The sequence below is a fragment of the Cylas formicarius genome, unplaced genomic scaffold (assembly GCF_029955315.1).
Source record: "Cylas formicarius isolate icCylForm1 unplaced genomic scaffold, icCylForm1.1 PGA_scaffold_9__14_contigs__length_23061073, whole genome shotgun sequence".
Lineage (NCBI taxonomy): Eukaryota > Metazoa > Arthropoda > Insecta > Coleoptera > Brentidae > Cylas > Cylas formicarius.
The window spans coordinates 20,076,247-20,148,335 of NW_026844365.1; the positions used below are offsets into that span (position 1 = coordinate 20,076,247).

Below are 72,089 nucleotides of genomic sequence, written 5' to 3' on the forward strand. Positions count from 1 at the left end.
TACAGACCAGGGACCATTTCTTATCATAATGGAGGGAATAACTTCTCAAGTTGGAAACATTCACCCGATGAATATTGGACAAATTTTGCACAGAGCTGGAGTACAAGGTATAACAAAAATCAATAGAAAAGGGGCTAATAAAATTGGAATTGAATTCAGAACATCAGAGTATGCTAATCAGTTTTTGTCAAATGAAAGTTTCAGTTCTGCTAGAGGCTGTAATAGGTACATTCCACAACGTCTTGTCACTTGTAGAGGACTAATCAAGGATGTAGGGGACCAAATTACTGAAGAAGATTTTTACTCAGAAGCGGTAGCTTATACAGGAGAAGGATCCCGGGCCAGGTCGATTAAGATATTAAATGTAAAAAGAGTCTTAAGAGGGAAGAAAATACTTGCTATTTCTGGCGAAACAGTAATGAAAACCATCCCCACAAACGATTATATTGTAACATTTGAAGGCAAATCATTACCCCAAACTGTAAATATTTTTAATAATGAAAGAGAAGTGGAAAAATACGTTAATTCGGTTATAATGTGCGTCAATTGTTGCAGATTTGGACATGTCAAAAATAATTGTAGAGGCAAGCCTCGTTGCGGTTTTTGTACAGGAGATCATCTTATGTTTATTTGTGAAAAAAGACAGTAAGCAATGAAAAAAATGAAATGCCCTGCAGATCATCTTAACAATCTGACTAAAACGTGTAAAATTCCAAATTGTGAAGTAAATCCAAAACCAAGCTGCGTAAATTGCACGGGACACCACACTGCTACTGTCTGGGGATGTCCCGAATACAAACGGCAAAAACAAATTAACGAAACCATGAGCTTCTACAACCTTTCTTTTTATGAAGCAGCTAAACTGCATCCACGGCTAATTAATGCAAACCAAGGCTTTACCCGAAAACCAGAAGATTTTCCTAGTTTAAATAAAAAAACTCAGAATAAAACTCCTCATGCAACAAGTCCTCAGGGCTGTTCCTCATATACATCAGTACTTAAAAGAAAACGGCCTGACATCCAATTTATCAAAGGGTATGATAAAGTAGCCTATGAACTAACTTTGTTACCCTCAAGTGCAAGAACAAAAGTCTCATCTATACAAATAGGTGAAAACTCGACATCAGAATCGGAAATGGAAGTAACTCCTGTAGGAAATGGCTGGGAAGAAGTATGCAACAAGTTTGAAGCTTTCAAAAAAGACGTTATGTCAATAAAGGGTATGGATGAAAATTGTGTCAAAAATATCAAACAATATTTTGGTTCATTTGACCTACGGAGGGGGGGGCGGCTGCGATGGCAGCGGTTGACCTACAGGGGTTAGAAAAAGAAAAGGTAATCTTATCACTAGTTTTAATCTAACAGTAGTTTTTACGTAACAAAACTAAGTTTAAGTTTTAGTCACAAGCGTTTTATAGTTGAGCTATAATGAATATCGTTCATTGGAACATTTGCGGGGCTGAAAAAAATAAAGATGCTATCATTAGTTATAAGGGATTTTAAGCTACAGATCTTATTGCTCAATGAAACCTTGCTCAAACCCGACACTAACTTTAAAATATCAGGGTTCTCTTCTGTAAGAGCTGATAAACCTAATGGTGCAGATGAAATAGCAATTTTCTTGAAAAACAAAATAAAATATAATATCATCGACTTAAGCAGAATTAATATACCAGAGAGGTGTCAGGTTATTCTTGCAGAGCTTGTCGATTTTTTTATTTGTTGTGTTTACAACCCTCCAGATATTTGTTTGGTCAGGGCAAGCCTCGATTCAATTTTCGATCTAACCCGTAATAAACCAGTCCTCTTTATGGGAGACTTTAATGCCCATAATCCAATATGGGGTTCCCAGGTCAGTTACTCACGGGGAATTAGAAGTGGGAACATTCTTTATGATTTCATTAAGGATCACGATTTGTGGGTACTAAATGATGGATCAGCTACTCGGCTCACACGCCCAGGCGTACACAGCGCTCCAGATGTAGCTTTTTGCTCCCAGAGACTGTCTGGACTTGCTGACTGCAGGGTTCTCCAGGATAGAGTGAATAGCGATCATTTTCCTATTTTGTGTATCATCGGAAATAACCGTTGCAACTCAGGTTCGACAAGAAACTACACTAGCAAATATAATTTGAACAAGGCAGACTGGGAGAAATTTTCCGATTTAATCTCCACCAAATTTAGAACTTCACCTCCTATAAATTATGAGGATTTTATGAATATAATTTTCCTATCTATTGCAGAATCTGTTCCAATGCATAAACACTCATTAAACTACGGGTTACCTTGGTGGGATAATGAGTGCACCAACGCTATTAAAAGGAAAAGACAAGCATTCAGAGATTATAAAAACAACCCCTCTGAGACCAACTTCCTGGAATCATTAAGAACCCGGACACAAACAAGACAGCTGCTACGTAAGAAGAAAAAGGAAGGCTTTGTCAACTTTTGTGAGAATCTATCTCCAAATACTAGTGCAAAAGAAGTTTGGAGCAGTATTAGACGGTTTGCTAAAGGTATCAGGTACCAAAATTATCATTTTCCCTTGAATTTCTCAATCCCACAACATATGTTTGATCTTTTGACGCAACCTCCCTCTATGTTGCGTAACATCCCCGAATGTCGCTTCTGATCAGAATATACAGAAGACTTCCATATCTCAGAATTTGTCGCGGCTGTTAAAGGTCGGAAGAGCAAGAGTCCCGGTGTGGATAAAGTACCTTTCAGTGTGCTCAGCCATCTCCCTGTTGAAGGAGCAGTCTTTCTTATCAATTTTTTCAACAAAATACTTCGGAGGGAAACCACCATTCCAGAGACGTGGAAAACCCAAATGGTGATCGCAATTCCTAAACCGGGGAGAGACCCCTCAGCGTTATCGTCCTACAGGCCCATCAACCTAGCTTCTTGCATAAGCAAAACTTTTGAAATTATGATCAAAAACCGACTGGAATGGTTCGTAGAGAACCAAGGTTTAACACGTTGACTGCCGACTACGAGATAACTCGTAGGTAGCGATCTTTTCAAGGACGCCAACTACGAGTTATCTCGTACTGTATTCACTTGCCATTCTTCTGTTGCTACGATTAAACTCGTAATATATCAGTGCTAATATCGATAGATGGCTTCTTGGGAAAGAACAAAAAATCAATGTTGGCTTGCATGAAAAGACAATTTATTTGAAAACGAACATAAAAAATGTAAGTGTAAGAATTAAGTCAAATTACAGAAGTATAATAATATTTACTGTTTGTGGAACTTTTTAAAACAATCTTCCACACACAGAGCTGGCTTTTCACTACATACTGGACAGTAATAACGCGTTTCTCGGCGTGTTTTTCCTTGGTTGCATATGCGACATAGTTTCGTTGGACTCTGTTTTTTTTTCGGTAGGCGGTTGCGCCATCTAATCGTCTTTCTTAGAGATGAATAATACGAAAGCATTTGATCTGATCGATCAATGCCAGACATTCCATTGTTGTAATCTCGAATTATATTCGGTTTCATAGAAATTTTTCCATTGCGATTGGGCACTTCTATCATTTCAACAATATGCATGTTTGAAATGCAAAGGACATCTCGCTTGTCTTTCCATTTGCAAACAGTAACATTTACGATTTACCAAATCTCTAGGGTTCCCTTCTCTGTTATTTCGTAGGGTTCCACACACATACGTTTTTCGTGTATTTAGCAGTTTTGTAAGTGTAACAGAATTATAAAAATTATCCATGAAAACCGTGTATCCTTTATCGAGATAGCTGTCAAGTAAATGTAAAACAATATCAGTAGTGTGGCCTACGTTATTGTCAGTTTTCTCAGATTTTCCACAAAACGAGACCATCGGACTCACAAAATTCATACAGTTTGATCCCATTTGTGTTTCTTATTTTTTATGTATTGGCGGAAAATCAATCTTCCCCGCCATAGCATCATAGACTCATCAATACAAATATTTTTATCTGGTACATAGTTTTCCCGCATAATATTGTTGAAATGATTTAGAATTGGTCTTACCTTGTATAATCTGTCGGTAGACGGTATTGAGTAATCAACCAAATGAAAATAACGAAGTAACAACTGGAATCGATTTCGACTCATATGTGAGCGCCAAAAGAGTACATTATATACCTCGTTTGTGCTCCAGTAATGTTCAATTGATGGAAAAGAGTAAGGTCCCATTTGCAGCAGAAGTCCAATAAAAACTTTCATCTCAGCAACACTAACGTTTTGCCAATTTGATAACCTGTTGGTTTTCTTTATTGTTGTGCGTTTTTCAATTTCTTGAGCAACATATAAATTAGTTTGTTCCACCAGTAATGCAAGAAAACTGGTTTCAGAAAGGGTAAGGGAACTTTCGACAATCTTGCAGTTATCTCCTCAGAGGTCCTCTGCCGTTTGGCTCGCAATCAACTAGCAGCAATGGTGACTTTGGACATATCCAATGCCTACGATAATATAAATGTTGACTTATTGACCTCGGTGTTGGCCAAAATTGGAATCGCCAGAGATTTGACTTTGCTCATTAAAGATTTTCTCACGAACAGGAAGATACAAGTTAAAGATCCATTTACTAATACATTCGTGTCAGGCAGAACCACCAGCAAGGGAGTTCCCCAAGGTTCCCCTCTTTCTCCATTACTATAATATCTACATCAATTCAATTAAAGAAACAATTCCTGAGAACATAAGACTTTTACAGTTTGCGGACGATACCGCCTTGCTGAGTACTGGGACTGATGCCCAAACAATAGTGAACAATTTGAATAGAACTTTGCAAAATATACATATTTGGTCTTTGAAAGTAGGGCTTGAGATTAACCCCAATAAATCTGCAGCTATATTTTTTTCCAGGAAGAATTACAAGGTTAATTATCTCCCCAGACTTCACCTCAACACTCGAACCATTGCATGGAGAAATTCCATCACATATCTAGGAGTGATTTTTGATCCAAAACTGTTATGGGAGCCACAAATTAGAAATATGATACAGAAAGCTTCAGGTGGATTGAATATGATGCGATTTATAAGAAGAATCTGGTAGGGGGCACATCCCTCTACCCTTCTAACTTTTTACAAAGCTTATGTTAGACCCCATTTGGATTATGGAGCCTCTTTTTTGGGTGGTAGCTCAAGAAAGTCTATTGCTCAACTTAACAAAATTCAATTTGAGGCACTGAGAATAGCTCTGGGATATATGAAGTCCACACCTACTAACATACTTCTAGGGGAAGCAAGTGAAATGGATTTAGAACACAGAAGATACATGCTAGCGACTAAATCATTATTGAAAGCTGCCAGTTTAGTGGACAGTGAAACCTTAGCTGCGGTTAGATGGTTATATATCACCTATAATGAAAACTATTACTTTTTTCGGAAAAAGAGCATTCCTGCACTTGTGGTTGCTTTTTGAAAGAGTTGATTCACTGTTAGATACACTTTACAGGAGCCCAGTTTATCCCTGTTTCTCTTGTCCACTGCCGAACCTTTTAAACTCTGTTCAAATCCAAGACTTAAAACTAAAGAAAGATAATAATAACTCCAAATTATTTGAAATTAAGAAGAGCGAGACTTGGACCCGAGATTTTCATTTGATTTTTACAGACGCCTCAAAAGATAAAGAAGGCCGAGTAGGTTTTGGCGTTTACAACTACAATACGAACCTTAAAATGGGACAAGGCCTACCAAGTGAACTATCCATTTGCTCTGCCGAGATTTATGCTATTGGTCAAGCTCTTGATTGGATTGAATTCAAGGACATCAACAAAGCAGTCATCCTTTCAGACTCCAAAAGTGCCCTCGAAGATATCAATAAAACTGGGTCTAACTACCTAACCTTGCAGGTTAAGAATAAACTATTTACCTTAATAAAAACGCAAAATAAGGACATCCAATTATGCTGGATACCAAGCCATACCAGTATAAAAGAAAACGATATTGCGGACCAGATCGCCAATGCTGCACGCCTCGAACCACAGGAAAATATAAAATTGAGCTTTAGGGAATTCTTCCCTAAATTAAAGCATAACATCTGGAATGCTTGGAGCGACAGATGGAAACATATAGGATTAGGGAAAGGAGTTAATTTCACCTCACATTATTCTACTCCGCCAACTAAACCCTGGTTTCATAAGCTCGACCTGAATAGAAGAGAAATCACAACTATGTGTAGACTGAGAAGCAACCATTGCTGTTCTCCGGCTCACCTAAATAGAATCAAAGTCAAACTTTCCGGAGACTGTGAATGTGGAGAACTGGGCGATTTAAGTCATTTGCTGTTTGATTGTGCTCTTCATTGGGAAAAATCACAACAGTTGTATGAGTCACTCATTAGTGCTAATTTTCCTTCGCCTCTGCATATTAATTCCATTTTATTTCACCGCACTCAGTTGGATTTTGCTGCTAGAATTGTTTGCCGCTTTTTAGATGCATGTGGATTAAAACTTTGAATATTGTTTTCACATTTTCTAATTCTTTCGTCCATTTTTTTTTCCTGTATAGCCGTCCAGTAGGATGATGGTATCACCCAGACCCTCTTTAGGGAGGCATCCTTCATGGAAATAGTTTATTGCACACCACTACCGAGAAGCTGACCGAATTGCATTAGCAGCAGTGGCCAAATAAAGCGTGATTAAAAAAAAAAAACCTCTCCAAAGGTGAAGCATTGCGCGCGGAGGTTTAACCTCTGTTCGCTCTCAACCGAATCTTTTGTAATCGTAAAACTTTGAAATCGGTATCCACAGTGTTGTTTTAGTGTTTTTAGTGTTCAGTGAATGTTTTAAAGTTATAATCCTGGTTGGCTCCGTCGTTTTTTCCTGTTCACGCCGGTATGGAGGCCGGATGGAACCGGATGGTCCGCGGGGGGAGCGGAGAAGGTCGTTTTTTGTAATCGGTCAAAGAACTATTTTTTTGTTGAAATTCCATTTTGTATATGTAACAAATCCGGAGGATGATGGATTGGTCCAGACCCTTCTCTTAAGAAGGCATTCTTTAAGATATTTGAATAATGTTCACAATTGTGTAAGCTGGCCGAATGACCTTATGTAGTCGTGGCCATTAAAAGTAAAGAAGAAAGAAGAACCTCTCCAAAAAGCAACAAGTGTAAATAAATGAAAGCAATACAAATTGCCGTTAGTTCGGAAATAAGAAAGAATACAGGACGATCGTCTCGTGCAATCCAACCGCATTCCGCCGTAACATCTCAAATTGCAGCAAAAATACAAGGACTTACACTTATTTACATTTATTTTAGGACAGGCAAACCACACCAAGCAATTAAACAGTTACAGTGTGTTCAAACAGAATGAAGTAGTGAAGAATAATAGCAATACCAGTCGCTTTGAGGATTAAGACCGTGTGTAATTGTGAGAATAAAACATTTAATAGGTAGTCTCCGAGCATTATTAACCTACATGTGAGAAACAAAAGTCGAAGTAGCCAATGACAAATTGAACCCGTTACAATGGGCATGTTGATTTGTTGGCAGGACACCGTTCCCTTGGATGGATGGATAATCTGCAAAATGTGCATTTTTTCTTCGCGATATCTTCTTTATTTCCCCCATTTCGGAACGAGACGGTTGATTTGGCAAAGCCGCCTAATGGGCCGCGGCCACTTCGCGAGAGGTTGATTTTTTGTTGCTGCTGACGAGCTCGTTGTTCTTGGAACCCTGCGACGCCTATCACCGCGTTTCCGCTGTTGCCCGTACGATGCGGCATGGAACTTTGAAGTTCTCTGGTTTGACTGGCTTGCATTTCCGCTTGTTTGGCTTCCAAGACGCACTCGGTTAGGATTAATTGCGGTTTTAATTGTAATCTTTCACTGGTTTTTCGATCTAGCATAACTACAACGATCCTGTCCCTTATCAATTCTTCTTTTAAAGCACCAAATTGGCAATGTTGGGCCAGAGAATGCAAATTTGTAATGAAGTTTTCAACTGGCTTGCCAGGTTGTTGTGATCTGTCATTGAATATAGTGATATTAAAATTTTTCAAATTAAATAATTGAATATTTATTTCTAAATTATCTTTTAGTTTCCTCACAAGAGTATCAATCGATGGGAAAAAAATATACTTAATTTTTTGTTTAAATTTAAATTGAAAGTAATTCTGCCATCACACTGCCATTTTGATGTTAAGTAGGAATATTATATCTACCAAATTATTTGACTTTTTCAAAACTATAAATATTTAGTACAAAACAAAATCAGTTTCAGTAGAAGCCGGTAAAATCTAATTTCAAATTTTATGAATATGTGCGTATTATGATCAACTTTATAAACAAAAACCATCCAAAAAATAGCGCCATTTCGCCCGGTATATCAGGTAATAATATAAAGGCATAATTACATTTGTTGAGCTATTTTATAACAAATTAAATAAAATACAAGTGTAAGCACGGCTCAGATAGCAAATTAATTTATAAAATGCGGTAAAATTATATTACTTTGATTAATTATCTATATAGGTGGTTTCCACTATATAGTGTACATACAAACAAAATAAAATTAACAGTTTACAAAAAAAAGTAGATGTTATTGGACATGACATAAAGAACAACAATTTACGCTATTGCATAGGTAGGTATTTCATTGGCATCTAAGGGATTTTTATTTAACAATTGGCATTTTCTTACTTTTCTCAAATTTTAATGCAATTTCAATTTTTTCATACTTTTCATATTCATAACTACTTAGATAACTTTTGCTTTTTGACTCTTGGGTATTCTAGGTAGCTGGTTCATTTTTTGCACAATCCAAAATGTTTTCATTGACAACCATATTCTGAAAATAGTCGCAGCTAGAGTATTGGATAGAGATATTGATAAATCAAATTGCTTATTGAATGAAGTTAAAAATCATCAATAATTTTAGCTGTGAGAACAACGTTTTTATTAACCTTTGATGATTCGTGATAATCGCTGTAAGCAATTTTCCTAGTAAAAGGTACCTAAATACAATTTTACTTAGACCGCAATGATTTATTTAAAATAATTGAGAACCTTTAAACAAACACATTTATGATTGGTTTAGCTCTTTGATTAATTAAAATGCAACTGAATCTTTTAAGCTGAGTCACTGGAAATATTATCAAATAGATGTATTTTAAAAAAATTGTAATGTAAACAAATAATAGTTATTTTCTATTCAGGAAAATTCTTTCTCCACGTAAACGCTTTGCCGGCCTGCCTCCCGCGCTACCCCGAAGGAGCGCGGAACGTCCCGATACGATTTTGGACAAATGAACATTTGGACAAATACGGCCATCTCAACGAAACTGACGTGGTAAAGTGACGCTTCCCGCACGCTAGATTAGTGTGTAAATAGGTATTTTACATACGGAAGTAGAAAAAGATTATTTTGCATTATGTACCAACGGAAAAACCAACAGACAGATATTTTAAAGAAAAGCTTTGTCAAATCCAAAATTCAAGAATTATAAAAATTGTTTGAACTTTGTTGAAAAATTAGCATAATCCTGTTGTTTTTCTGCACGTAGCTATGTTTACTTTTGTTTTTAGTTATTTCCATTTTAAAGGCAATGTTTATGTTGTATTACAGAATTTTGGGGGAGTATCGTGGGAATTTGTTTTCTTAGATACAATTCTGTAATAATATTTAGTTTTGTTTATATGTTTTATATGTTTGAATATATGTCGGAAATGTGATGACAGGCGTTAACGTGTCCTGTGGAATATATTTAACAGTTTTCTTGATAATAGATCGCCCAAGTACAGTAAAGTGGTGTATTATTCAAGATCCACGAACCTTCTATAGTATCGAGGTAAGAAAAGGTCTATTGACATTTGCAATAACAAAGTTCTGGACACAACCAAAATGCTACGTCAATGACTGCTACTTTTGCATTGTAAATCCATGTAAAAGACGTAGAGGTAAAACTGCAAAACCAATCTAATATGCCTATCTTGAATCTCTTCTGCGCCAATTGCGCACGACCTGACACGAACAGCACCTGACATGAACAGTACCTGAGCCACCAAAAAAATTATCGCAGAAAAGCTGCTCATCTCTCTAATAAAAGTAATTTTGATAAGGAGTTTTTACCTGCACTGGAACAAAAAAAAATCTTATTACTACAGAAGAATTTAACAACTTGATAAGGGATTTTGTCAAAAAAAAAAGCAGAACTTTTAAAATCTCGCTTAAAACAATGGAATTTGTTTGATGTCAAAATAGCATAAATGGTATGTTCGAAGAAATTGGCATACCCTGTGTTTGAACGTGTACGAATTATTTATTGACAGTTCTACAAAGAGCTTCAAAGCTGCTTTATTACACAACGGAAATAAATTCCCACTCAGTACATCTAAAAGAAATTTATGAAATTACTAAAATCTTGCTTGAATTCGTAAAGCATCGCGAGTATAACTGGCAGCTGATTGGAGACTTTAAGATGATAGGGTTGATGAAACAACTTGTTAATAATAATAATAATAATAATAATCATGTATTGTCTAACAGATTCGACATCCATTTACAAGACAATCTAACAAGCATGTGATACATCATTTAAATACAATATAGCAAAATGTATAAACAAATTAAAGAGCTCACACTTGTACTCCTACCTTAGAGCCTATGCGTGATACAATATCAATTGCCTAAACAAAAAAAATTGTTTTGAGAATGTTTGATAACTAATTATAGGAGAGGTTGAAAATGTCAATATCACTATAACGGCCATTTAAAAGATACATAGCATTGTATAAGGGAGTTTTTATAAGGAAATTTGGAGATTGGGTAGGCAGGTGGAAAATTGGCGAACTGCGGACAGGTTTTTGAGGAACATGGAGGGATAATTGCATTAAGAGCTCCGAGCAGTCAATCCTGGACAGAACAATTTTGCAGAGGAAGATAACCGCTAGATAGTTTCTTCGCCATTTTAAAAACGGGAGTTCAAATCTTTCCAAAAGTAATGACTGTTCAGTACCCCGCGCCGGAAATACTCCGTCAGTTTTAAATGCCAGGAATTTAACGAACTTTCTCTGTATACCCTCCAATTGGTCTATATATTTAGCGTGAATGGGGAACCAAATTGTCGCACAGTGCTTGAGAGCCTGAATGTTCCGAAACTGTTTAGCGTTATGAAATATAAAGCCCATCGATCTTGTTGCATCTCTGCAAATGGTTTCAATATGAGAGGCAAAGGACAATTTAGTGTGGTAGAAAATGCCAAGGTCTTTGAAAGAGGTGCGGATTCAGACGAAGATTGTTTGCCACACACCAGTTAAGAAATTAGATGAAACTTCAGAAGCTTTTGAATACTTGAATGTTTTTTCCGAAGTTATCTGAAGCAAAGGCTAATGCTGAAGTTTTTGTTGGTCCGCAAATTAGACAAGACTTTCGTCGATTAAAAATTTCCAATGCTGCTAAATCGTATTCAAAACGCAAGTTGAAACAGTTTTGAAACAATAGTTTTTGGATGTAGATAAATTTAAACAGCATGGGAGAGAGTTTTCATCAGTACACTATGAGCTTCGAACAACGTTATCATTACATTTGATTCATACAATTACAATGAAAACATGACGGGATATTATATTTGGAGTTTATTGAGAGAAAATACTTATGAACATAAAAGAAAAGCGTACACTTTTTAATTTTATTGCCAATTTTTTGGAAGTTATTATGATAATAAAACTTATAAACATATTTATTTGGATGGTTTTATTTTCAATTAAAAATTAGAACCACAGATTTTTTAAAATATCCTTCAATCGGTTTCCTAAATATAAAACTTTTTTATGTCATTTTTTTCCAACTAATAACGAGCAATATCGAAATTTAATGCTTTAAAATCAAAGTCAAATTTTGTGTTGACCCCTATAGTTTTTAAATATATTTTCGTTTTTTATTAAATCTAGATTCTAAGAAAATGAACAAATCCTGGCCTTTGGCATATTCTGAGAATATTATTAGGAGCAACTAATATTTACAGAACACTCAAATATCTCTTTTTCAATATTCTATGTGTATTTTAGGAAGAAGTGTGGATAGTAAGTATTGATGGAATATAGAATATTCGTTGAGAATATTCTATGCAAACCCATAAAGTGTACCATATTTAAATATTTTAATATGAGTCACCTGTGTGACACACTACTTTCTACCGAGTATACTTTGTCACACTATTTGGGGCCACCCTGTATTTACTTTTTTTATAACGGTTTTAATCTCTAAATTTAAAATTTGCATTGCACGCATTCACATTCTGCATTTAGACAAGTGAACTCCAAATTCCCACAGTCCTTTTTCAAGTTCTAGGGAACTCAAAAACTGTATAACTGAAACTATTTACAAATCTTCCGCTTCAATCTTTCTCACGTTGGCGCGTTCAGACATTAACTACTCTGTACTTACTTATATCTAGTTTGAAGGGGGCGGTCCTAAAGAATCTTAACCGCGACTCAGGTGTTAACCTTTCACCAATGTGGGGAATAAGTCATCTGAAACTCATCCAAGACAATATGAGTGTCCTTCCGTTAGCTCCGCCCCCCTCAAACGATTTTTTAAACATAGATCTTCCAATTTCATACATTTTAAAGGCCAGGGTAGCTCTTTTTTACCCACCTCGTATTAAAAAAAATATCCCTCTTCAAAACTAGAAAAAAACGTGCAAAAAGTACCCTGGCGTCCTACGATTTCCTCATGGTCAGCATAGTATTGATCTCCCACACGATGCGCCTCAAGTGATCTATCACCTCTTTCAACTGCTTGTTCTTCAGTATCACTTGCTCCATTACTTCTTTGCTCTCTTCGCAGGCCAGCCTGTACGTTTCCGAGTTTTTCTTCTCTTCGTGTTTCGGATCCAGTTCGTCGCGGAACGGAATCAAACTCTCGATGTGGGTGTACTCCATACCCTGAATCTGGCAGTTTTCATTACATTTCTCGTATATTAATCGCAGCCTCTTGAACAGGACGCGTATGGTGCGCAATAACTCCTGAACCTTCGCTTTCTTTTCGTTACTGGCAGTTGATGATTGCGTCGTACCGCTGGGAGGCTTAAACATGATACGTCATACACCTAATGACAAAGGAATGTAGTGTGGGGAGAGGGATATGGTGGTGACGCAAGAGAGATAGTGTCTATCAGCTGATTATTGGCAAAATGGTGATTTTGTATTATGTTCTAGCAGAAAACAATGAAGGGCAGTAAAACCTCTCTAAGGGAGGCCTAAGGGACGGTATGGGCAACATAGAAAAATATGTATGGTGGATTTTTGTTGCTTCCTCATACTTGTACATATTAGTAAATGCATGTTGCAATAAAAAAATGAAATATATAATAAATATAACACTATTTACAAATCTTCTGGATTCCTCCAACGTCGGTTGTTGCGTTTCGTCAATCATCCTGTTAGCATCTTTAGGGGTTAACTTAACACTATTTGTTCAGAGTTTAATTGAAATTTAAGTTAAGAAGCCAACAGGATGATTGGCGAAGCGTCAGCAAGTTCGATTTATCAACAACCGACGCAGTAGGAATCCAAAAAATTAACAAAAAGTATTATGAGGAAGCTTCTTTGTAAAATCATGTTCCATTTTTGTTTGTGCATATTGATTTGAGCGCAGTGTTTTACTGAAGAGAATTAGACTAGTTCATGTAAGTGTTGTCCTCTCACTAGCCTGCAGAAGTTTCTTTAAAAAATTAATAAATATAACTTACGACTGCTCAGATATTGTAGAGATTAAGCAATTTTCGGTCGAACAGGTGTTTGAATGTTGCGCAGCTAGTTATAGGGACAAATTATGTATTATATGTGTGTATAGGCCACCCTCAGGAGACTATGATTTATTTATAAATCAGCTCGAGGAGGTCTTGCAGTTCTCTGCCACAAAATTTAAAACAACTCTGCTTTGCGGGGATCTGAATCTCAATAGTAATAAAAAGGATCTTAAAATAATGAAATTATTCGACTTGTTCGATTCATTTGGTCTGTGTTCTCTTGTAAATTCACCCACAAGGAAACAGACCACGAATACTGGACGGATAAGTTCAACAACAATTGATTATATCGTTACAAACCTTCAAGACTCTAGTTTAACGCAAATTAATTTGGGGATATCAGATCACCTATCTCAAAAATTAACTTTTAAATACTACCTAAATAACACAATTTGTAACACAGCACAGAATCTTGAACAAAGAATTGTCTCCGACAGTAGCATTGCTGAATTCCGTAGCTATTTTTCAAAGGAAACCTTATTTCTTACAGGGTGTACGAATATTGATGAGCTATTTGATGTTTTTTGGGAATATCTGATATGGTGATTTGAAGTATCACATCCCAAGAGAAAATTTCCGAATAAAAACACGAAACATAAAACTTCTATACCATTTTCAGAAAAACTTAAAAGCGACTTTAGTAAATTGAAAGACTTAAACTGGAGTCGAAAAAATTCTAATAATGTAACGGTACACAAAAACTATAAAATGCTAAAAAATCTAGTAAATAAACAGATTGCCGAAGAAAAGAAGGCCTTTTTTTCTGGTTTAATAAATCTTTCTGACAAAAATAAAAAATTGTGGGAACTAGTTAACGATAAGTTGGGTAAAAAAAATATTAAAAATCGTATAAAAATCCGTGTCAATAATGCCATTGCCACTGACGATAAAATAATAGCGAACGAGTTCGGACATTTTTTTGCCACTCATGTACAATCGAAAGTTAATTCTATATTCAGTAAAAACGATACCGGTACTTTTCCACCCATCAGGGAGAAGAGTATGTTTTTCATGCCGTATACCGTGGGAGAAGTAGTGTCCTTAATTCACTCATTAAAAAACAAACAATCTTTGGGAATTGACGAAATACCTATACGACTTATTACAGCATGTAGCGATGTCCTGGCCCCATACTTAACTATGATTATTAATTCCTCTGTTTTATTAGGGCAATTCCCCTCGGCGCTAAAAAATTCTAAAATGGTTCCTGTGTTTAAGAAAGGGGATTCAACAGACATAAAGAATTACAGACCAATAACAATCGCAAGTTGTTTTTCCAAAGTCCTAGAGAAAGCCATGTACAATCGAATGACACATTTCTTAGAGCAAGAAGATATAATAACAAATGTGCAACATGGTTTCCGCGCTGGTCACTCTACGGAAACGGGGTCAAATGAACTTGTTCAGCATATCTATGATAAACTAGATATCGGAGAGACAGTAATCGGAGTTTTTTTCGATTTATCGCGCGCCTTTGACTCCTTAACCTTCAGTATAATGGCAAAGAAGCTGGAATGCTTGGGAATCAGGGGGCCTATCAATGATTGGATCATATCGTATATGAATCATAGGAAAATAAGTGTCAAAATAAATGGAATGTACTCAGACCTTTATAGCGTCAGCCTGGGCACGCCTCAGGGGGGAACTTTGGGTCCATTATTGTTTCTTTTATATGTGAACGATTTGCCGGAATTTCTCAACAGTGACTGTCGTGTCTTTATGTACGCGGACGATACGTCCGTCTTTGTCTCTGGAAGAGATGCAGAAGTGCTGATGGATGATGTATCTCTTGTTGTCTCACAGTTTAATAACTTCTGTAGGCAAAATCATTTGATCGTGAATGTAGAAAAGACAGTCGTTGTTGAGTTTACTGGTCAGTACATTAAACCTTTAGCTGGCTTATCGATCAGTTTTGCTGGTTCGCCATTGGAAATAAATCAGACCACGAAGTTTCTTGGTTCTTATATTGATAGCTCCTTGAGATGGGACCGGGACATTGACAATGTCTGCAATAAACTAAATAAAACCTTTTTCGCAATATTAACAATTAAAGATTCATTTCTTGAGAAGGCACTAATAGCTTTTTACTACGCGTCAGCTTACTCTTCCATTTCACACAATATTGTCAACTGGGGACAAGCGAATGATGCTGAGAGAGTGTTTATACAGCAAAAAAGAATACTTAGGCTGATTTTTAAACTTCCTCCGAGGCAATCATGCAAAGAGACATTTCAACGGCTCAAAATATTAACAATGCCTTGTATATACCTATTTAAAATACTTTTGATCACACATAAAAATAAATATTCACATAGGAAGCATACTGATGTCCACAGTTACAACACTCGCAATAGAGAACATCTGCTGAAGCCAAAACTCACTAAGTTACGCGGGACCATATTATTATAATTTGCTGTCTCCAAGCTTAAAAAATTTATCTATAAATCAATTTAAAAACACATCAAGAGGCTCCTAACGGCCAATGCTTTCTACAGCCTGAAAGAATTTGAAGCGTACCTGAGAGCATCGTAAATAACGTCAAAAGTTTACCGAGATTTTTCTAATGTATACTCTCTTTTATTTTAAATTATATTAACTTGTTTGTCATGTTTGTTATATAAATATATACTCGTATTCGTTCTACTCATTACTTAAGATTATGATATACATTGTTTTTACAATGAAACTTGTAATTTATTATTTGTATTTATTGACGAAACATCCATTGTATCACCTGGTTTTGTGAATAAATAATCTATCTATCTATCTATCTTAACTAGGCTTGAAAAAATCAATTATAGCAGTTTTTAGTGTGTTCTGTTGTAATTGCAAGTCAGCATCTGCGTTGCTTTAAATTTTTGCAAATTCTTGGATGGTTTCACCATACTGGTTTATTGCTTATAATATTGGATGGCTCAGTTATTTCATCATTGGATTGGATAGATTCAACGAAAGTGACGTTCTTGTCTTGCAATTTTGTTAATAGAATTGGTATCTTAGATTGGCTCAATTTATATCATCTTCTATTAATAAGTTAATATCGATAGCAATAAATTCTCTAAATTTATTGCTATCGATTTCAACGAAAAAATGATTTCGTTGAAATCATTTTTTTCAAGGCCAATTGCATTTCGCTATATTACGGATAAAACTGACAAAGATAAGTTATCTTTTTCTGAAAAATCATCATTTTCCAGATTATGGATATGACTTTAGAAACAGGTTTTAATTACTGCATCCGTGACTTTTCCCATGCAGCATTTATAATGATAAATAGCAATTAGAACATAAACTTCTTTAGTAAGAGTGTAATGAATGTTATCGACAAAGTCCATTTTTGATTACAAAGTCTTCTTGTTTATTTTGGATAACAGTAATTGGTCGATAGAAAAAAAAGGTTGAATGTTTTTTAAGTTTTTATCAAAATATACCTACCCCTAGATGTTTGCCAAACATTTTTCTTTATCTCCTGCGAGATGTACGCAATAGATAATTAAAAATGATGATGATGATGATGACGATGAGGATATTATTTGTCTAAAGTTCGCCCCATCTTGCATATTGACACTTCCAGCTTCCTTAGATACGGCTTTAAAAGCGATGTTTATCAAAATTTCTGCAGTCACCCAGCTGACGCACTGAAATTGCTGCTATTCAGACTCTCCAATATATTTTGCTATACGGAGTGTTTCACAGTTGATGGTACCTTAGACGTTTACGGCGGTGATTCTCTATTTTTAACGCGGCGACTTTGTCGCTTTTCCGGTCAAACTAATGATTTGCCTACCAGATGCAAAAATGGTGAAAAGTAAGGGAAAACCGGCTAAGATGACGAAGCGACTAAGATGACCAACTTTCGTTACAAATTCTAAAATGTAATAATTCTTCATGAAACTTATACGGACATCTAGAAATAAGTTTCAGAACTAAATTTTATACTTGCCTTGGTGCTGCAGTCTGCAGATCGATAGTTATTTGACATTTGCCGTTTGAACAGCTCACGTTATAACTTTTGTGCTCTTAAAAATAGTGTTTTATGGTATCACAACGCAAGTACTTGAATATTAATTAATCTGTATAGCAAAAATAAGGTTTAAGGCAATATATTGTAGTGTTGTTTGCCAAAAATAATAGATTTTGAATTAGTTTTGGCCGTTTTAATTTTGCGTGATGGTGGCGGGTAAGATGGCACGGCTAAGATGACGAATTCGTCATCTTACCCACAACGTATTTTTATGAACGAATTTTGTACAGTAATTGGTTCTGTGTTTTTCAGAATGCCTAAGAATAAGAAAATAGCATCGCCGATCTTGGAGTGGCAGGGTTCACATAGAGGCAGCCATCAATGAGGTCTTAGAAGGCATATCTATCAACACTGTAGCGGAACGGTTTTCAATTCCTGAAGCCACGTTAGGAAGATCTGGATGAAAATCCAACACCAAATCGTGGTAATTGTATGAACCGATCGAAAACAGATGCAGTAAAAAGAACCTTATTTGTTGATGTTGGGCAAACAACAAAATGGATCTGATGGATCAAACCCTGTCCAAGCGGAATGCAAATATTGAAAGAAAAAGTGAAAAATGTTAACCATCAAAAATCTACAATAAGTGATCAGTGCAACGAAAAAAAAAAGAGAGTTTCAGTGGAAGAAATAAAACCACTTCCAAGAGCTTTTAGAAACGGGACCATTACTAAAAAGCAAAAGATTACAGCAAGAATTATAACGTCTACATCGGTAAAAAAAGAGTTTCAAGAAAAACAAAATCTTGCCATTGAAAAAGAAAAAAGAATAAACGAGAAAAAGAAACAGAGCTGAAAAACCAACGGAAACTTAACGAACAGAAAAATTAAACTCGGAAAAAACATGACGAAAGAAAGAGTAAATGTGAAGTTATACTGTGCCCGGAATGTGAAGAGACCTACCAAGATCCACCAGCGGAGGAGTGAATTCAATGCTCGTCCTGCCAGCTGTGGTGGCATGAGGCGTGTAGTAATTTTGATGGAATAAATTACTTTGTCTGTGACTTCTGTCATACCCTGGGCACTCTCCGAAATATTTCATACCATGTTTACTTGCTTACATCCCGCCAGAGGCGCTGCAAACAGATGAATTTTAACAGAAATTGGTATAAATTTAAAATTCGCATCCGTCCGCATCTATGGTCCGTAAACCAACCAATATAATACAACTAAAAGCATAAAGGCAGCACTTTCTTATTCTCATCTCAAGCTTAATTTTATTGATACTTTAAATTCGCCAAAGGGGTCATAGGAATATTAACCCACCAGTTTTCGATTTCCAAAGTTATTATAAGAGCCTTTTGGTGACTGGTATGTCTTTCAAGCAGTCTGTTGGAAACAACTGTGAAGATGATCAATCAGAATTAATCTTCACATTACAAAGACTTATATCGCAGGTACTTAATTATATAATAATAATAGGTATGTGATAATAATAATAATAATGTCTTTTTCGTGTGTACGTCTTTATTATTTTGTTGTCATTTTAGGGACTTCTAGAAGATGAGGTCGTTACACTTCCGCAGTTCACACAAATACCTGCAAATTTACCTACTCCTTTAAAACTTACAGAGGAAAGAGCAGGTATGTTGCTGGGTACCTGGGGAAGAAAATTGGAAAACAATCATGTGACTGCAAAAAGCGATTTTTCAAAATTGGTGAAAAAGAGGAAGAGGCGGAGGACTTTTTAAAATACAAGGAGTATTCTCAAAATTCTCAAAAAAGAGTGAAATGATTTATGATTTTCATAAATCTGGTGTTTGCATTACAAACACTTGCTAAAAATGTCATATTAACGCCATGTATTCATGACAACAACATGAAAAGGCATATTTTTTCATATTTATCAAAAATACAGGCATATAATTATTGCACGCAAATAAACAGAATAGGGTTTAGATATGAGACATATCCCTGCACATGTGTCAAAAATGTTTATTTCTGTTAGAAAAATTTACCCTCTGTATATAGGTATTTTAAGAACCATTCAGAATACCCATTTCTAACTTTATTAATATTTAGTTTACTTTTAATAGTTTTTTTTTTGGAAAAATCTCAATAATTAATACGAAAAAATATCTACTTAACATAGTTAAATGGTACCTGCTCGCATATACATATTGTCCAAAAAAGAACTTCGGTTAGCACTTAATCAAGAATAGCAAAAAATCTTTAATAGCTGCTCAAAAATAAGAAAAACCAAGTTAGACCCCTTTGTGTTTTGGTTGAGATACTTAAAGAGGACAGTGATTTATTGGCATGCAGTATACATTTGAAAATGGTTAAAAATGATCCCGCCTCGTTTACTCTTCTCACAAGTTACCGTATGGTCTGTCAATTAAGAGCAAAAAGTAATAAAATTGTATAAGGATGTTGTACCCAAATTACTTCTGCTCGTATGTAACAGAATAATATTTCTTGAGTATAATACGTAGGTACATTGGAAACATATATTTAGTGAAATTTCCATAAAAATGTTATGGTGACATACAGATTTGACTTGAGTATTACTTTCTCTTTCGGAGAGACATATTATAATAGGTTGATTCTACAATAATAGTTACTATATTTAATTATTAATTATTTGCATAGTGTATTGGATCATGTTAATACTGATTTAAATAAACCAATAAATCTAAAGTTGTTATTTTATAAATTTCAACCAATATTTTGTTAATCATATGATTTCCTTTTTTCCTAGATTTATCCTCAAAAATTGAGATGCTGAAAAAAAAATCCCGTCAGTCCATTTTTTCCCTAGATTTATTTACCCTTAATATTATAATTTACAATTATTGCAATTGCAATTATAATCGCGCACATTTTTAAATTTCGAATTTAGAAAAAGAAGAAGAATTTAGAAGAAAAAGAAGGAATTTGGTTCTGAACTTCTCTATTAGTTTCTTACATCGCGCTAGATGGCGTCAGTGAGGCTGTTTCAATTCTCCAAGAGTAAAGAAAGTTTCCCATCTACAACCAATATAATATAGTTGTCTATGCTTCTGTTAATTCGTCATCTTATCCTCATCCATTCGCCAACTTATCCGACATTACCCAATATGATGACGAATTTGCATTTTTTTTAAACTATTCATTTTAAATATTTTGAGCTTACTGGATGTAACGATACTGTTTATTTTTGATAAGGAAGTTCCTAAGATTTTGTTATGAGAAAGTTTTGTGAGAATTTATAATAAATAACCAATAATATATACGTTTTTTCTTAACCTCGTCGTCTTACCCGGTTTTCCCCTACATTTTTTTAATGGAAAACCTTATACATTATCACATATTCTAAGAGCAAATTAAATTCCCTTTTGAATAATGTATCATGTCTCTATACCTAAATCATTTGATTTCTGAAATAAAAGCAAGTTTTTTTGAAAACTGGACTACTATGGGATAATTCATCTTTTAGGTGGGCATTGAATATCTTTATTTTCAATTTGTTTATTATGCATGGACAATGCAACCACATTACAGCCAGAAGATGCACAAGAGAATATTTTAAAGAATTAAGAAAAACTTAACAAACTATGTTTTGAAACTAAGGGTGGTCTCTGCATCATTACCAAAACGTGTTACTTCAAACGAAGAAAATATTATAAATACTATAAAATTATTAAATATATTTTCATTCCTGTCCAAATGATTCGATTCTTTCAATTATAGAAATTTCCTAGATCACCATTTGTTGTTAAGTTCTTGATAAATAACATATCATCAAGTGTAGGAAAACCACACTTTACTTGATGGACAATGTGACCATTTATTTACAAAAATTATTAGCACGCTACAGTAAAAAAAATAGCTTTGAGGAGTTGAACATCCTTTACCAAACCCACTTTTAATTATCTCAAGATTTAGTTAAAAACTAAACTATTGCTATTCATCTTTGCATGGTCACTAAATTGACACGGTTTGATACCCGCGCATTTTCCTACTTACCTGATATAGCACTTTTCATAGACGAAAAAGTTGGGCGTCTTAATAAAATGAAACCAGGACTCCCAGACTAAAAAGGGTATTTTCAATCGAAACAATGAACACTTTGGTCTGTCGACAATCCCCATGCCGCAAACAAAATGGGATTTCAAAGTAAATTTAGTTTAATCAATAATGAGGAATTCTTTATTGAATTGTCAAACGGAAAATGAATTATTTAACATAAGACGGATATTTAATGGCCATTTAAAAGATGAATTATGCCAAACTGATCAAGTGAAACTTGCTTTTATTTCAGAAACCAAACAATCATTCGAAAGAAAATTTAATTTGCTCTTAGAATATGTGATAACATGAAATGTGTTCCATTTAAAAATATAAAAATATGCGTTTTTCGCCATTTTTGTGACTCGTAGGTAAATCATTAGTTTTGACCAACCCTGTACGATATAGAATTTCGAAATTAAAACTAGGCCTAAAATTTTAACTTTCTACTGGCTCCAGAATCATAGTAAAAATTTAATTGAAGCAATGTTTTAACTGAAAAATAAAGATGTTAATTAATTTCTCGAAAACCACTAAAGATAAGTACAGGGACATAAAATATTAACGCATCGGAAAATGCAATAATATATATGGTGTCCACTTTAAAATTTCAACGATGATGCTACTTTTTAAAGAAGCAGCAACATGGCAGCGTTAAAAATATTAGTAGTAGTAACTACCAAAACTAACCACATATTGTTGGTGTTCTAAGAACAAAGTGCATATAAATTCCTAAACATCTACCGTTTAAAGCTTCTCTAAAAGGTTTCAACTTAGATCTGGAGTAAATAATTAATGATCTACATCACAAGGTTGGAGAGAATATCTGGATCTCTATTTTTATGTAGCTATAATATAGCTTATAATGGAATAGTTACACTGGTCAATAAGGTAGATTGTTTCAGTAATACTCTAATTTCTTTTAAGCCTGCACTGATTTTAACTAGTTAGTCATATTTGTGTGCTTACTGTTTTGAATTTCATTGTATACTTTAATTGTGGACACCATGCATTATTGTTGGCTGCTTACATATTATTTTATACTTACAAATGTATTATATTAAATATGAAATTAGTATCAGTTATATTTTAGGAGAGGAACTATACAACATTGTAAATCAAAGTTATTGAGTTTTGGTTAGTTTTGAAATTTGAAATAAGATCACACAAAATAAAAGATGGATTCAAGCGATAAAAAAGAAATATTCGTTTGTTCAAAACAAAAATACAAAAACAAGTCTTACTAAAATATTTTTCGATAAGTGTAATATTATTTAATTTAATTTATGTGAGCTTTATTATGAAAACATCATGAAATCGAAAAAGTTACAACCGGCAATGTTGAATCGATAGAACTACTGCCACCCAAATTGAAAACACTTTGATCAATTAAAAGTATGTTCATTTAATGTTCAATGATTGATTTAAAAATGGGTATACAAATTTTTTAAAATATCTATGCACCACCTTTGTCTGAATTTCTAAACTAAAGTTACTTATTGTACATATTTTTCCTATATTTTTAACATTAAAATAATATAAAGCAATTGAAACGTTTTTTTAATCCTCTTTCACCTATATATGATATTATGAACGTCATTCAACCTGATATATCGCTTCCTTCATGCGATTACTCATAATGTGTGATACAGAATCGCTCCATGTATTATATGGTCAATGAGATAAATAAATAACACAACCTCACACATATTCCCAAAATATAACATACCTGAATAGCTTTTAATGTTTGAAACACTTCCTGCGTCCTACTAACAATATCCTGTACCGTCTCTTGTCCCAACCTGCATAAGGATGCCGTATTGAACTCCTTGGATTGCTGTTGTTGAGGTGTATGAGAAGGCGGAGTAGGTGTCACACCTGGGGTCTGGGATTGAGTCATCTCATGGTGGTTGAGTCCTGGAGTAAATTCTGAAAGTGTGATGCTAGGATTGCGAATATAAAGAGAATTATGATATTTATTAGATGCATAAGAAAATAAGGTTAGGTTTTTCCTAATGATGGTCTATAAACATTTCCCCACATTTGAAGCCAATCATTAAATCTATCATTCAGCAGTCTCGACTATAGCTACATTTAAGAGTTCTTTAGTATTTATCAAATTTCAAAACTAATTTGAATTGCTAGATTTTTGAGGGCCACAAAATATAATTTTACGTCAACATCAGTTCGATGCAGCTTCGTTTCGTAGTTACAGCATGCTAAAGAATTTTTATTTTTTTGATTTACTCCAAATTTATCCAAAACGACTGTAGCAATTCCAATATACTTTGGTGGGAAAAAGTTATTTATATTAGTGCCATATAAACAAGTTCTTTTAAATGCTACTAGACCTCCGCGACCAAACCTTCGATCACCGTATGTTTCCAAAAGATACTCCCTAATATGAAAAGCCAAATGCCCCACGTCCTAACACCCTGTAGCTACGAAATATAGGAGAATCGGAACGACGTTAATACAAAAACTTTATTTTCACGTGACGAAAATCCCCGTCGTCAATAGCACATGATTTTTAAAACACCCTGTATATTTTGTGCAAAATAACGAATAATAAAAAATAATCAGGTTTAGTTAATTATACGAAAATATATTGGAAAAGCTGAAAATTGGTTTGGATAAGGTTTTTATATATCATATATTAAATTTTTTATTTTTTTATAAAAAGATAATGAAAAATAAACAGATCTTTTTACAAAAATTACATAAATTATCACAAAAAGTTAGTTACATAAATATAAAGCTAAAATAATAATAACTAATAATAATATCTAAACTACATAAATTTCTCATAATTGGTACGTTTTCTGTAAACAGATATTACGAAATGTCATTTATGACATTGTTTGAAACGAAGAAAAATACTTAAAAAAAACTTACAGGGCTATTAAAAAAAAATAGGTCAAAAAAGTTTTGAGTCCAATAAAATTAAAACGTTGACAGTCCAATTATCGCTATTGACAAATGCCTTCATTGACAATTTAATTTACAATATTTTAGTTACAATATTAAGTTAATTAGGTAAGTAATCTGAAAAACCACAGCCTAATAAGAAAATCTTTGGAAGACTCGTTGCCCATTTATTGGAGTATGGCTTATTTCAAAGAACAATTACTAAAAGGAATAAACCATGCAATGAGGAACTTGAAAATTATATATTGTTGACAGTAATCAAAGTAAGGGGAAAATCTACAGCAAATTTCATTTTGGTTAAGCACAAATATGGCCCATAAAAATTTTAACTCTGAGTATTAAAATTTTGTCAACAACATAATATTTTCAAGAAAGAAACAAGGATAACTATTAGTCAACAGTATTTCATTTCAATAAGATGGGACCCCGACCACACTTTCGCGAACAGTTGATTGAATGACAAATGGGTCCACACTCAGCACTGGCCTCCAAGATCGCCAGATCTATCTAACTCCTAGCGACTTTTATCTTGGCATGTACATAAAAAACTATGTTTACCAAAGTAATTTTTCACCAGAGCAAGCATTACATCAATTACTAGTTTTAGAAGCAATTCAGCCATTTAAATAATAACTCCCCACATCTAATTTGATATAGTGTAAGTAGTTTTTTTTTGGCATATCATTTTAAAAGTACATTTTGTAATTCGTCAAGAAACCTAAAATCCAAACATTTGAAAATGCCAATGAAATATCCACAAAAGCCTGTTTCAAACTGCTTAAATAATACAAAAACTACTCATAAGACTTTAGAGGATGTTAATTATGCTTAGAAAACGGCCATTTGTTTGAACATCACTTGTAATTGGGACTCTAAAAATATTACTATCGACAATATGAATTAATAATTGAATTTTTTATGAATTTATACCAATGCAATAGTCAGTGATTTTAAGTTACTCCAATGCAATGTGTAAGTAAGGAAATTTTGTTTGAATTTTTTTACATTATTGACTTTTCAATTTTGAATTAGTCATAAATTTAATACTAGTTCAGTACATGTGATCAAAGGATCAAAACTATTGTTTTTCATAATGTTTGTCAGGAGAGAAATCATGAAGTATTATGAAAAAAAATCAAAATGTTCTTTTGTGAAACTAAGAATCATGATAAAAAAGGATATTTAAAAGCATTTTTATGTTCTAATAATGAAAATATTCAATATAGCGCCCGGAAAAAAATTAAAAAACTATTTTGCACAACACACAGTATTTTTACGAACCTATGGGCCTCTGCTGCATCGGCATTGGTGGGGTTTGGTGGGACACCAGTTGGTTTCCTGGCATTGGGGTTATAGAACCGCTTATGTTGCTACTGATTGGACTATTCATACTGTATTGTTGGTTCATCTGACTGAGCAACGCCGAATTACTGTTCAGTGCAGGATTCATAGCCGCATTCAATTGAGTGTTGAGGGGGCTCATGGCACCGTTTAACGGATTATTAATCTGCCCGATTATGGGGGTACCCATCGGGCTGGTCATTTGATTGGGCATGGTGTTTTGCATTCCAGTTCCTCCTAAACTGTTTTGGACTGGCCCAGGAGCGAAAGTACCACGCATTCCGCCCTGCCCCGGCATATTCAAGTTTTGCATGAAATGGTGCGGTGGAGCCGCCATTTTCTTTCTGCTAATAACGGTTTTTCATAGGCATTAAATAAAACCTAAACAATTAAATCTACCTCCTAAAACACCAAAATTCAATTATGCGTTTTACAAAAAAAATGTTGGGCAAGACTGCTAGGATCATTCGCCCATTGCCGACTTCCGTCGAGGATTTTCGCTTCTGGTCAAAGACCACCACGTACAAAGAAGAAAAATAACCAATAATTTGCTCAGCTAGCAAAAAATGATTCTGACCGATACCAAAAAAATCGGCTTCCCCCCGCTTCCACCGCGGACCATCCGGGCCCATCCGGCCTCCATACCGGCGTGAACAGGGAAAAACGACGGGGCCGACGACGATTATCACTTTAAAACATGCACTGAACACTAAAAACACTAAGTCCACACAGTGGAAACCGATATCAAACTTTTGAGGACGAATACAAGGGATTTTGTCGGGAGCGAACGGAGGTTAAACCGCCGCGTGCAATGCTCCCCCTAAAACACCATTAAATCTACACAATACTTTCTCCACTTTGTTCACAGTGGGCAAATATTCTCTGGACACTCGCCCATGATATAAGTCATAATTAAACCATTAATTATAATTAAACCATCACATTAATCAACTATGTGTAAAGATCAGGAGACACAAAAAAAATTTTACATGTATTTTTAACAAACAAAAATTGCCAATTAAAAATACGATGCAATTTTTTCCAGAAAAATATGCTTATTATGGTGAAATTTTCATTTAAAAAGTAGCTTTTTAAAAGTTGATAAAGTTGTTTTTTAGTGTTAAATGGCGAAACTTCTTTTTTATCACGTATATAACTTGTTGGTATAAGTCGCCTTGCAACGCATTACTGGGCGCTTAACTATTTTCACCCGAGTTTTAGGTTAAATATTGAAATACAGTTGAAATCGATAAGTTCATTAAAAAAAAAACAACCGTGTTATTAAAAAAAAATACTTGCAGATTAACAGAACTAGCAAAAATGAGTTAGGTTTTTGTGTTGGGCACTTCTTTTTTTGTACTCTATGACAAGTAGGTTAATAAAAGTTAAGAGAAAACTACGTGTTATATATATGAAAGTTTCTTTCTTATAAGTAAAAAATACAAACAGAAAAAATAAATAAAACAAACTCTGCTAGCCATATATTTTAACAGTATCCACTAATCCTAGCTCAATAACCTCAAAAACCCAATTCCCTCGATTGTACGGTGGAAAAATTTGGATTGCTTTTTACCACTTCTGATGTGCTGTCATCAGTCCACAATAGTATAACATAGGCGCGTGTGCTATAAAGTTTTGGGGATAATCCATACTTCAACAGCATGTAATAGCGACGATGTGTCTTAAGGTCCACTTGTCCTTTAGACAGACATTTCATTTCATTTCATTTTTTAAGTTATGTTGTTAATTTAATGAATTTAAAAGTTACAACCACAGCATCAATAACGCCTGACTTGTTTCGTGGGAAAAAGTTGACGTCATCGCTTGGCCTAAACCGCAGAAGTAAATCCAATGAAACCATCCTCGTTGTCTACCGTCCTCAAAATTGTGTTGGTGCAATGTGCAGTTTGCAGAAGCCCACGTTTTTAATTCGATTACAAAAGATTTTTTCATAAATAGTATCGGCTAAATGTACATAACATATATTTGTTAGTCTAGCATTTTAACTAAACGGTTCGATCAGTAGGTAAAAGCAAGTAAAAGTCAAAGAATAGCATTTTCCATTGAAAAATTACAACTTCCCACAGGCTTCGGTTGCCATGTACCAATTCACTGAAAATTATGATGCAGTGATTAGAAAAACTAAACTATACACACATTTTTTTCACTGCAAGTAAGAAGAGTAGCCTCAAAATGATACAATTCTCGAAACAATATGCAGAGTTGGGCAAAATTCATCCAACAAAATTTGATATTTGGTTCCTAATATTAGGCTTTTGAGCTACTGAATTTAACAGGACTTTTCACATGTTTATTTGATAATTTAATTGCAAAATAATTACAGTCCCAGAAAATGAGTGGGTCATAGTAGACAAAACAAAAGTGTCCCTTGCATTTTTACAAGCTGTCATACGTATTCCAAAACTCGTACTTCTAGAGCTCGGCGTACACCGTAAACCATATATGCAAGAGAATTTCAAAATTGCAAAGAAATTAGTTTTCACCTACTTACCCACAAGTTAATATATGTGTGGTAACAAAAATTGCATAAAGCCTAGCCATTTAATAGCAACTGACATTAAATATAGTTTATTCTATCAAAATTAAAAAAACAATGTTGGTAATCGTAGAACGAACCAATAAAATATATCTAGTTAAGAACAAGCTTATGTCAGAATAAGAGACGCGTGGTTACTTTGTACTTTTGGATTCATCTTTTTTCATGTTGCGTTTTGTAGGGTCAATATATTGTTGAGTTTCGGACTTGTTTGAATATCCCAAATTGACCATTTCCTACAACAAACGACTTTTAAAAACAAAATTCCACAAAATAATCAATCGCATTTTGCTCGAAAAAATTCCACAAATAACATATAAGTACAAGACGATGGAGTTGGCTTTGGAGTATTTATACCTTCACTGAATGTTAGGGTCGGACATGGGTTGAATAGGGCTTTTTGTATTTGCTCTGTAGAAATGGTAGCTATTAGTTGCGCTCTAGATCTTATCTTTGATTATAATATTATACAGGGAGAAATTGTCTCCGATTCCAAAAGTGTCCTGCAGAGCTTTGGTTGTAGTGCGGTTGAAGCCTCCAATAGCTACATTCTACAAGATATTAAAGCAAAGATTGATATGTTGAAGTGAAGACTGGGGTGGAAAATATCATTATGCTGGATTCCAAGCCATTTGAGAATAAGACATAATGGATAGAATAGCCTCAGAAACCAGACTTTCAGACTTGCTGAATTTAAGGCCCCCTTTCAGTGAATTTTTTCCCGAGAATTAGAGCGAAAATGTGGCATATCTGGACCATCAAGTGGAAAGATTGGGATCGTTCAAAGGGCAGAATTTATAGTGCAGCTTATAAGACCCCACCAACAGTCCCATTGTTTCATAAATTGCAGTTGTCCAGAAAATCATTGCAGTTCCCCATCACATCTATATAAGATAAACGTAAAACCATCTAATCTGTGTACTGTGTATTTTGTTTGTGCTCCGCATTGGAATAACTCCCAAATTTTGTATGAGTCCCTCATTGATGCCAGCATACCCGCTCCTATTAGTGCCTTTTCTGCACTTTTTCACCATGGATGTATGGAATTTATTGCATGAGTTGTGATTAGTTTTCTTGTTGCATGTGGTATCTGCTTAAAACAGCTTTTTGATTTGCTAGTTAGTGTTCTACCGTACTTTTACGCTTTGATTATAAACATTATGTATATCATTTAGAACTTCAAACATTAGTCTCCTTCGCTGGAGAAGATCAGAAAATCCTCGACATTTATAACTGCAAAGTTTAGTCTCCTTCACAGGAGAAGATCCCAAAATCATCGACGGAAGTTTGCAATGAGAGAATGATCATAGCAGTATTGCCCAACAGTATTAGCATTATTGAATTGAATTGAAGAACAAGATGTCAATTGATCCAAGCAACTGGCTAGCACAGAAAAGAAGAAGAAATAGTTACCTTCTTTACCATGCAATATTAAGATCACACCTTTTTCTGTAGTTTTTTAGCATCGTTGAGTACGAGTTTTGTGTGTGTAGAAATACACTTATTTCATCCTTATTGAGACAACAATGGTCGGCAAACGATGTTGTGTTTGAGAAACTAGCATCAAGCGTTATAATTTAACGCGACTTGATAAAATGGCTGGGAGGAGATTATTTCTTGGATTATTGCTGCAATAGTCGCTAGCCGCTGTTGATTGGTAAGTTTTGACATTTATTTTCAACTGGGATTTACCGCAGCTTTCATTTTTTTACAGTTACATTAGTATTTAGCTGAAAAATTATATTCTGGAGGTTTTATTTAATTTAAACTTTTTCGTTACTGAATAAAAGTCATAGAGTTTATCAGAAGGGTATGATATTAATATCGATATTTTATTTTTTATGTATCCTACAAGCAAGGATTCAAGAATCAGGAGTCAGCTTGAAGATATAGAATTTGAGGTAAAAAGGTCAGTGATTATTTATTTTACTGCCATACTTAAATTTTTTGTAATATGGATATTTATTTAGTGCATTTTGTGACCTATTTTGTTGCAAGACCTGAGGGCATCAAATCCGGTATTATGAGAAGGCGAGAAGAAAATTTTACCAAGCTATAGTCCAAAGCTGAATTCTCAGAGCTTCGGTAACCAGGTAATTTATTAAATTATGCAGGATATGGTTGCTTCTTTATTATTAAAGGTAGTTGAAACATTTCCTCAAAATCTTGTTTTTTTACTATTTTTGTATTTATTTATATTTCTTTATATTGTGTGTTATGTCATGTCGTTCTGGGAACCAAATGGAGTCAAAATATTATTATTTGGATTCCCTGAATCGCTAAGTATCATATTCAGGTATTTCTTGAAGACGGTTATTGTACATCACAAATGCATCATAATTCCAAGATGTTATTTAAAACATTTTTTAACTAGTTAATTAGGAAGTGGTCAATTGACTAGTCCCAACACTAGTGATATGATATTTCCGATAAGCAAACACTTAAGCTGTTTTCGTTAACCTTATATGCACTTAGTATTGTGGAAAACTCTAGAAAGCAATTTTGGATGTAACTGATAAGTTAGTAGTATGTAGTAGAATGTTCAATGTGCTAAATTCCATAAATGACAAAAACCAGTTTTCTGCTGATAAACTGTCTATGTCTATGATATAGCTCGTAAAATTATGAGTTTTCACTTCGTGTAAACCTACTTTGACAACTAGTGCTTTCCATCTCTTTTTTTGGATGAGTTTTGAGCCAAATCTGGATTTTTTCAGAAGTACTGGATACTTTGTATAATTTTGCAAATTTTGACAGCTCACACTTAAAGGACATTATGAAAGCTAGAAAAATATATCATCCCCTTCTCACACCGCCCTGTTTCCAGTTACTTTCTTGACTTATTGTTGCAGAAGTTATGATTGTGATCATTTAGTTTGATTATGTTTACTAATACACATAAATTTATTGTATAGTATTTAAATAAATGTGAATAGTTTTTGTAGTTAACAACTGCCATTTGTTAAAATTGATTAACGGGTCATCAAACGTCACACACCTTAAACACAATCTACAAACAACAATAAAGTAGTTACTTATTTATTTTCCCTTACTGTCTAAGAAAATGATATGTAATCACGCAGACAACATGCAGATATTTATTATTTTATTTCATTAATATTATAATATATGGATACTGAAGCAATTTAAGAATAATAGATTGGTACAAGGGATTAATAGCATGGCCTGCCAGATATCCAGATAGTGGTGCACTGGATTTTTTTCTTTGGGAGTGTTTAAAATCAAAAGTGTTAAAAACATCATTTATACGATATGAAATTTAGAATTAGATATGAGAAAAAGAACTTGGCATTTATATTTAAATTTATATTTGAAATATTCTTTCAGGTTAAAAAAGGCATTTTGGAACAGAATACAGTTAATAATTTTTATATACTCCTTGAAAGGAACCCATTTAATTTCATCTCTCCCAAATTAAACTTATAGTGTGGCAGTAGGATTGAGGCTACCACTCTTGAAATGATAATGACAGGAACAATACAAAATTAAAGCAACAAATGTTTATTTCGCACAGTCGATATGATAAAAAAGAACTTACATAGCAAAAATGATTATGAATGCAATTATATTAGAAATAAAACTAAATGTAATACACTGAACAAAATAATTCACAAAATTTTTCAAATTCTTTTTCGTTATTTTAAATTTTGCTTCTATTTTGATGTTGTCAGCACATGTTGAGCTGAAAATGTTGGTTACTCAAAAAATATTACATAGTTTTTAACAATATACAAAACCTTCAATACTTCGGACTAACAGCAAAATATTTCGTTTTCTCTGATGATAACTTAAATAATAAATAAATAAACTTGAGTTGGATATACAATTAACCAAATCATAAAAAAAATTGTTCCTATGGTTCGCGCAATAGAACTGTATAGTTTAAACAAAAAAATCTCGACTTTTACTTTGTAATAGTTTCATTACACCTGATATAAGGTACTTAATTTCATAGTGGGAAGTCTTCCCGCCTATCTACAAAATAAATTACAGAAAACTCAAAACAAAGCAGTAAAAACCATATTTAAAATAAACCGTCTCACTTCAACAGAAATAGTGCATGACAATAACAAAAATATAGGACAAAAAATTATATTATATATATACAGTGTGTCCAAGATAAGGATGCACAGCATGGGGATCTCGGAAACTATAAGAGATACAGTGTCGGTTAAATTAGACAAAAGTTGCGCATTTTGATACCGAACAGGATCCCGTTTTACAAATTTGAAAATTCCAAGCCGTTCCGGAAATATCCGAGAAAAACCGAAATATTGCGATTTCGTTTTTATTATTTTTTAAAGCTATTTGAAAAGATATGAAAAAACGGAAAACACTTTTCCATTGGCACTTTTTAATCTCTCCAAATTGACGTTAACAAATTTTCATTACAGCGTTTCGATTCCATGGAACCACCATCAACTTTGATTTTTCTTATGGGACGGAAAAAAAGTACACACAGTATTAGGTTGTGCTTTTCATTGCGAATTCAACGATGTACGATACAATACGGTTACTTATGTTTTTATCCAGAAAAATGGCTTTTTAATACATTTCTAGTATTTTATTGTAGTAGGCCATGAGATCCGAACGATGAAAGGCAAAAGAAAATGGTTGACAAGTTCGAGTTAATGTGTTTATTTATTTACTAACTCTAACTGTTCATTTAACATAACAACTAAATCCAACAAGTTAATGAAAAACAAATTCTATAACAAATGTTCGAATAAATGACCTCCATTTTCTAGGCATAAGTACGCCCGTCTCACGGTAGACTCCAAAACACGACTTAACATTTCAGGAGTAATTTTATTAAACGCTGCTCGTACTGATTGACGTAATTGTTCCTCGTTGTCAAAACATTCTTTGAATACCTCATTTTTTATGTAGCCCCATAAGAAAAAGTCCAAGGGAGTTAAGTCCGGGGACCTTGGAGGCCAAGGGGTTTCACTGTAAGTCCCAATGTATTTTCCATCAAACCGTTCAGTTAAATATTGGCGAACTTCTCTGGAGTTATGCAGCAGCCTTGCACAGCGCCTAGCGGTAAATCATCTAAGGCATCTTCTAAATCGTGCCTCAAGATGTCAAGGTACCGCTCGGAAGTTAAGGAATTATTATAGAAAATAGGGCCTATAATCTTGCTACCAAAAATCCCACACCAAATATTAAACCCAAAGCGAACTTGATGTCTGGATAGTCTATTAACACGTGGATTTTGTTGCGACCAATAGTGTGTATTGCGCCTGTTATAAATACCGTTATTGGTCACCATACTTTCATCAGACCAAATCACTTTATATGGAAAATTAAAACTCTCATCACACATCCTGGTATACCACTCACAAAAATGTCTACGTCGTTCGTCGTCACCCGGTTTTAATCCTTGACATATTCTGAATTTGTAAGGCTTAAATTCATTTTTCCTTAAAATAAACTGAGCTGTAGATTTAGCTACCCCATTCTGGTCTTCAATTTCTCTGGTAGAAGTTTGTGGATTTTCGATAACAGATTGTAGAACAATGTATTGGTTTTCTTCATTGGAAGGTTTTTGTCGGGATAATGCAGGCTTCTTAAATGATCCATATTCTTTCAGATTAAATAACAAACGCCGAAAAATACTCTTGTCAGGTTGTCTCCGCTCTGGGTATTTGTTAGAATACATACGCTCGGCTTCCACACAATTTCTTTGGCATCAGATGTAGCAAGACAGCATATCACATTTTTCTTCGTTTGTAAAATTACCTCCCTCCATTGTAGAACAAAATAAATTAGAAAAAGACAACAACAATAAAAATACAAAAACAATAACTAAAGGAATAAACTTATGATCGACTGATAACAAAGACAAATAACATTAATGTGTCATTGAAATTGACTGGATGTCATTTTGTCATGGCCTACTCCATTTAAATGCTGAAATGTATTAAAAATCCATTTTTCTGGATAAAAACATAAGTAACCGTATTGTATCGTACATCGTTGAATTCGCAATGAAAAGCACAACCTAATACTGTGTGTACTTTTTTTCCGTCCCATAAGAAAAATCAAAGTTGATGGTGGTTCCATGGAATCGAAACGCTGTAATGAAAATTTGTTAACGTCAATTTGGAGAGATTAAAAAGTGCCAATGGAAAAGTGTTTTCCGTTTTTTCATATCTTTTCAAATAGCTTTAAAAAATAATAAAAACGAAATCGCAATATTTCGGTTTTTCTCGGATATTTCCGGAACGGCTTGGAATTTTCAAATTTGTAAAACGGGATCTTGTTCGGTATCAAAATGCGCAACTTTTGTCTAATTTAACCGACACTGTATCTCTTATAGTTTCCGAGATCCCCATGCTGTGCATCCTTATCTTGGACACACTGTATATATATATATATATATATATATATATATATATATATATATATATATATATATATATATATATATATATATATATATATATATATATATATATATATATATATATAATATATATATATATATATATTCCATAAAAAAACAAACTGTTAAAAAGTAACTTGAATATAAAGCAAGTGAAACAAATACACAGTCATCAAACACAGTGCAAATGAACCAATTTTTCACACACTCTTAAGTACGAAGGTCGCCATTATACAACTGTATTCAGACGTACAACTCTATACCAAAAGTGCTTGTTGAAGCAAAAACAAAACAATTTTGTCAGAAATTAAAAGTATATTTGCAGTGACATTTTCTACCTAAACTTAATAAGCCATAAAATACCAAGCTCAATATATGCTGGTACCAGTGTTGCAAGTATGTTTTTTTCCCGGTCTCAATGGCATTTTGTTCGTTAGATAAAGCCATACTTTTGTACCGTAGCAAGCGATTACGCGAAAGACGGCCTTTGTTCTTGAAAGGAAAAATTCTTTCCCGTTGACGTTAATTTTAAGAAGTATGGATCCTGGCAAATACGTTTCGTCCGCAAAAACATTCAACTCGCGAAAGTTTATATAAACTTGTTCTTCTGTTTCAATATCCTGCTTAGTCTTCTTCATTTACTTCTATTTTGTTTCACTAAGGACAGCAATTTTTTGCGAGTAGTTCGCACTGAACCATTTAAAGATTGAAAGAAACTTGTCAGCAATTGCCTTGGTTGATTTGCCAAATTGATTCCGAGTCTCTTTGTTTTTTCTCTCAGAGAAATAAATTTGTTTCCTGGAAAAATACATTAGTATTGTCCTCCTTTTGCCTCAAAATTCAAATTATTTTAATATTCTTACGAAATTTTTATGGAATTGTTAATGTTGTCATTTGATACGCGCCACCTAGCGGTCGATAGCTGAGAAATTCGGCCGTTTTGCTCCAGATCTCTAGTCCACGGACTAAGGTAGCTAGCGATTGCGACGTCATATCCGTCGAATTTTGTCATTATTGTTAATGTGGATTGTGAGATAAAAAATAACTGTGACTGTGGCGTCTTATTTTCCTAACAATTTGTATTTATCGTGCCGTTATACTTCACCATCGATCATTTATTATATTCTAAATCGACATTCTTCTTTTTAATCAAGCACGCATGGGCTAAGACTAATTTTGGAAGGTTCGCAGTTTTTGACAGCAACTTCTTTTCAAGTTGTTCTTCGATTGTGGCGGGTTCAATGGTGGGACGCCGTGATAATACTCCTCGAAACTTCGAATCCAGAAAGAAACTGGTGAATTGTTTAGCTGAGTGTTAGAAGTACGTGTGCTACATGCACACCTGCGGAATCGCCGTGGTGCATGTGGATTATCCAGTAAAGTTTCAGTACATGTCCGGCCACGCAACTTCCATCTTCTGACTAGTCGGCCTCCAATTTTATCCAGTATACTATAAGGCCATCCACCGAGGTGAGTCGATAACGAGGATATAGTATTACACATAATATGAATCGCGCAACAGCTCAATAGAGTGGTTATTTCAGGCCTTCATCCAAAAGCAATTAATAGTTGATCTATTGTTGTTGCACCTACACTTTGTGTTACTGCACGACCGCCGCCTTGTTTAAGAACATCACTTTGCCGTACACACCTTCACCTTGAGGTTTCTGATCCACCTGACTGTGGAATGCAGTAGTTTTGAAACCCACCTGGCATGGGAGACCAAAAGTAAGTCTAATTTAGATACCGTGAGTGGAACTTAACTAACTAATGCATTGCGTCCCCAAGTGAAATACTGTGGGTATGGGTTATTTTAAATAGTGTCAGCCCTTACCAAATCCTTGGCAAGGTCAAATGTATGCCTCAACTGCAGGACAAATGCGAAGCTAGAGAGTTAACAAACCACACTGCCTGATTTTACGTCCCCCATAGAGCAACTAATCATTGTGAAAACCTTGTTTCTAATCTTTTTGTTTCAATCTCACAGTGAAAATCGGGGCCACGAGTATGACTCTGAGATAGGGGTAGTTTGCGCCCTGGTCTCTGCTAGCTATTAAAGCTTTGGTAATTGATACAATTGGATGTCACACCAACCCATGCAACATAGGTTGTTTTTATATGTACTGAAAAATGTTGCCATTTAATTTTACCAAAACTGATAATTTTTTTTTGGATCCAAGAAAATATTCTTGCTTAAATCGAAACTGATCTCTTTGGGTTCCTGCTTAAAAGTTTCGAAAAGGCGAGGCTTTATATATTTTAAAGCGATTTCTTTCATCTATATTGGTCTTTTGTGTAGTATTTTGTAGCAATATTTTAGTATGATGTAATTTGACTTGATATCTTTTATAATCTTGTTATTTTGCAAAAAAGGTTTTTGAGACTGCTCTATATTGTTACAATACAAAAATCTTCTGGTGTTGATAAAATCGCATTAACCTGATCTTCAAAATGTAATTCTGAAGAAGATATGTTCCCCAATTTGCAAAAATGTTTAAATTTGAATTTTTTTAATTGCACACCAGCATCTGAATATATTTATCTAGGTTTAGCTATACCTAGCAAAGGCAGACTTTAATGAGGTGGTAACAGTTTCCGCTGCTTCATGGTTTAACTGTGTGAAATCTACATACTTACTACAATAATCCACTGATAATTAGGTATGTAAAATACATACTTCATTAGGCACAAGTTTAACAATTTTTAATGAGGTCCCAATTTCTTTAGTTGTATGATGCCAAAATGCAATCATTTTTGCTTGTCTTTTACATTTGTCTATACCAAAATAAATGCAGTGAATATAATTCCACATTTCTGTGAGTAAAGATTTTTGGAACGCTTACATGATTACATTTAAAAAGTAAATTTTCAACAAAAAATCTTGACATTAATTTCAAAAGATTTCTAATGCTCTTGAAACTTCAATAAAGATATCACATTTATTATCTGAAACTGGTAAACTTTGATCAAAAAAACGTTAACCTCTGCTTTTGTGTCATTCGCTGATGATTCCAGTGATACTGGGAAAAGCAAAACAAAACATTAAGAATAACAAGAATCAGTCATAACAATATTGTTAATTGTTGCAAATGGAATAATGAATTCCAGCATTCTATTAAGAATTGATAAAATAAATCTTTATAAAACGTTTGCGCAACAAAATTTATTGGATTATCAATTGATCAAAAATTCGCATGGGCACTTGTGTTGACTATCTAGCATTAAAATTAAGCTCACATTGTTTCTATTAACAAAAAAGAGGCAGTCCCTATAGATATTTTGAAATTTATATATTTTGGTCTTATACACTCTCGTGCGGGTTAATATTTTGGGGAAGCTCAAGCTCAGGCTTTTCTAGAGAAAATTTATATATATATATATATATATATATATATATATATATATATATATATATATATATATATATATATATATATATATATATATATATATATATATATATATATATATATATATATATATATATATATATATATATATATATATATATATATATATATATATATATATATATATGATGACACTATACTCCGGGATATCATCCGTTCGCTCGTTGAACTCCGACTGGAATCCTGCATCCGACTGGAATCCTGCAAATCCTGCATCCGACTGGAATCCTGCAGACGTTTCGCCAAAATCTCACTTGGCATCTTCAATGCTCGCGCTCCGAAAACGCTTCGAGCGCGAGCATTGAAGATGCCAAGTGAGATTTTGGCGAAACGTCTGCAGGATTCCAGTCGGATGCAGGATTTGCAGGATTCCAGTCGGATGCAGGATTCCAGTCGGAGTTCAACGAGCGAACGGATGATATCCCGGAGTATAGTGTCATCACATTTTTCCATCCGTGAATCAATACGTGAGAATATATATATATATATATATATATATATATATATATATATATATATATATATATATATATATATATATATATATATATATCCACTGATCAAGCTTCTTTTTTATTTTTCTATACGGTTGTATTTTTAAGCTTAATGGTAAGGTATTGTAGACTTTTGGCCCAACAAAGCTAATATGCCGCTGATTAACTGAATTTTTGACTAAGGGTAATAACACATTTTGTTGTGCTGCATTTCTGGTGTCAAAATTATGATGAAGGTCATGCTTATAATAAGATGTTTTAAGCATAAATTTCATCACAGATTTTATGTACAACTGCTCCAAGGTAAGTAGTTTGCTCTCTTATCCCACCCCCATTGGGCTGCTCACGTAATCAGCTACCTTTACACTTTGTGTCCTGCCCGTAAGGTAAGACTTAAATAAATCAAGTGGAATACCCCTTATGCTTACCGTTTGCAACCTGTCAAGTAGGATCTGGTGTGCCACAGTGTCAAAGGCCTTGGCCAAGTATAAAAATATCCCAACAACCTTTTTCCCGGTATTCAAACTTTCTAATACATGTTCAGTAACTCTAGCTAATGCATGTTCTGCACTGATATTTCTCCTGAAGGCATATTGATTTGCTGATAGTTGCTTATGCTTTTCTAGGAACGCAATTAGTTTTTGTTTAATACATTTTTCTATTAATTTGCTTACTGTACTTATTAATGCAATCGGCCTATAATTTGTAGTTAGCTCTTTATTCCCCTGCTTGTACAAGGGTACAACAATTGAGTTTTTTAGAACCGTAGGATAAACACCAGTACCAAAGATGCGGTTAATAATATGTTTTAAAGGTTTTAATAATACTTTATAATTCATTTTAATTACTTCCGATGCGATATTGTCTTCCCCACATGCAACTCCATTTTTTAGATCATTAATATGATGTATAAGTTCACTTTCTGTGACAGGGGCAAGCAAGAAGGATTCTTGGTTAGTACTTTGTTGAACAAAATTAGGATTAATTGGGCGTCTTATTTTTTCTGCCAATTTTTGTCCAATGCCACTAAAGTAAGAATTAAATTCATTTGCCATCAGTGATGATTCACTTAAGGTTTCATTATTTCTGCCAATAATTTTTTTAATCTCATGCTGATTTTCTTTTTCATTGGTAGCCTCTTTAATTACTTTCCATGTTTTTTTTGAATCATGTATGGTCTTTCTCAATTTTTCTCTATAATAAGCATATTTTGTCTTTTGTATTTTTTATCTTGAGGATATTTCGTGCACTGTTTTTTAAGACGATCTCTTTTTCGAATTGACACCAAGAAACTACTTGTGATCCAAGGCTTTAATCTCGCACCAGCTCTTCTCTCTTCTGTGCACAATTTAATGCTTAATTTTAATTGATTTATGAAAGTACTGGCACATAAGTTAACATCACTAATGGCAAGGATATCCTCCCATTCTGTTTCCGACAAGACCCTAGAGAGTTTGGTATAATTAATTTTTCTTATACAATTACTATCAAATTCTTTGTTTGTATTAACGTCAAACGTTATATTTAACAAAATAGGATAATGGTCTGTGAAGTCTCTAGTTAAAATTACTGGATTAATATTATTGTACATTTGATTTTTACACTTAATGAAAAAATGATCAATGCATGTTGCTGATTCGCCCTGCACCCTAGTTGGTTTATCAATGAGACTTGGAAATCCTAGACTATTAAGCATTGTTTGATAATATTTATATTAATGTCACCAACTAAAATATATATTCGTCTAGAGTCCCTAGTGTGTTCCTCCAGGATATTACTCAAACTATGTATAAAATTATCTACATTTGTTGAAGGTGACCTATAGAGACCTAATATGCTTATCCTTATACATTGTTTACATAAAGAAACATGAAGGCTTTTGACACTGTTATCTTCTATTATGGAAAATTGCTCGTAATACTGGTTTTTAACATATATCATACATCCGTCAAACTTATTTACAACACTATTGTTCCAAACTGCTTGATATCCAGATATATTGAAGTCACTAACATTATAAACCGTATGCGTTTCAGACATAACTATAACATCAAACTCCTTACCGATTGATTGCAGGAACACTAGAAAGTTATCAAAATTCTTGTAGATGCTTCTTATATTGACATGGATTAAGTTAATTCCTCCCAAATCATCAAAACAGGTAATGTGGTTTAAATTATCACGCATAGCCACTTCAGAATTCTTGTAGTCATCTACGACATTGTTTAATTCCGTGAATGATTATGAAAAATTTCTTAGATTCATAAAAAACTAATTGGGTGATATCTAAAGGTCGTCCTCGGAAGTAGTTCTTGCAGGTGGTTCATGGTCATTTTTCTTCAGGAATATTTGACCATTTCGGCAGTATACAGATTTATAGTTCTTCGTGATCTTGATTTCTCTGGCTTTTTTGAATAGCATCCTTTTCCTCACGGTCAGATCTTCATTTAAGTATATTTTCTTATCTTCAACTTCTAATTTACATTTACTCACTGTAGTTATTTAGAACAGTTTTCTTCGTTTTTTGCTTATCGAACTTTACGAGGATTGGACTATCTTCATTCTTGTTAAGTCTATAGCTAGTTCTTATCTCATTATCTGGAAGAGGCACTTGTATCATACTGAAAATCTTTTGTACAATATTATTAGTATTTGAATCCCTTTGTTTTGGTATTCCAGCAATGATTATATTGTTTGCCTTTTCTTTCTGTTCTATTTCATCAAATGTGGTTTCCAGCTGTTTAATTCTCTGCTTTAAGTCGACGTTTTCCTGCCTTAACGCTTTTATTTCCACTATGAGTTTTGCAAATGTTCCATTTTGCTCATCAAATGAGTCGGACATGTATTGCACAGATGTTTTGAAGTTACTCATTTCTTGTTCGATTAGCTTCTTGAATGGGGCCAGCAGCTCATTTAAAGTATCTTTACTTATATTTTTCAGCTTTCTTTCATCCATTTTTATATCGAGTTGTTCTATATTAATTTCTTTTGGCTTCTTAACCTCACTTGTACTAGACGCCTTACAACATATTATTTTTCCATTTTTATCTGCAAGTTTCGCTTGAAATGCATAACTTTTGTGAAAACTAGAGCCACAAAATTCACAGTCTAATTAAGAATTTACTTTCTTTTTACAATGTTTACAACACTTTTCCTGTTCCCCAAATTCCGCGTGTTTGAGTGACATAACCTATATAATATATATATATATATATATATATATATATATATATATATATATATATATATATATATATATATATATATATATATATATATATATATATATATATATATAATATTTTCAAGATTATACGTTGGAAGATTATACGTTGGAAACTATATGCTTAAATAAATTATTTGTAATAAATCGTGACTGAACCTCGAAAAAAAAAAAGATTTAAATGTTTCAGTGGAAAAACATTTTAAGCATGAAAATATAAAATAATGTTTAATTTTGGTTGATCTTCAATATATACCTTTCTTAATTTGTTTTTTAATTATTTTATTATTTAATATGTCTGTCCTGGTGTAACATTTTGCGTGTTACATTTTAGATACAAGGTATACTCTGTAGTTCAGAGGAATGAACAAATGCTTATCTTACATTACCTTACCTATATCAAGTAAAAAGTCGTTATCATAATTTTTCACATGAGATCTTGATAGACGACTATAATAATTTATTATTTTGTATAAAAATAAATTTTATATATAAAAATGTAAAGTATCAATTTGAGAATCATTCATTAAAAAACAGTAGCGTTTAACAAAATATAAATTTGGTGTTAAAATGTTTTTATATACTCTCAGTTTCGACCACACACTTAGCACTTTTGAAACCCCATACCGGTACATTTGTTTTTTCAGCTGTCTTATTTGTTATGTATTTATAAATGTCAAATTATTTTCTATTATACAGCCCGGGTATTTGATTTGCGATGAAGTATCAATCATTGCATTATCTATTTGTATAGCCCCGTTACCCAATACTTGAGTTTTATTATATTTGTTTCTAATATCGTTTTTTTTTTGTATCTACATTAAGTTTGAGCGTATGTTTCTTAGACATTGGGGTAAATTATTTAATTCGTCATTCAATGTAACTATGATATTGTCTAAATCAAAACCTGCGAAGTAAATTTTGCAATTTTTACAGTAACATTGATATACAATATAAACAATGTAGTACCTAACATGGTACACCATTTTTACTTTTTTTTCTTATGTGCGATTTAAAAAAAGTTTTGCCCGCTTAAATTAAATACTATTTGTGCGATAGTCTCATCTTGTCTTTGTTTGATTATGTGGATGTTGTTTATAAGAGTTCACTAAATACTCACTTGTATATCTCACCCATATCGTAATCACATCACGCCATATTTAAATTGCAATAATATAATGAATATGATTAATATCAGAGAGTGTCACATGTATAATTTTGTTTTTAGACTCCGGTCAACTCGAATATCTTGGACAGCAGTTCATTGTTTTTTTTTTGTATAATCATGGCACTAGAAATGTTAATGGTTTCAGGGTTCCTAAGCACACAAGGTCCTTTATTTTTGTTGCGGTTCGAATGTGGAATTCCATTTGTTCTCACATAATAAAAGTTTAACAAAACAACAAACAAAGCAAAAACATATTAGCTGTTTTTTTCGTATTTCATTGTTATCGATGGTCTTCACGTAGATGCACCCATACATAAATAATTAAATCTTTAAACGCGTGTTTTTTGTGAACCCGTCTCACATTGCCTCTTGCTCGCGTCGACCTTTTTTTTAGTTTTATAGTTAGTTATGTATTTTTTTGTATTTTTTTATTTTTGTTTGTTTCTTATACAGCCTGATTTGTTATATAAATGCAGGGTTGGACCACGCAAGCAATCCTTTTTGTCACTGTTATTGTTATTCACTAATTGTGAATTGTGAATAATACTATGTAGCTTGCCAAATAAATAAATAAATAAAATTTAACATTTAACTTAAAATTTAATTATATTTTTGGGCTGTTACTTATCAAAAACAGACAAGTATATTGTAGACAAAATTCACATAAAATAATAATAAAATCACAATAATATTTAAATAATTAAGCTGGTAAAAGCCGGTAACTAACTTCAAACTAACAAAGTGAAACTTTCGTATAAACGCCAGCGTTAAATTTCAATGATCCAACTTTTTAAATTTGATAAAACGTTAAATTAAATTTCTGTACCTATAAACTCACCTTAAGAATGGCGGTACATTACTATTTATTGCTAGCTTGCTAGCTTTTACACCACGAACTTTCGAATGTGAAAAATCCTCCGAAATTTTAATGTATGATAAATATATCAAATTTGAGTAAATTGTCGTTTTGTTTTTTTATAAAACCCGCATCAACTATTTCCAGTCTTTAATAGATTAGAAGAAAATAACTAAACACCATGTTCTAAATGTGAGTATTGTGCGTTTTATGAGCAGGTAAAATTATTCAAATTTTAAACAATTTGATACATTTCTATTATCATCAGGTTTTTTTTCTGCGACAAGCGTACTGCACCACTCTGTGGGTTTCTTTTACTCCATTCCATCTTATCAAGGTCTTTTTTTTATGTTGTCCTATAGGCTAATCGGCATTTTTTTAGGTGGCTGACATATTGGCTCAACATTTTCCGTTATTTTGTAAGTCATAAGAAAAAATGAACTTGTTTTCTCTAGTAAGTCGCTAAAATTACTACTACTACTACTACTACTACTACTACTACTACTACTACTACTACTATTTATTATTTTTATTTAGTATTTAAATACAAGCCTTACATCACCAAGTGTTTTTTTTATTTATAAAAAAAGAATTTAGAAGTTTATGTTTTATGAAAAAATTGACGCGGAGAAAAAAGTTTCTCATACATCCATCTATCGAATTTTTTTCCCATGTAACTGTAAAGTTTTTCTTTAAATAAATTAACAAAGTTTGCAGTATATTTCTTTCAAACCACTCATTTAAAAAATATCAAAAACTAGAAAATAGAAAGTGTGTTTTTCTGCCCTGTTTATTTTTAAATGGAATCGCATTTGTTTTGAGGAGCCCCGCATATAAAATTTCACGAAAAAGTAAAAAAAAAACTTGTTCTTCATTAAAACATTTCGGCGTGTTCTAAAATCTTGTTTCCCATATCCCAATCTATGTATGTGGTTTGCTTCCTACACGTCCGCACACACTTTTGTTATTTATTTTTAAAATATTTTTTTGTAAATATACTAGTAATACTATTATTATCATTATTATTATTATTAAAAGCAGGAATAAGATTGAGGTCAGGATATCATTTGTAATCCATGGCTTGTTTTCTCTACAATTGTTTTGTTCAATATTTGTGCAGATTGTGGTTAGATTCAATTGTTATTATTAATACTTCGGGGTCTATACTTAAACGTTTGGCAAATCGTAGAAAGCTAGCATAGAAGCAATTTTCTTTTAACAACTTTACCTGAGTCTAGGCCGTTGTAAGGGGGGTTGTGAAATAGTGATCGACAATTTTTGATTTCGGTAGTATTTGAAGTTCCAAAAAAAAAATCGCAAAAAACCTGGGCCATAAGTTTTGAAGATTGACTTGAGACTATGATGTTTTCAAGGTGTAATTCTCAATTTTTCACTAATTTCTGTCCCTATAATAATCTGTTCAACAAAAACCAAAACCTATTTAACGATTCTAGGAATTTTTAATCACAGGATCTACCTGTCCTGTAAGCTACCTAATTACAATTCGATGTCATCAAATAAGTGGACTTTAGTACTTAAGTTTCAGTTTTAGTTTAGTGGTGTTGTTAAGAGATTTCAAAATTGTCAAATTGATTGATTTTGAATTTGTTGGATTTGTTTTTTGTGTGGTTCAAAACTTAAGGTTTAAATTTCACCGGATAAATATGGGATATAAGTTTTTTAAAATAATTTTCCGTTAAAAAAATGAGTAAAATATTTCTTTGATTGGAAATAATTAATTTCCAAGTGTCAAGATTTTGTTTGTCATGAAAACAGAGATTGTTTTTTCCTGACCAAACGTTGTTATTTCATGCTTGTCAAAGTATCCGAACTTAATTCGATGCCTAGAGGAAATGCTAACCTAATCTAGCAATTAATGAATGAATGAAAAGTACTGCAAGAAAGTAATAAAGATAAATAATCATATTTTATTTAGTTTTATATTTTATGAATAAAATGTTTTTAAAGAATGTATGTTTAAGAAATGTTTATTAATAAATTAATTTTGTCTGAAATTGTTTTAGGAGATAATTGATTGAGGTTGTACAACATGTAACTGTTTTGCAAAACCCAACTAAATTATTCTTAATTTTTTTTTTTGGCATGCAATGTATACATTTATTTTTTTTATTTGTAAACTGTTTTATGTCGCAACAGACCAAAAAGTGTTTCGAATTCTTTTAGTATTTGATGTGCAAATTGTGATTAGGGTTAATTGCCAATGATAGAAAGTTGGTATAGCAACATTTTTGGTGGTTTGAAAAACTTAATTATTGAAATTAATTGCGAGAGTTGTGAAATAGTGATTGCTAACTTTTGATTTCGGTAGCGAAACACGCAGCCTTAGCATTTGAAGTCCTTAAACATTGCAAAAAAAGTTAACGGCCCTCAGTTCTGAAGATTGACTTGTTAGTGCTAATAATCTTAAGGTATATTTTTGAGTAATTCTAGGGGTCAAACGAAGGTCTCTTCAGTATAATGCACACAGGTCTTAATTACCTAAAATCCTCTTAGAATAGGAAAAATCTACCCACCGATTTTAAGAATTTTAAATTGCAAGTCAGGTAGGAAGGTGCTTGAGCTAAATCATTAAAATTGGAAATCGTCAAACCTTAGTACTTAAATTTAAGTTTTCGTTTAGGTCGCTTGGACAGTGGTGGTGTCGAGAGATAAATTTGAGTTGTTAAAAATGTAATGGAAGCAACTCCATTAGGTATATGATTTGTATTGTAGTTGTAAAATGAAGCAAAGTTCTGATTTTACCGCTTAAATAATTTAATAATGAATAAAATTGATTAGTTTTGGTTAGTTGACTAAACTTAATAATTAATGAAAGGTGCTCTTTCACGAAATAGTAAAAAAAAAGTAATAGAGATAAATAATCACATTTGTATTTTATTTTGTATTGCTTAAATAAAACGTTCTTGAAAAAGGTATTTATTCATAGTGTGTACATGATTAGATCTATTAGTTTCAGAAATGTTTTAATATATTATTTTTAAAATGTAAGTGTTGTAAAGATATTTTATAAATATTGGTACCAAATAACCCAACTAAATTATGTTTCCAAATTAATTATTTTTAGACATGCAATGTTTTACATCTTATTTTATTTGTAAAATGAGTTTTATGCAGCACACAAAGCAGTTTGTAATAAACCCTATGGATTTTTTTCCTATGTAATTGCCTAAGTTTTTCCTTAAAATTAGTTAGGAATGATAGAAGTAGCCCAATTCAATCCCCAACACTAATTTAAAATTTTATTGTTTTATCTGTTTTCGTTCTTAAGATCAAAAATAAAAATTGAATTTTTCCGCCATATTTCTAGCTTGATATTTCCCTAATGGCTAGTTTTTAACCCAACGATTGTATGACATAGAACCATTTATTTTAAACAAAGAATCACCTATTTAAGTTTTTTGCATTTATTTTGTGTTAGGTCCGGATCTTGTTTTTCTACTTTTTGTATATATTGTATATTCTTTTGTTTAATGTTGTGCAAATTGTGTTAGGTGAGTGCATAGTCCATAATTTTAAAATAAAATGAACTCGATATTTTCATCGGTGTTCAAGGCGTAATTCTCAATTTTTCACAAATTTCTGGTCCAACCAAGATCTCTTCAACATACCCAGGTGATAAAAATGCCTCAATTCACGTCGAAACCTACCGACCGATTGTAAGAATTAATTATTGGTCATGTTAGAGGGCGGATAAGCTACCTAGTGACCTTTGGTAATCCTCATATAAGTGAACATTGGTATTTAAATGTTCGTTTAGTTCCTTTCAGATATTTAATATTACCACTTATTCTTCCATTAATAATTAAATTTAATTATTAACTGAGTCACTAATAAATTATTTTTAGTCTAATCAATTTTATATTAACTATTCAGTAGCAAACTGGGGACAGACAAAATGGATAAATCATCTCTTTGGGCGGAAACAATTCATTTCCAATTATCAAGATTTTGTCATGAAAACAACTTTGTTATTTGATGCTTGTCAAAGTTTCTTATCGTAATTCAATACCTAGAAGAAATCCTAACCTAACCTGGCAATTAAAAAATGAATAAAACATTGGTTTGATTGGAAATATTTCATTTCCAATTACCAAAATTTTATTATGAAACTAGAGCTCACCAAACGTTGTTATTTCGTGCTTGTCAAAGTCTCCGAACGTATTTCAATGCGAAGAAGGAATTCTAACCTAATCCACTAATTAATGAATGAATGCAAAGTACTGCAAAAGATAAATAATCATATTGTATTTTGTTTTGTATTGTTAAAATAAAATGTTTTTGAAAAAGGTAGATCTGTTAATTTCTGCAATCTTTAATAAGTTATTTTTAAAATACTTAGCTGTGCTTAGAAGATATTTTATAAATGTTGGTAAAAAATGTTCCGCAGCACACTGTCCCGCTATTGCTTCTCAACTTGGATTTAGATCACCGTATGTTTCGAGGAAGTTTCCTTCTAAATTTGCCATTAAACACAAGCGTATTTTAGTCGTAGACTTTTTTTGACTTGCATTATTTTTGTATCTGGACACATGTTTTACGTTTTTTGAAAAAATTGCAACTGGCAACTTTTTTTCTAGTAAACCCAGCTATCGAAATTTATTTTTTCCATGCTTTAAATTAATTAAGAATTAAAAAAACTAAGAAAATGTAAATAGTGATATTTCCGTAATATTGTATTGTTCCATCTATTTTCGTTTTTGGGATAAAAAATAAGTAATCGCATTTGCCCACACACATCACATCTCATTTTTTGAAGAACTAAACTTTAGGGAAAAAACTTTTTAATATTTATTATTATATTACGATAATAATATTTCTATACCTTTATGGTTTACTTCCTACATGTCCGCTCCAAACTTTTATTATTTGTTCTTAAAATCTTAAAAAAAAACTATTATTAAACGCAGGAATAATGTTGTAATAAAAAATGGCCCTGGTCTCCTTTTTTAATTGTTGATTCACTGATAGCTTGAAATACGGGTCTCTCTTCATTATTTATTTATTACAGATGACATTTTAACTTCTAAAGTCAGGTTCATCAATCAAAATATTGACTTCTACCTGACTTTCATTAGGGTTGACATAAGCATTCAAGATGAAGTTGATCTAACTGCCATTGTTTTGACGAATAGAGAGCGTCAATTTTTTCATGTGTCAATCTTGGGGTCAATTGATTTTGTTCTTTTCTTTTCTCGAACTCAAATATTCCGGGCGATACAAAGGTGTCGTTTTTAACAAGAATAAGTGCATACCCTATATTTTATTACATTTAAAAAATAAAATGCTTTTTAATTTTAATAAATACCTTATATTACGCCGTAATTGATGTTTTTGAAATATTCCGATTCTAGTAATTACCTAAAATAGAATGTTCAAATAAGTGAAGCTTAATACTAAAAAAATCAGTTTTTGTTTAGTGGTCGTCGATTTTAAAAATTATTAATTTGATTTCTTTTGAACTGGAATCATTAAAAATTTACCTATTATTGGAAGGAAGCACCGGCATGAGGTAATTTAAATTCGACCGGATACGTTAGGGGTATAGTTTTAATGTCAATGTTTAAATAAATAGAGTAACAGTTTACTTAGCTAAAAAGGTAACATTTTGGAATTTGAATTCATTTGAGCCGTGCGCTCAGCTTGTGCCATTGTGCCCGGGCCCTGTGAAGGACAATTCGTGAGTTTGTAGGGAGTATAGAAGAGACCGAGTGCTAAGGCATAGCGAATTATGTTATTATTTATGTTTATTACTTTTTTTGCAAGCCCTTCGAAGGACACTAAATTACCCGCTTAGCAATTTTCAAATATTTAGTATTACCACTTATTCTTTCATTCATTAAATGTAGAAATAAATGTCAGCGAGGGGGTAATTTTGAAGGTGTTCATTCAAAGTTTACTCATGAATCCATTAGTTTCAGAAAGCTGTCAGACGAAGAATTTTCTCTTAAATTACGAACGTCTTTATCTGAGCCTCGATCGTTTTAGAAAATTTATTAGTGAAATTAATTCCGAGAATTGTGAAACAGTGATCACTAATTTTTGATTTGGGTAGCAAAATACGCAGCCTTATTTTTGATGTCCCTAAACATGGCGAGTTGTGATTGCGTACTCTTATAATGAAATAAATTGGTCTCAATCTTTCTAAGTTTTCAAGGCATAATTCTCAATTTTTCACTAATTCCTGGCACAACGAAGATCTCTCCCTCTCCAACACACAGGTCCTAAAGGTCTGAAAACCATATTCGAAAACCCTATCGATCGATTCTAAGGATTTTTAATTAGAGAACATACAGGGCGGCGCTTAAGCTACCTTAATTACTATTTGGTAATCCTTGAATAAGCCAACCTTAGTATAATCTGCCCCAATCGTCATCGTGTTGCTATTATGGAATCCAACGGCAATAAAACTGCTGCGATAGGTATTAATCGAAAGAACATTAGGGACGGACTATCAAACGTTTTGGTGATAATATATATAGTTTTTGGTTATTTAAGTGGGTGTAATCTTATTGATTAAATTATTAAATGTATACAATAAATTCATAGCTAGGGATATTTATACATAATTACATTTTTATTATAAATATCTAATTATTTTTTTCTGCCGGAGTTATCGATCGAGTCGATTAATTATAATAAGATTTATGTTGTTTTTTATAGGAACGTAAGAGACCTTAATTTTTATAATGCGCAGTACTGAATTTTCCTTGCTCGCAATGGGTATGTTATTAATTACATTTTTTATTGAAATCATAACACTGCGAGTAACATTTTCTGATCTGATGTTTGATATTACTTGGATCCATAAATGAAGTTAAACATGCAATGATATTGAGGAAGACGTAAAACAGTATGCCCAGTCTGTTCTGCCAAATTATCTCTTACATACAATTTTTTAATTGCATATGAATTTAGTACTTCCAAAAGTTGCGCTTTCTTGGAACTGAATTCAAAATAAATATCATTTTCTAACCAATATTCCTGGATTTCACTTTTTCAGGCTGGTGCTTTGCGTGCCAGGCGGCTGTGGTAGCTTGAGTTGTCCGTATCGATAATACTGTTATTTGTAATATTTTTTAAAAGATTGTTTTGAAGTCAATTGATAATCCAACCCAGAATCCGTAATATTCTTTATACACAACAGCAAGCGGTTTGGGATTTTACTCTCTAGTTTTCGTACAACTCTATTGAAAGTGACACAGCTTATTTATATTGGTTTGATCTGCATCTAGTTTCTTTTATTTATTAAGTCTACCCAAGGTAGGAACTACTTCGCTGTGATAAAGACAATATGTTTTCTTTCTTATTGGACTATTGTCTATACGTTGAGTTTGAAAATCACTACGTTTATTCCTTTTCTTCAATAAATCCTCTACCGATTAGAGTTTGGATACAAATTTTTTACAACCTGTTTTGCATCAAGCTGCAAATGATGTCATTGTTATATATAAAATAACTTTTTTCGAAACGCACAGTAAAAACGCTGCCACAAATAGTCAACGTTCAAGAAATATATCAGAAAGTAAGAAATATACCCGACCTACCCCTGGTAGTTATGGCAATAGTTACAGGTTTTACCAATATTGATATTAAACTACTGCCATTGGCCTATTATATATTGCATATGGTTGCAACTTTTGAATTTTGGTAGAATCAGTCGGTGCATTTCCGATTATGTTCTGTAAATCGGGGGCGAGAGGTCATCGACCTCAGGAGTAGGTGTAGCGACAATAGTGCCGAATGGACCGAAGCTTCTCCCTACTCAAGACCATCGTGTGTGGCAAAGCGTCACATCCTTCTCGAGGTGCCCCTGTTTTTTACCGAACACGATGGATCTAGACCAGATAAGGTCGATAAAAAATCCAACTCCAACTGACAGGGTTGGCCCTACTCAGTGGCTACAGTCATGTTACTCACAGTCTGAATAATCTGTATCATCTACAACAGCAAATATATTAGCTGTTTTTATATTAAACGAACACATTCTTGATATGAGACCATCTGCATATATAATTATTAATGCCTGGGGGTGCGGTGCGCCTTGCAGGTTCATCTTGGATACCTATACAAAGAATTTGTTCATACTGGATGTTGTTAATGTCGATGATTACGCCATAATATCTGTCGACTCCTGATGATGGGAGAGGAAACTTGGAAGTATTCATTTGGTCAGGACATTGGCTAAGTCTTGAAGGAGTAGACGCTGCGAGTCCAGGAAACCATCAGGATTACTTCGAGTAGCTGTGGTCTCCGTTGTTGGGCCAGTGTTCTGAATGACCAGAGGTTAAAACGAGGTTACTTTGCTGCACTTTTTTAAGTGATATGGAAAATTAAAAAAAATCTAAAAATTAAAAAAATAAAGTTATGTATGTAAAATAGTTGTACAAAATATACACCGTCATATGCATTTACTGAACCTACAACCAACCCATTCTTGATGTGGTTGAAATCGTCTTTAACTGATATTTATAGTATGTTTAGGAACAAGAAGTCCAAATCGTATCTATATAAAAAGGTGTGACCATCTGTATATTTAATTCATAATTCTTAAATCCTGGAGGTGCGGTGCGCCTTCCAGGTTCATCTTGGACACCTACACAAAGAATTTGCTCATACTGGATGTGGTTAGCGTCATTGACTGCGCCATAGTGTCTGTCGACTCCTGCCACTTGATGATGGGGGAGGAAACTTGGAAGTACTCATTTGGTCAGGACATTGGGTAAGCCTTGAAGGAATAGACGCTGCGAGTCCACGACACCATCAGGATTACTTCGAGTAGCTGTCGTCTCCGTTGTTCGGCTCGTATTCTAGATGACGACGTTACTTTGCTGAATTTTTTTGCGTGCTGTGGAGAATAAAAAAAGATCTTAAAAATGCCATAGTGAGTATAACGTAATGTGGCAACGCAAGAGTAGACAAGTAATTATCAAATAAAGTTATGTATGTGAAATAGTTGTACAAAATATACACCGTCATATGCATTTACTGAACCTAGATCCTCGTTCAGGAATAGAAAAAATACCTCTTTTGAATATGAACAAGTTCATCTTAGTTTGAAGACAATTTGCACATATTCAGTGGCTTCTGCATTGAATTACTCTCTGAAATTCATTATAGTTAAAGACAGATTTGCCCAGGGGGGAGTTGGACGTTATACGAATTGACAACAAAACGTGCCACCTCTTTTATTACATGGTGTGTATCGAAAATTTATTATGCCATGAAATTTTTACATGTCGTTCATTGACTCTTAGACTATATAATTATTGTTCAATAAAATCCCCATTGGCGGCAATAACGGACTCAATCGGAGATCGGAAACGGCTGCTTGCTCAAATCAATGCTCTTTCTTCATGTTGATCATTGTGGGCAATAACGGGCTCAATCAAATGCTCTTTCTTCATGTTGATCATTGTATTCTTCAGCGATGAAATAGTGTTATGGGGATATTCCGCTCAACTGCGTCCAATTCGTAATAATCAAGGGAATTAGGATTCGGGGAGCTAGATGGCTATACGAGGTCTGACAATTAAGTAATGCGGCAAAATTCAAAAATCGAGTGTATTTAAAATTTAAGGTACACCGATGTGATCCCGTTCAAAGTAGTCCCCTCCCGCATCTATACCCTTATTCCAGCGAGTTTTCTAGTTTTCGTAACAATTTTGAAACACTTCTTGTGGGACCTCTCCGAGTACCCTCGTCACAGATTCTTGGATATCTTCAACGACGTCAAAATTTTTTTATATGGCGGAAGAGGAAGAAGTCGCAGGGTAAACATGTCCGATGCATAAGGCGGTTGCGGTAACGTTGCGATGCCTTTAGAGACCAAGAATTGGAGACACTGAACGCAGTGTGGCAGGGAGCATTATCGTCATGCAGAACCCCAGTCTTTGCGATCTCTGGACGCACTCTGAGCATCTTTTTTCGTAACATTTCGAGCACATTGCGGTGAATACTTGATTTACGGTCTGTCCAGGTGGTACGAACTCTTTGTGAACCAACCCTTTGCTGTCGAAGAAGCAAATCAACATGGTTTTTACTTTGGACTTGCTCATTCTCGCCTTATTTGGCCTTGGAGCTCCAGGGGACAGTCACTGTGGGCTTTGTCGTTTAGTTGGGGGGTCACATTGAAAGAACCAACTTTTATCTCCAGTAATTACTCGATCTAGAAAAGTAGGATCACTTTCAACCTGCTCGAGACAATCTTGAGCGATGTTCATTCGGTGGGTTTTTTGCTCATCTGAAAGGTTCTTCGGAACCATATTCGCGCACTGCTTTTTCATGGTGAAATCTTCGGTTACAATCTTTCTGTTTCCCGGTTAATATTAAACTCGAATTGAATTGAATTGAATTGAATATTTGAATGGTTAGTCGCCGGTGTTCACGAACAAGGGCGCGGCCTGGAACACCCCTGTTTTGGCACTCGAGTAAGAATATTTTTTTTGTATTGGCTTTACCCAATAACAATGGGTAATACCATCGTTAAAGTTCACAGGAGAGGAAATTTTCTATAAATTCTTTTAAAATCCACGCAAGGAAACTTTTTCAGATCACTGAATCTCCCCATTAAAATACCAAGAGTTGTGATTAAACAGGTTTCTTGCTATAGTGTAATAAGCCAATGCCTTTTTTTTTTTCATCCAACAATACAAACGATTTCTTCATTTCTTCACTGAAAAACTTTTCTATAAATTCTTTTAAATTCCTCACAAGGAAATTTCTGAACAATTAATTTTCCCATTTAATTATCATGAGTTGTTCCTTAAACAAGCAATATAATATAATACAATATAATTTTCTTCATCTGTATTAGAAAGTTGTTTATTTATATAAATTTTAATTATACCCTTATAGTTAATTTTTACCTGCAGTAAGTACAATTATTGTAGAAGTAAGCAATCGTTTGTCCTGTGGTTGTACTTAAATTTCTTTTGTACGGCCATATTGATATTGAAGCAATTTACACACTTTAAGTAGACGCACACAAAATAGAAAATAGACGCGAACTTTAACGTAAACAATAGAAATGGGGCTTACGCCCGACAATCAACACTGTGGATTTAGACCAGGTAAGGTCGATAAAAAATCCATCTGACAGGGTTGACTCTCAGTGGCTACAGTCATGAAACTCGACCGTCTGAATAATCTGTATCATCTACAACAGCAAATAAATTAGCCGTTTTCATATGAAACGGACCCATTCTTGATGTGGTTGAAATCGTCTTTAACTGATATTTATAGTATGTTTAGGAACAAGAAGTCCAAATAATATCTCAACAAGGTGAGACCATCTGTATATTTAATTCATAATTCTTAAATCCTAGGGGTGCGGTGCGCATTCCAGGTTCATCTTGGACACCTACACAAAGAATTTGCTCATACTGGATGTGATTAACGTCGATGACTGCGCCATAGTGTGTGTCGACTTCTGCCAGTTGATGATGGGGGGAGGAATAGACCTTGCCAGTCCAGGATACCATACTTCGAGTAACTGTCGTCTCTGTTGTTGGGCTCGTGTTCTGGATGACCAGAGGTTAAAACGAGGTTACTTTCCCGCACTTTTTTGAGTCATGTGGAAAAAAAAAAACAAAAATGCCATATTGAGTATAACTTAATGTGGCAACGCCAGAGTAGACAAGTAATTTTCAAGGTGGCAACAATGGATCAACTTTTGTTTGACACGCTGTAGCAAAAAAGTTATGAAAGTTATAACTTTTCATTTTATTTTCAACAAACTATGGCTCCACTACTTTAATTACCCACGATTACTTTTTGACATAATAGGTTGGTTGCATCATGACGACCATTTTTTTTTAAGTTTGCAAATGATCCATTGTGTATTAATGTTAGGGTACAATGGCTCACCCCTAAGTAAACAATGGATCACTGGAGTACACAATGGATAATTATTTTTATAAGTATTAAAGAATGGACATACTAAAATGGATATAATTTTTTATTTATATTTATAAAAATAAAACAAATTCAGGTATATAAGTAATTGGTTGACAAATCCCTTATTCGCTAGATTATAATTAGCAACTATATTTTGAGACTAGGTACTAATAAGTCAAGTACGAATAGGTAAATGATAACTCACTCTTTTAGTAATAACTAAACACATATCACTTTGGTAACGACTAAACTTGAACAAAACATAAATGACAGCTTCTTGATTCTCTAGGTCTTAACCAATAACTAAACTATCTGACCTAAGGACTAGAAAAAAGAACACAACGAAATTTACATTAAAATTGAAAATATTGTTGATTTCTTACATCTAGGCACAATAACAATCGACATAAACATAACTTCTGATATTAGAGATCATAGTAATAAACAAACAAACAGAATTAAAAAATGACTTAATTAACGTTGAGGGCAGATAAATCTAATGGGAAACTATAGAAAGACTGCTGTCTTGAGGTACTGCCACTACAAATTGGCTTTGGTAATATCAATTTGACGTCATCGTCTTTCACGAAAGATATGTCAGGCACATTGGGAACTCGAAATTTATTTTGTTGATTTTGTCTTAAAAAACTTATTTGGTATTCTAGATCCTTGTTTCGAGTTTGCAGTATTTTGCCTACATAGTACAATACTTTCTTTTTAGTCGCAAATTCGACAAGCACATATTCACCCTCTTGTGGCGGTCCTGGTAAAGGTTGTTGCAGATCGTCATGTGTTAATATTGAGACCTCATTGTCTTTGTCGCCAATCCAATCTGAATCATAATCATCGTCAGAATCCTGAAAATCGGTTTCAACGTCCTCATCAGAATCGCTATCCATCACTTTTCTTGAAACTTTTTTCCTTTTCAGCGCTTTTTCCTTTTAGTTGCAGCCTTTTCCATCCCTATCTCAGCTTTCTCAGGCGTGTCCGTAGCTATTATACTGCGGCCAAGTCTTCTACGCTTTCTGTTGGACTTTCTTGGCCCAGCTCTTATTGGTTCTCTAAAATCAAATGGTGAAATAAAAGCCTGACCGTTATTGTTACCTTTAGGCGTTGATATACTGGGATGTTTTGGTACAATACGTTCTGGCGATATTCTGGAGTTATTTTCCGTTATAAGCATCGCTGAAGAGCTGCTTGAGAGATTTATAGCACCTGGGGTGTTGCCATTGGAGTTATCGTTACCAATAATACCTGGTATTTTGTCAAGCTGATCACGCATGTTGTTAACAGTTATGCCCGAAGCGCTGTCTGTCGTAGGTACGGTAAGTCGCGATGTAGAAGGAAAGTTCAATGTAGAAGAAACATCATTATCTGCTAATGGTACACGGCTTAGTTGATGCATATTTTCTTCTCGGATTGAACAATCGGTGCAAGGACGATCAGTCACCGAACTGGGTAAAAAGTCGTCATCATTATAAACAAATCTATCAAACGGAAATATCCCGCACTTCTTGAATGCATTCGTTATATTAGATGGGGTCATAACTTTAAAAAAAGCTGACGCAACAAGCTCTCCAATGTCGTAGGTTGTGACTGGTTTCCCCGGATTTCGTAGCATCCATGAGTCTATGGCAGCATTGTAATACGTTTTGAATGGCGAGAATATGGCAACATCCAGAGGTTGTAGCTTTCCTGAGGTATGTGGGTGTATGGTGAGGATGTGCACCCCTGAAGCTTTGGCCAAATCTAACGCTGCAATTGAAAGATGCGATTGGTATGCTTTGATTCTCTGGTGATGAATTCGTATGCTTCACAAAGTGTTTAATCACTTTTGGAAATAATTCGGAATTCATCCATCCAGTTGGCGCAGCTAAGCCAAGTGTTCCTGTGGGAGTATTTTTACACATAAAGTCCTTAAAGTTTTTCCTGGGAAAAACCATTACGGGTGGTAGTGCGAATCCGCTTGCACTAATAATACAGCACGTTGTTACTAGAGTTCCTTTTTCACCACTTGTAACTTTTCCCAAACTTTTTCGTCCCTTTGGCGCTATAACCTTCTGAGGTTTTTGAACGGTGCTAGTGGAGGTCTCATCGAGATTAAATATTATTGTTCCATCTGAAAAGGCTGGATTCCTCTCCATTAAATTTTCGAGATTGTCATAAAATCTATCGACATTAACTTTATTAAATGCTGTGGCTCTTGCGAGACTGCATGGTTCTGGTCTGCGCAAACTCAACTCTGATCCATCATCCATCATGATCCATTGTGTACTTACAAAGACTGAGCCATTGTGTACTAGGACGCCATTAATATTTAAAAATTGTACCCAGCCGTAAATTAAACATACTAATCAAAAGTTTCTGCAGGAAAATAAGCCTATTTAGGTACATTTTAAGGCACGTATACCAGCACTAAGTTATAGATATGAAAATACATGATAGAAAGGTTCAAGTCTTGCCTTCTAATTCGTATTTTTGCAACCAAGAACCAAAAACAATGATCAGCACAAATCAGCCTGGCCAACGACGCACACCAAATAGTTCGAACGAGTTCCGTTGCCGAATAGAAGTAACGAGTGAGAGAGAAAGCAGATATCTCTGTCCCTTTCGCAGGAATAGCGTGTGATCCATTGTGCACGCCCTAACCATTGTTGCCACCTTGACCCTACGAAAGAATAGCTGTACAAAATATATACCGTCATATGCATTTAATGAACCTACATCCAGGTTCAGGAAAAGAAAAAATACCTCTTTTGAATATGAACAATTTCATCTTGGTTTGAAGGCAATTTCCATATATTCAGTGGTTTCTGCATTAAATTACTCTCTGAACTTCATTGTTGTTAGTTTGCCCGGGGGGGAGGTGGCCGTTATATGAATTCACAACAAACCGTGCCTCCTCTTTTACTACATGGTGTGTACAATACGTGAGGACAAATTGGTATTAAAATTTATTTATTCATATTGAAAAATTTATTATGCCATGAAATTCTTACATGACGTTCATTATCTCTTAGACTATACAATTAATATTCAATAAAATCTAGCGGCAATAACGGGCTCAATCAAATTCTCTTTCTTCATGTTGATCATTGTATCCTTCAGCGGTGAAATAGTGTTATGGGGATGTTTATTGGTCTCTAGCTTAACTGCGTCCCATACGCATTAATTAGGGGATTAAGACACGGGGAACTAGGCGGCTATAAGTTTGGGGCGATTTGATGTGATGTGATTGTCATAAAAAATTTCAGCCATTTAACATTGCATTTTTTTTACGTTTATTTGAAATTGATGCCAACACTATCCATTAACAACGCAGCTACCTTAGTCAACATAACAGCACTAAGCTTCTATTTCCCAGGTACTGTGCCTCGCTTGGAACGCACCTGTCAATATTTTCTGCGCTTTATAGTACATACGACCATTTATAGGTCCTATATTATTCCTTCAAGCCTCAATTCAGATAATAATAAATTAATTGATTATGGCGCAGGGTCACTTATTTTTTTCTTGGCATAATTTACGTTTCGAGTCGTGACACTTGTTTTTTTTAAAACTCTTATTTGAGCTAGGCTTACAATATTTCGTGTTACCACGGGAACTTCGGTAACGCTAATACTAACGAATTAGGGCGTAGGGCCTTTTTGTACCAAAGATAGGTCATTTGTTGTACATAAATATGTCATTAGAAAGTAAGCATATAGCTACACGCTAATGTATTAGAAAGTAAACATGAACAACTTTTACTACAGGGTGCGGCAAAATGGTACTATTTGGGATGTTAATAAAAACCAAACTACATAAAGCAAACATTTTTTTTTAAATTATTTTTGAAATGTACATTTTATGTCATTTAGGAACGTTATTTTTAAAAATGATGTCTTTTAAATGACGGCCATTATTGGCGATGCACTCTTGTGGGTTCTCGCGGAAGCGCGTCATTACTCGTTGGATCATTTCTTGGGAAATTGAGGCAGTGTTGCCGGTTTTACAAACCGGACAACCACTATTTGAAATTCTGTCCATCTTTTTGCCGCACCCTGTACATAACTCGTCAAAAAATATTTTGGAAGTGGGTTGAAGATAGTACCTTTAAAATTGATCCTTTGCCGCTTCTTCATGGAATGAGTTCTTACTAACCATGCGATGCGGCAACTCGAAAATGTAGCTCGTGGAACTACTCCCCTAGCTTGGTGAACCCTCTCTTTTCCACCAGGCCCGGGGAATTCGACAGTCTCTTCGCTGAAAGCGTCGGAATTAGCGTCATGTAAGCTAATATTAGTTAAAAAAAGTATTAGTAATTTTGTTTGTTATTTCAATTATGCTATGGGGTGTTCTTCATCTGCTACCTTTATGACATGGTCCACGCTGCAACATAAATTATATTTAAAAAAAAAAACAAAATGAGGGTGAGATTACTTCGGGATATTTTGAATATTTATTTTGCTTCCTTTTACACAAAAAAAAACATTTCTTCTAATAAAGCCATGCGTTGCAGCACCTTGGAGGGATAAAAAAAGGTTTCGCAGAAGGGGTGCATATGGGGGTACTCGTTGCAACCATCCTAGCACACCGACACATGAAGCGCAGATCATATGTGCGTCAACGCCCTCGCAAGCGAATATCACTCCACGAGAGACAGTGTCGGCCCTGATTAGGCACCGGTAGCAACGTAATACCTGATTAGCAATTCACCTGGATATTGCGGATAAAAAAATAATAAGTTAAAAATATTTAAAACGTCTCCCCGCGACGATAAAAAAAGATTCGTTGCTCCATATTTCAAAAGATAATCAAAAAAATGCATAAAACATTTGCAGTCTCATGTAAACAAAAATATGAATAAAAGAACGAGATAAATTTCTGCCTCAAACAAGTAACTAGTATTGAAACGATATCTGTAAATCACCAATAGGACTTTGAAAAATCAACAATCACGGAAATAAGGATATCTGTAACAAAATAAAACTTTGCGGTGTCTGTTTTAAAAGAATAATCAAAAGAAATCTTGCGGCGAATTCTTTTGCCTAACAACAACGGCTATTTTTGCTTCATTACTATTAATTTACCAATTAAAAAACGATTTATTTAACAAAACCGAAAATCAGACCTAATAGGTCCGCTAATTAAATATTCTCACTTTAGATAGACTTGAAAGGGGCATAAAAATTTTACAAGCACTAAATATAAAGAGTCTTCGTGGACGTATTACCGTCATTCGTAGTTCCGGGGCCCTGCTTTACTACATCAACCTTGGTATTAAGTTTTTCGTGAAATTGTGTTTCAATTAATTTCTTTTGTGTCTCCCTAATGGAACGTGTATGATCTCTCTAAGAAACTACACAGGTGTTCGATTTGTTCTATTCCTCTGAAGTTTTGTTGTTCTTAAGCATCTTTGATGGTGAAATCAATTTTTCCATTTGGGGTCAGGCAGTTCCTGTTGGTTTTTATGAAGCAATTTTCTATTGTTTGATTTTCTTGAATTGAAGACAGGGATGAGTAGATATATAGTACCGCTATAGGAAGCAAAAACCGCACATAACCTCAATTTCCCTATCCCCCCCCCCACCCGCGAGTGGAGGTTCGGCCCGTCCTAGTGTCCCCCCTGGCTACCAGAGTGCGCTCTGCCCCACCTTGTGTGCGGCACGGTGACGCGAGGGATCGGGAGGATAATTAAATAAACTTGAATTTTAATATATTTTATTTTATTTTATTTATAAAATTGGTCTGGCGAGGAGTTTCTTCTTCTTTTTGTGTCGATTCAGTCGACCATCCCATTGTCCTGTTGCTTGAGTTGTTCTTCGTCCCGTTCCCGGAGGAAATCTAAATACGAAGTGCACTCCTCGTCGTCCCACTCTGTCGATTTGCCATTCGCCGTGGTCTTCGTAGCTCCGGTTCGCGAAAACCAAACGTACCTTGTCATTTAAATACGGCTTATCTGCGGTAGTGTTATTCGACAATGTCACGCTAAAAGTTTGTAGCTTGTCGATTGTAGATTGTCTGATTGACCTGAGCGAGTTGCATACGCGTCCACAGTAGTATATAGGTACACTATAGGCCACCCCCACTCCTCTCCCTTTTTGTGGGCCTGTCCTCTTTCCCCACGACTCTCTAGCTCCTCCCCCTTTACCCATAATCCCTTGAAACTGGCCCCCATTGGATAAGCAACCAGAAATGTGGGGTTTAATCAATCCCCCTCCTCTACAGGCAGCATAACTTCCTTTTTTCAAAACTCAATAAAAACTATTGCGTGCATCGGAAAATCTTTATTTATTTTTTATAATGTAGGTACATGTCTAAAGTTTTTATTTACATTGTTTTGAAGATCAAATCTGTTAGGTGACGTCCCTCATTCTCCATACATTGCGTAAACCGATATCTGGCGTTTGTCATGACTCTTGTTAGCATAGCTGGTGTTATGTTGGCAATTTCTTCTTCGATGTTGGTCTTCAAACCTTGTAGGGTTCTTGGACGGTTCACATAAACCAGGGATTTCAAAAAACCCCATAGAAAAAAATCACAAGGGGACAGATCGGGAGAGCGTGCCGGCCATTCCAAATCGCCTCTAATTGAGATAAGGCGCTCTGGAAAGTGTTCCCTCAAAACAGCCATCGATGCTCTTGAAGTGTGTGCTGTTGCACCGTCTTGTTGGAACCAAGTGTCCCCCAAATCCAACTCTTCTAGCCGTGGGAAAAAAAAATTCTGTAACATGTTTACATACCGGTCCGAATTCACTGTCACTGTAACCTCATTTTCCTCAAAAAACCAGGGACCAATAATTCCAGCTGAGGAAATTGCACACCACACTGTGACTTTGGGTGAATGCAAAGGCCTTTGATGCAATTGTCGAGGGTTGGTGTCAGCCCAGTAGCGCATGTTTTGTTTGTTAACCGACCCACATAAATGAAAATGGGCTTCATCGCTAAAAAAAACAATAGCACCCTCGGGAACGACATCAAGAAGAAGCTCACACGCGTTCATCCGAGAATTGAAGTCACGTTCTGTAAGTTCCTGCACTATCGCCATTTTATAGGGATGAAAATGAAGATCATCACGAAGAATTCTTCTCACAGAACGATCGGATAGTACAAGGGCAGATGCGTGTTTGCGCGCAGAACGCCGTGGTGATCGCAACATTGAAGCTCTCACTGCTTCAATGTTCTCAGGTGATCTAACGGGCCGAGGGACTCCAGTTCTTCGTTTTGTCGCACTTGCAGTTTGTCTGAATGTAGTGACCCATGTAACAATTGATTTGCGGTCTGGGACGGGAGCCAACGGGGCTAAATTTAAGCGATTCCGAAATGCACGCTGTGTTGCAACAACCGAACAACCGCTTGAAAAGTAGGCCTCAACGGCAAAGGCACGCTCCTCACTATTCCAACGCATGATGGCGACTGAACCGTGTCGGGACAAAACTTTACAGTACCCCCTCTTGAACGAGACCACTAGCGCCCCACTATGACATCAACTAACTGAATGGCGCGCATTTAAAAAAAGGGAGTTATGCTGCCGCACCCTGTAGTTTGCGATGGCAGCGAAGCCAATCAGAGCCCAGATATTTTCCCACCCGTAAGAAAAGCAATGGCGTCAATGAGACTTGATCATATTGTTCGCGTGACTATCTGCACCCTCTAGCGGTTCGAATGTAAACTAGTGTCCCCTCTTGAAATAAGATTTTCTTTAATAAGGTAACCCACCTAGTGAATATTGACCAAAACATTTATTTTAAAAACAAAGTTCTGCGAATGTTACCCTCGCGGGTACAAACTGTACTTTTACTATTGCACACAAAAGACAGGGGAAATAAAACACGAGAGGTAAGGAGTAAATATTTATATTCCGGAATCTGCAAAAAGAAAATTAGAAATTTAACGGTGTCAGCGTTATCGTGGAAATAGCCGCTCGTACTTTTTTAAATATCTTCGTGTGGAAGTTGTCCATATCCCGAATCGAGCGAGTCCTCAGGAACCAAGGGCGGCGGCAACTCAAAAATGTAGCTTACCGTGCTACTCCCCGAGCTTGGCGAACCCGCTCTAACTTCCCCGCCATGGTGGGGGAATTCCACTGTCTCCTCGCTGGATGCGTCGGAGTCTGCGTCTTGGAAGCTATTTTTTGCTTGAAAAAAAGTGTTATTATTTTTATTTTAAAAAAAGGGTGAAATTAGTTACTTCGGAATGTTCTGAATTCGAATTATGGGTGGAGGGCCGGGTATCCTCTCAATTTCTTGGCGTTTTCTATGATGAACAAGAATATAGCGAGTTATTTTAATTTATTTATTTTGCTTCCTTTTTTTTTAAACAAAAACATTTACCTTTCTTCCCAAAAAGCCATTCGCTCCAGCACCCTGGAGCGAAAAACAATCATTCCGCAAAAGGGGCATACTAGCGGGGGTTCATGTTGCAACCAACCTATTACATCGGCACACGACGCACAGAACGTATGTGCCTCAACGCCATCGCAAGCGAATATCGCTTCACGGCAGACAGTGTCGGACCTGAGTAGGCACCGGTGGCAACGTAATACCTGAGTAGCGACGCACCTGTATAATGCAGATAAAAAACTGAATCAGGTAAATGTCTTCTCTAGGCTACACGCGAAGAAAAAAAAGAAAAACTAACACCGGCATTTCAAAAATTATCGGTAAAAAAGGCCCTTGCTTTATTGCTCTTTCGAAGAGGCATTCCCTTTTTCTTTTTATTTTAAATTTTGCGAAACTTAACCGTCAATAAACAGTGGCTGATTAGTTAATTAAAGGCTTTAGGATAATTCACTCGCAGATTTACAAATAATTATCTAATTAGTCACTTACCCGTTCATTCTTTATGGTAAAAATCTCTCGAAAAAAAAAGTAAAGGCACTGACAAACAAAACTGTGTCTCTCTGTAACCGTAACCAAAAATCACATTCACAAAGCAGCACAAAACTGACCGTTTCGAAAATAAAACGATATTTGCATCTACCACACTTTCCACTTTAATATAGGACTACAAGCGCATTTGAACATCCACGACTAAATGAGGCTAAAAGGTTCGGCGGCAAAACTAACCATCACCCACGCTCAACCCTCATTTCGATGCCGTTGTCTTTATATGACTTTGTGTGAGAAAACAGAATTTGCAGTGTTTATGGTCTCAGGGGGTAGGTATATCGAGAGCCACCCACGAAGCGGCGGTGTGTTTGAACATCGACGACTAAATGAGGGTAAAAGGTTCGGCGCCAAAACTGACCATCATATATATATATATATATATATATATATATATATATATATATATATATATATATATATATATATATATATATATATATATATATATATATATATATATATATATATCATGATCAAATGTATCAGATCATTAAATGAGTAATTGTCTATTGTCGTTATCATGACTTTAATGTCAAGGGGCCAGACTGTGCATAATGAGGGATCTTGTACCTCGAACATATGGGGCTTAGAATCACACCTAACCTGCAAGGTCCTGAAACTACAAGGGACGTGGAATATTGCAAAGTCCTCGGGATGGTAACTTCTTCTTCTTCACGTGCCATCTCCGCTGCGAAGGTTGGCAATCATCAATGCAATTCGTATCCTTGAGACTGCAGCACGAAACAATTGGTTGGAGTTACATCCAAACCATTCTCTCAGATTACGCAACCATGACATCCTTCTCCTTCCGATACTCCGTTTACCTTGGATTTTACCTTGCATAATCAGTTGTAGCAATTTATATTTTTCTCCGCGTGTAATATGCCCCAGATACTGCAATTTTCTTATTTTGACCGTATCCATTATTTCACGTTGCTTGTCCATCCTCACAAGTACTTGTTCGTTTGTCATTCTGTCCGTCCAGGATATCCTTAAAATTCTTCGGTACGTCCACATCTCAAAAGCTTCTAGTTTATTCAGGCATTGTTTATTCAAAGTCCAGGCCTCCACGCCATACAAGAGGACCGAGAAAACATAGCATTTAAGCATCCTCACTCTCAAACTTAAGCTCAAATCCCTGCTGCACAACAATTTCCTCATATTATTAAAAGCACTTCTGGACTTTTCTATTCTTATTCTGATTTCTTTGGAATAGTCATTTGTCTCGTTAATGTTCGTCCCCAGATAATTATAATTCCTTACTTGTTCTATCTGTTCATTCTTTATATAAAGGTTTGTATTTATAATAGATTTTTTTGTAATTATCATAAATTTAGTTTTGTTTGTATTGAGTGATAGCCCAAACTCTTCGCTTACTTCTACAATTTTGTTCGTAATTCTCTGTAGATCATCCATATTTTCTGCTATTAGCGCGGTGTCATCGGCATATCTAATATTACAAACGGGTAAGCCATTAATCTTTACTCCAGCTGTTTCATCTTGGAGTGCTCTCTTAAATATTTCTTCGGAGTATAGGTTGAACAGAGATGGTGATAAGACACATCCCTGTCTAACACCTCTTTTTATTTTTATTCTGTCTGTCACCTCATTGTGTACCCTTATCACGGCCTCTTGTTGGTAATACAAATTATTTATTATTCTTATGTCTCTAGAGTCAATGTTTTTACTTTTAAGCAGTCTTATGAGTGTTTTATGTTGGACGGTGTCAAATGCCTTATTGTAGTCCAGAAAACAAACGTACACATCCTGATTTACATCTAAGCACCGCTGCGTTAATACGTTGAAGGCAAACAGTGCTTCTCTAGTCCCTAGTCCATTCCTAAAACCGAACTGCGTATCCTCAATATCTATTTCTAACTTTTTATATATTCTGCGATGGATGATTTTCAGAAGTATCTTAAGTATGTGACACATTAAGCTGATGGTACGATGGTCCGAGCACTGTCTTGCGTTGGTCTTTTTGGGGATAGTTATAAATGTTGATTGTAGCCACTCTTTCGGTAAAATTCCAGTTTTGTATACACTGTTGAAGAGATGTGTTAGAAGATGTATGTTATGATTGTCAATGAGTTTAAGAACTTCTGCTGGTATTTCATCCAGTCCCGTAGCTTTCCCGGTTTTCATTTCCTTGATGATGTGTTCTACTTCGTCCTTCGTTATTTCTGGTCCAATATCATCACATACATACTCACTACTTTCTTCATCTCGCTGATCTTCGTACAGTTGTTCTACATAGTTTTTCCATACTTTCAATTTTTCTTTTGTGTCCATAATAATATCTCCATTTTCATCCACCAGCAAGTTGTTATTGTAATTGCGTTTGTTGGTTAACTCTTTAATTCTCTTGTGCGCATTGAAACCATCATGTTTACTTTGTAATTTCTCGATTTCCTCACACTTTTCCCTGTGCCAGTTTTCTTTGGCTTCCCTAATTTTACTTCTGATCTTGCTTTGTAGATATCGGGATTTTTGTTGATCTTTGTTTCTGTATGTTCTTCTCTCGTCCATGAGACCTAATATTTCAGTTGTCATCCATTCCTTTCTTACCTCTGTTTTCTTACTAAGTTGTTCCTTGCATGTTTTTAGTATTTCTGTTTTAAACTGGAGCCAGTTGTTGTTTATATGTTCTTCATTGTTATTTTCTATGCATTGCAAGGTTTGCAATGCCCCATTTATCTTATTTTTCACTCTTTCCCTTGTTTCTGGATTACGCAATTGATTAGTGTCAATTGTATCTTTCTTTGTTCTATGGTCAATTCTTTTTAATTTTATCCTTACTTTTGCAATTAGTGGGTTATGGTTAGAGGGTATATCTGCACCCGGATATGTTTTAACTGACATTATACCATTCCTGTATCTTTCATTGATCATTAAATAATCTATCTGGTTTCTAACTATTTTCTCTTTGCTATCTTGTGGTGATATCCATGTATATAAACGTCTATTAGGTAATTGAAAGCATGTGTTTGTGATAACCATATTTTTCTCTTGGCAGAATTGTACTAACCTTTCACCTCTGTCGTTCCTTTCCCCCAGACCGAAGTTTCCCATTAGATTATTTGTCTGTCCTTTACCAACTTTAGCATTTAGGTCACCCATTATTATTGTTACATCTTTTGCTTTGACTTGTTTCAGTATTTCGTTTATTTGTTCATAAAACATTTCTACTTCCTGATCATCTTTGTCTGCTGTTGGCGCATATACTTGGATTACGTTCATCCTTCCTATGTTCATCCTAAATTGTAGTAACATTACACGTTCTGACAGTGGTACGAAGTTCAGAACATATCGGGAAACATTTTTGTTGATTATTATGCCTACTCCATGTCGGTGCTGAGGGTCGGAGCTACCTGAGAAATATATTAGATGTTGATCTTTCAACTGACATTCTCCACTTCCCGGCCAACGCGTTTCGCTTACACCTAGGATATTGATGTTCATTCTTTGCATTTCCTGGACAATATTATGTGCTTTTCCGGGTTCATACATGCTAGTGACATTCCATGTTCCAATCTTATATGTTTGTTTACTAGTCATTTGACAGGGTTTTCGCATGTTGACGACCTGAGAGGCCCTGTTTCCCCTCCTGCCGGATCTTGACTTCCGAATATCATGATCAGTAAGGTCTTTGGTCTGGTTTATTGCCATGATGATTTTACTAGAGATATCCTATAGGATCTTTACTGTAGTGGCTTCTCCTTTCCTTCTACACCCCAACGCCGTTGACCATCTTAGTGGTTCTTCCGCCTTCGGGGCCAATTTCTCAACCCCAGGACAATGAGTTGCCCTTCCAGTTGCTGGTTCCTCCACCCGAAACCTGTGCTGGTTAATATTATCATGTAGGGCATCTTAGACCCTCTGATCCCATGATCCACTGATGTCAAATTGCCACAGATGTAGGGCTTGGCTCTTGAGGTTATGAGTGATTCATCTTCAGTTAAACCAACAATCCCTGAGTCATCAGTAGCCTGGAGTTCTCCCATTACTATCTGAATTGAGTATGATCCCAACCTAAAGGGAACTTTGAAACATGTTGCTTCCACCTGTTTGATGAAGGACAATGTGTAGTCACACGTAGGACCTGACTCCCAGAAGCTAGTGCAGCTGATGAAATCAGAGGAGATGCTAAATTGGTAGTCATCTAAAATCTGGATATCCCCCAGCTGGCTTGACAAAGGGGTTCTCATGTTATCTGTGAAGGGGCACATGAACCATTCCCCTTTTGGTGATTTTAGCACAGAGACACTCCTGGGTTGGTAGTCATTGGCTAGTCGTGCTCCAACTGTTGGGACCCTAGTGTTGCTTGTTGTAGAGATCTCTATTGCAGGATAACCTTGGCCCAGTCTGTACACCACCCACAACTCCTGAGAGTGTATCTTCATGTGAACCCTCCAGAACCAACAGCCCTGGCTGAAAGCACATGTTCGTCCTTCTGCTTGACAGAATCTTTTGTCTGCCACAAGAATACCATCTCTGAGCAATGTTAAGTTTTGACTCATCCATTGACCGCGAGGACCAATAACATCACACCCTCCTGCAGTGGTACATGTGGATCATCTACATGACCAGTCGGCAATCACAGAAAATTTAGTTTCCCCTGTCATGTAAGACTCTTCGAGTGGGAAAGCCTTATATGCCTTAGACAGCCATATAGTGTTATTTGCTATCTTGATGTGTTCAGACTGCCTCAGCGTGAAATCAGACAAAACACCAGAAGATTCAACTAGAGGTGTTCTGCAGCAGAGTCCTAGAGTCAATACAAAAACCAGGAAGGTTCGTCTAGTTCTTTGACCTTTTAGCTTCATCTCTGTCCCTCGTAAAGGCCGGTCCAGACACTCCGTTTTGCACAACGTTTTAAATCCGCGCAGTTTTAAGACGGAATGAAACCGTTGCAACTTTGAGCGTCCAGACGGTACAGTCTTGACGGTGCAGTCTTGTATTTTCCGCTCAGTTTTGTGTGATATCGCCATGGAGGAGGTTCTCCTGTGGTCAATTTTCGCCTGCTGTATTGTAAAAAAAAAAAAAAGATTGGAACACATCAGAGGAAGCGTTCGTTCAAAATGGTCACGGAAATGGCTTTTAAAAAGGCGGGACTTTTCCCATATAAGATTATTGAGTGAATTACGTGACGAACCTAATGATTGGCGAAACTACTTGAGAATGGACATGGACACGTATATTTACTTATTGGAATTAGTGACACCGCATATCAAGAAAGAAAATACTTGTATGAGAGCAGCAATATCACCACATGAAAGGCTAACAGCAACTTTAAGATTTTTGGCAACCGGCAGAAGTTACAAAGACCTGGAGTTCACAACAATTATATCAAAACAATCGCTAAGTGAAATCATTCCCGAAACATGTGAAGCTATCTACAAGGTGCTGAAGAAGGATTACTTGAAGGTAAGAAATATTGTTATTTTCCATAAACGATTTATTATTTAATTGAACATTATAAACTTTATTATTGTAGAAAAGTTATTATGGTAAGCAATAGAAATGCACGCAAGTATACTTCAGTTTGGTTGAAATGATGACAAGTAGGTTCCAACGGGAGAGTGGGCAGGGGCTTGGTGGGCGCGTGTCTGTACATCTTGTTCACCTTGCTGTGGGATGATGCATGAAACTGCCGGAATTTTCCCAATTGTTTCATACTCCTGAGTGTGAGGTATTTGTTCTGGGGCGTAGTTATGTGGCATAGGCCGCGGCTGCTGCGAGAAGGAGTGGTATTGTCCAACTTGTGAAGAAAGATTTTGTTGCATTCTGATTTGATGTGGCGTATTCTGTTGAGGCCAATAATTCGTGGCATTCATTGAACCAAAATCATCTTGTCGCTGGCTTTTCATGTCAACAATTCGAAAATTTCTGGTAAGCGTACCCAACTCAGCTTCGAATAAAACGTCGGAAATTAGTTTCTGAGCAATTATGTTTTGTGAATTCGGGACTTCTCCGAGTTTATTAGCCACATGTTTTCCGAATACCTGAAATGCATCATCTGCCTGTAGCGATTCCAGTTTCTTCCCTATCACCTGCAGGACTTCAATTGTGCCATCATCATTCCCAACAGCCTTCCTCTTGTTACGAGTTAACTTGTGCGAGGTATTGACAGAATGGGAAGTACTCGTAGATGCTTCGGAAGCAGGAGTAGCAGGGGTAGTAGCAGCTTCACTGGGCCCACTGTCAATAACAGTTTCTTGCACATCGTCTTCCACCTGAAAATATTAAACAATAAATGTATTATTGATCTCCATATTTTTATTATTTTTACAAATTTTCAATGATGAAACTCTTGCAATATTTCTTCTTTTTTTGTTTTGTTTCAGTTTCCCAAGACTGAAGAGGAGTGGATGGAAGTTGCAGCGGAGTTTGAAAGAATGTGGCAGTTCCCTCATTGTTTAGGGTCAATTGACGGAAAACATATTAGAATTGTGCCACCTAAAGGAAGTGGGTCCTATTATTTCAATTACAAAAAAACACACAGTGTTGTTCTTATGGCAATAGCCAATGCCAATTGCGAGTTTTTGTATTGTGATATAGGAACAAACGGTCGGATCTCAGATGGAGGAGTCATAAATAACACTCAATTTTATGAAAAACTCGTTAACAACGAGTTAAAAATTCCAAAACCCCGATCCATTGGAAGTTCAAACAGAGTTTTAAGATATGTTTTTGTTGGGGATGAAGCCTTCGCTATGCGTCCAGACCTTCTCAAACCATATCGACGAGAAACATTTACAAGGGACCGAAGAATTTTTAATTACCGCCTATCTAGGGCGAGGCGTGTTGTTGAAAACTCATTCGGCATTTTGGCTTCCCGATTTCGTATTTTCCACACAAGTATTAATTTAAAGATGCACAACGTCGATACTGTAGTTCTTGCGTGTTGCGCTTTACACAACTTTTTGCGGAGAAAGTCCCCCCAAAACTACACCCCTCCAGAAAGTATGGATCAGGAAAATATTTCTGAATGTACTGTTCAATTAGGTGAAAGATGTAACCCAGAATTAGTGCACGACCTACAGCGTGGACCAAGAGGCCACATGTTGAACAATGCTAACGGGGTCAGAGATCATTTCAAGGAGTACTTGAACAATGAGGGGTCTGTTCCTTGGCAAGATAGATTTATAACTTTAAACAAT

At 34.8% G+C, this 72,089-nt stretch overlaps 3 protein-coding genes and 1 long non-coding RNA gene across 8 annotated transcripts in view; 2 read left to right on the forward strand and 2 right to left on the reverse strand.

The window, feature by feature from the left end:
• Positions 1–6,767: 6,767 nt before the first annotated feature.
• Positions 6,768–26,447, reverse strand: LOC132707905 (mediator of RNA polymerase II transcription subunit 30-like). Of its 2 annotated transcripts, none has more exons than XM_060679929.1 (3): positions 25,962–26,447; positions 23,482–23,669; positions 6,768–13,014 (listed from the first exon to the last, which is right to left on the reverse strand). In XM_060679929.1, the coding sequence occupies exons 1-3, from the start codon at positions 26,356–26,358 to the stop codon at positions 12,649–12,651; spliced, it is 951 nt and encodes a 316-aa protein (XP_060535912.1). In that variant the 5' UTR covers positions 26,359–26,447; the 3' UTR covers positions 6,768–12,648. The 2 variants fall into 2 exon arrangements, with proteins under 2 accessions (XP_060535912.1, XP_060535911.1); XM_060679928.1 differs by having other exon boundaries at positions 23,482–23,681.
• A 3,541-nt stretch (positions 26,448–29,988) lies between these two features.
• Positions 29,989–48,347, forward strand: LOC132707419 (uncharacterized). 2 transcript variants are annotated; one of them, XR_009619735.1, is made up of 6 exons: positions 29,989–30,235; positions 30,434–30,487; positions 30,549–30,671; positions 36,204–36,457; positions 36,532–36,715; positions 46,590–48,347. It is a non-coding gene; the product is annotated as an uncharacterized LOC132707419 (long non-coding RNA). The 2 variants fall into 2 exon arrangements; XR_009619734.1 differs by lacking the exon at positions 46,590–48,347 and adding an exon at positions 43,343–44,676 and having other exon boundaries at positions 29,990–30,235.
• Positions 48,348–69,825: 21,478 nt separating this feature from the next.
• Positions 69,826–72,089, reverse strand: part of LOC132707468 (uncharacterized) — a 3,350-nt gene continuing 1,086 nt past the window's right edge. For 2 of the 3 annotated variants that reach the window (XM_060679337.1, XM_060679335.1), the window contains one exon: positions 70,368–71,162. In XM_060679337.1, the coding sequence (XP_060535320.1) occupies positions 70,467–71,162 (696 nt within the window). In that variant the 3' untranslated portion in view covers positions 70,368–70,466. Of the gene's footprint in view, positions 69,951–70,367; positions 71,163–72,089 lie in introns of those variants that run through there. The other variant, XM_060679336.1, reaches the window with a different exon arrangement.
• LOC132707467 (uncharacterized) overlaps positions 69,916–72,089 on the forward strand; it is a 2,306-nt gene continuing 132 nt past the window's right edge. Inside the window, exons 1-2 of the mRNA XM_060679333.1 lie at positions 69,916–70,353; positions 71,274–72,089. The exon at positions 71,274–72,089 is cut by the window's right edge and continues 132 nt beyond it. Coding sequence (XP_060535316.1) covers positions 69,916–70,353; positions 71,274–72,089 — 1,254 coding nt within the window. The remainder of the gene's footprint in view (positions 70,354–71,273) is intronic.

What these genes read in the sequence shown, in the direction of transcription:
- LOC132707905 (XM_060679928.1), bottom strand. Translation starts at nt 26,358, where the DNA reads ATGGCGGCTCCACCGCACCATTTCATGCAAAACTTGAATATGCCGGGG. An exon ending in GATGCAGCAGAGGCCCATAG is followed by an intron (nt 23,682 to 25,961) that starts GTTCGTAAAAAT and finishes TCACACTTTCAG; the next exon opens with AATTTACTCCAGGACTCAAC. An exon ending in AAACATTAAAAGCTATTCAG is followed by an intron (nt 13,015 to 23,481) that starts GTATGTTATATT and finishes ATCATGTTTAAG; the next exon opens with CCTCCCAGCGGTACGACGCA.